General features: G+C 53.7%; 1 protein-coding gene across 4 annotated transcripts; it reads right to left on the bottom strand.

Annotated features, from left to right (window-relative positions):
• Window positions 1-26720: 26720 nt before the first annotated feature.
• INAVA (innate immunity activator) lies at window positions 26721-64672 on the bottom strand. 4 transcript variants are annotated; one of them, XM_045016910.1, is made up of 10 exons: window positions 64327-64672; window positions 42745-42884; window positions 39409-39533; window positions 38550-38672; window positions 36758-36980; window positions 34924-34977; window positions 34416-34668; window positions 33383-33562; window positions 31591-32293; window positions 26721-29706 (listed from the first exon to the last, which is right to left on the bottom strand). In XM_045016910.1, the coding sequence occupies exons 2-10, from the start codon at window positions 42797-42799 to the stop codon at window positions 29614-29616; spliced, it is 1809 nt and encodes a 602-aa protein (XP_044872845.1). In that variant the 5' UTR covers window positions 42800-42884; window positions 64327-64672; the 3' UTR covers window positions 26721-29613. The 4 variants fall into 4 exon arrangements, with proteins under 4 accessions (XP_044872845.1, XP_044872842.1, XP_044872844.1 ...); XM_045016907.1 differs by having other exon boundaries at window positions 34416-34671; window positions 64327-64671; XM_045016909.1 differs by having other exon boundaries at window positions 33383-33559; window positions 34416-34671; window positions 64327-64671.
• Window positions 64673-70496: the final 5824 nt, after the last annotated feature.

Genomic DNA, 70496 nt, shown 5'->3' with positions numbered 1-70496 from the left:
GGGAGCGACAGGTAGCCGAGTTACCTCTAGTGTCACAATGTTACTGCTCAGGTTCCTCTGCCTGCTGCACCGCCTGGGCAGTGAATGTCAAGGGGAAGGTTTTGTGGTTTTGGAAGTTAGAAACCAGGAATCGCAGAAGAGGACTGGCTTAGAGAGTTTGGGAGTAAAATGTAGGTTTTGTGGCAATATCCTGTGCAATTCCTACTGGATCCGGGACGGAGACAGCAATCCTGCCTCTCCCACCACCTCTTAGCTGCGCCTACATAAAAGAGACTAGTTAGAGTTTTGCACACTTGTTTGTTTAAGACTGAGCAAATAAGGCCCAACAAATTACTGCTAGGATGAATTTTGCTTCTTCCTCTCCTTGACTAGAATACAAGAAGGTTTCTGATTGTCTCAGATGAAGTAGTTCTTCTAAAATCAAGGGCAAGACCAATCAATGGCTTTTTTACAACCCAACCCCAACACCCCAAAAAAAGAGATTTTTTTTTTAATTTAAACTGGGTTTTATAATTTTATATTGAAGGTTTTTTAAAAACCTTAAGGCCTCTAGTTGCTCGAGGTATTTATTTAAATAAATACCTACATGAAGAAGTCCATGTTTGCTGCCAAGTGTCAGAGGAAGTCAAAGCAGTGAACTGTTGGAAGTCATGGCCTAAGCACCCAGGGGTTCAGAAGTTATTGAAACACTCAGCCAGATTTTGGCAGCACTAGCCTCTTCTGCAGCTGCAGAAAGAATATTTTCTTCATTCCAGTTGATACAGCTACTTCATTCAAATGTAAGAAACTGATTGGGAGTTGAAAAAGGATGAAGGCTTCTTTTCCTCTTGTAATATATGAATAAAGGCTAGAGAGGAGGAGATGTGAGTTACTACTTCTAAAATCTGGAAGGACGTTATGAGCAGGAACAATCAGTTCAGTGCACGAACTAGAGATACTTCTTTACCTCAGTTTGTTTGAAATAAAAACAAATGATTCAGTCAACCTTTTTGTTTTTCTGTATCCTGCAAAACCAGCAAGTCAACATGTTTGAATGGATCCCTATTCCTAGAATCATAGAAGACTAGGGCTGGACCAGACCTCAGGAGGTATCTAGTCCAACCCCCTGCTCAAAGCAGGACCAACCCAAACTTCATCATCCCGGCCATGGCTTTGTCAAGCTGACCTTTAAAAACTTGTAAGGATGGAGATTCCACCACCTCCCTAGGGAACCCATTCCAGGGCTTCACCACCCTCCTAGTGAACTAGTGTTTCCTAATATCCAACGTAAGCCTTCCACAGTGCAAATTGAGACCATTGCTCTGTGTTCTGTCATCGGCCACCACTAAGAATTTCATGATAATCAATCCCTCATTAGGAAAATAACTCAAAAATACAACTCCAAAACATTTGCAATGAAATCAATCCACCCTGACCTGTAGTGTCTGGTGGTGTGGGCCTCTGAGGCTAGACTGAGACCCTCATTGGCTCGAACCACCCAGTGAACCAGTAACAAATTCCAGTCCTGTTACCGTCCAAGCCACCATAACGCAAGGAACAACTGAGGGCTGCGGGAGACAGAGGGGTGCTGAGAAGGTCTAACTCATGGTTGCCAACCCAGAGATGTGTTATTGGCTTTGGATGGGGGACAAGGAGCAAATCCGTCAGTCACTACAACAGGTCCCACTCAGAGCCAGGGAGACATTGTATTGTTTTCACAGCAACTTTCGATCTCCTGGTTTCTACCCCTTGCCCTGCTGGCAGGGCATTGTGTGGCATCCTTTGCAGGCCACCTGGGTGCAGGAGAATGAGGAGGAGGGTGAAAGAAGCCAGGAATATCCCACCACTAGGGGTCTCAGCCCGTCCCTTGTCAGTGTTTGTTCCCCAGGTTGAGGGTTCCTGTGCCCTGGGGTGGGATGTGTCGGGAGGAGAAATTGCCTCAGCAGAGGGGAGGTGGGCAGGGGACAGGGCCGGCTCCAGACCCCAGCCCAGCGCGCCAAAGCGCGAGCTTGGGGCGGCTTTTTGCCGGCAGGGCGGCAGGCGGCTCCAGCGGACCTTCCGCAGTTATGCCTGCAGGAGGTCCACCGGAGCCGCGGGACCATCGGACCTCCCACAGGCATGACTGCAGAGGGTTCGCTGGTCCCGCGGCTCCGGTGGACCTCCCGCAGGCATGACTGCGGAATGTCCGCCGGAGCCGCCTGCCGCCCTCCCAGCGCACCCTCCGCAGGCGCGTCTGCAAGAGCTTCCCCGAAGCCGCGGGACCACGTGGCCCCTGCGGCATGCCGCCGTGCTTGGGGCGGCCAAATTCCTAGAGCTGCCCCTGGCAGGGGAGCAGGCAGGATCATTAATGAGGGCTGCTTTGAAACCAGACTCATGGCTGCTCCCCACTCAGTTCCAGGATGGAGCGAGTAAAACGGATGCTAAGGAGGAAGGCTGAGCAGGTGGCTCCAGAGCCAGCAGGAAACATCAGCCAGCCTTCCCAGGAGGAGAGCAGCCCCTCTGTCCCCGCGGGCGGGGAAGAGGCTTGTGGCCAGAGTAAAGAGAGGAGCTGCGTCGCGTGCTGGAGAAGGAGGAAGACAGCAGCTCCCCTAGCTGACCCTGAGGCACCTTCTGGGCCGAAATGGAGGTGGCCCTGGGTAAAGCTGTGGAGGAAGGAGCCAGGAGAGGGCAGGAGCCCTGGGCACTGAAGGCAGCTCTGGGGCTTCCTTTGCAGGAAGCCAAGGAGCCAGGAGCTGCGCCCCAGGGCCCAGCAGGAGCCGTCCATCACCATGGCAGCTGAGGAGCCCTGCGCCAGCCCGACCCTGGCCCCTGAGGAGACTCCTGCCAGTACCACCCTGGCCACCAAAGAGCCTCCCGCCAGTACCACCCTGACCACGGAGGAGCCTCCCGCCATTACCACTCTGGCCACAGAGGAGCCTCCCGCCATTACCACCTTAGCCACAGAGGAGCCTCCCACCATTACCACCCTGGCCAAGGAGGAGCCTCCTGCCAGCCTCACCCTGCCACCTGTGGAGCCTTCTGCCAGCCCAGAACAGGAGTTGAGCAACTGCGCGACAAACACCAGCAGCTCCGAATACTCCTGCGGGGCCAGCAGCTCCTCCGTGGGGTCTGGCAACCCTGTGTTGCTAGGCTTCCTCTTTGGAGGTGAGGGGAGACCCAGGAGAAAGGGAGGAGGACTGGGGCGGTGGGGGACTAGTAACACCCTGTGCCCATGGGCTTGCCAAGGCGCCGGGACTGACCCATGTGAGCCCCACTAACACCAGTGGGGGTGGCACAGCCACGCCCCATGGCAGGGGATGATGGGAGGAGTCGGGGAGCTCCAGCCTCCCCTGATCATGTGTGTGGGGGGGGGCACTGACCGCCACTGGGCACTGAGGCTGATATGGCTGAGGGCGTCTCTGGGAGGGGCAGGGTGGGGCCCTTGCCGCCATGGGGCTCCTTACAGAGAAAGGGGAAAATGCGCCAGGCCAACAGCCCCATGACCGAGTGTCTTGGACTTCAGTGGATATCAACTGCAAGCTCCGAGGCCTATGTGCTGAGCTGGGTTTGGAAAGCTGATTAAACACCGTTATTGCCAGAGGTTCTGCTGTGCAATGTCTGTGCCTAAGCCAAGAACATTTAGCTCAAGGGGGGACCTTGTTCAATGCTGTGCAGTTGAGTGTTGACCGTGTTTTAAAGAAAATAACCTGCTTACAGCTGGAGTGGAAAAATTGCAGGCACCTTCTGGTTCATTTTCTTTAAAACACAGTCAGGGTCTCCACTCACTTGCACAGCATGTCTCCATTTATGGCAATCATGTGAACAAGGACGTGTGTATCACTAATTGTGGGTTTTTTGCTATAAAACCTGTTGAAAAATCTCTATTCAGGGGGAAGCCAGTTCGCTGGCTCGTAATAAAGGGGCCTCATGTGATTCTGATCCAAACACAACGCGGGGTCGTTTTTCCACGACACGGCGTGAGATTGTTCAGGCCTGTGTTTGAGTACAATAGAGTTGACTTATCCTGTTGAACTGAATGGGTTTAACCACCCCCCCACCATCACTGGTGGTGACTGCGATTACTTACCCTTGTTGCCATAGGGTTAAATTTGATGGGTGGGGGTGGATGGTGAGTTCTGATTAATATGAAATGAAATAAAACCTCAGGAATTCGCAGATGCTATTGAACAGTTTCAATATAACCCCTGGAGTTGGTGGAACACTATTGGACAGATTAAATATGGCCCTGGAGTTGGTCGAATGCTCTGGGTCATTTTTTCTAGAAAACACCCCACCCCAAACTTTAAGCATGAGAGAAACGTGTATAAAAAAAAACACCAAGCCCCAAGACATTAATTGATATCTGCAAAGGGCCCCCCCGCTTGGAAATGAGGACTGTTCAATACTCTAAGAAGGCGCCACAGAAACATTTATTTTAACTTACAGAAAATAAGAAAAAAGAAAAAAAAAAGCCCTGTTGTGCAGACAGCTTGGTTCCCCCACCCCAGATCACCATAGGGGGTGCTGCGGGAGGGGTGCCTAAAGTCATTAAGGATCTATTAGTTCAGAGCTGTGGGGATTAAATTAAGCTGCTAGCTACTGTGCTGAAGTCTCTTTGAAACAATGGGCTAAGATGGTATAAAAACCTCAGGTCTGTTGGATACTGTTCTTTTCAACAGAAACTTTCTTGAAAGTCTGCTGGACGGCAGACAGAGGTACGGCTGGCTGGCTTGAACTCTGAAACTATATATTGTATAATGCCACTCTTTTCCCAGGTTGTTTTAGGAAAATAATGGTGCCTATCTTTATTGCAGCGTGATCTGCTTAGCATGGACCCAGTAACTTTAAGCTGCACTTCACCACCAGGCCAAGGTAAAAACCATTTTAACTATAATTGTGCTTAATACTGTTTTAAAAAACTTTAAGTATTGCACAGTTTGTATAGGGATTTGGTGGTAATAGTAACTAACATTTTTGCTTGTTCTTTAACCTGAAGGCCCAAACACACATTGGGGAAACAGAACAAGCATGTGCCTGCAACACATGATCCCTTAGTGAAAGGAAACGTCTTTGCAACTGACTTAAATGCATGAGGGGGTGGGGGTTATTGAAAAGCATATGGAGGCAAACTTGGTTTGGTGTGTTCTAAAGCTGCTGATTTGTGTGTGAGAGGGGTCTGGGCAAGGCATAGGTGTAGGATTTTAAAAGTACTTGGTTTGTTTCAAACCAACAGGGTTTTTTCCTGTGCAAAATGTGGTTTAAAATGGATTTTAAAAGCAGTTTGGTTTTTATTCTGCAAAATGAGATGTATTTTAAAAAAAATGTTTTTGAGGTTTTTTTGTTTTTGTTTGTTGTTTTTTGTTTTATGTTTTAAGTGGTAGAAAAAAACTCAAAACCTGTGTTTGTCGTACAGCCTGAACTGGATGATTTGGTTTAAAGCGCTGACTTTTTAAACAGAAAAACACCCTAATGAATATTTAGTTTTTAAGTTTACAAGACGGTTTCATGTGTTTTATAATAATGCTGTTTGCTCCACAGTACGGTGAAAACATGAGAGATCCTTAGAGCAGAGGGAAAACAAGCTCAGAAGAAAAGGGAACGAGTCAGCTGAAAGGGAAAATTCACCAGCATCAGTGACTGATGGATGGATGAAGCCCAGTAAATATATTTTGCTTATTGGTTGGGTTGTTCTACGAGCTTTTGTATTTGAAGTGAATACATGGGTGTGGGTGAGAAAGATGGTATTTGTAAAATGGTTCCCCCCACCCTCCATAGGCATGGGCAACTTTTCTGACAATGCTTAGTCCAAACCTCATATCCGGCAAACCCAAGGGCAAAACAAGACTCTGTGGGACTCCGGCAGTACCGGTAACTCCTGGAAGTTACTTTCACCCCTGACTTAATCATTCCTTTACCTGTGTTCACCTTGTGCTCCGGTGACTCCCCCTAGCCGCAATCGCATTCCACCTCTAAGGGGGTGGACAAAGAGAGGCCACCATGCTCATTGGGGTGTCTCACAAGCAGTTGGGTTTTGGGTTCTGGTTCCGGTTTATCCATCAATGGCTGGGCCGAAGGGCTCCCCTCGGTCGCTCCCTCCTCCTCCTCCGTGACTGTCGCTGACGTAGCACTTTCTCAGTGGATGGTCAAAGACCCTCGGGGCAAAGACAGAGTCTGAAGTTCTCACAGGGGTGGTGAAGGAGTCCAGGTTTCCTCTCAGCAGCCTTTCCACAATTTCTAAACCATGTGTCCTTGGTAAGAGATGGCCTTGTCTGTCTGCTGCTGGGATTTATGGGGTAATGGTACTGCACCCAGATTGGCAGAGGCCCTTGGGAGGAGTTCTTAGTGGGGTCATACGGCCCACTTCCAGACGGGTCACCCTGCCCCGGAATTCTCCCTGATTGGTCAAAATCTCCTCTTAGGGCAGTCCTATCGGGTCAAATCCATCTTAATTGGTAGATGGCGGTCGGAGGAGTTCTTAGAGGGGTCACACGACCCACTTCTGGATGAGTCACCCCACCTCGGAACTCACCCTGATTGGTCAAATCTCTTCTCAGGGTGGTCCTTTTCTGGGATGAAACCCATCCTGATTGGTAGAGAGTTGTGGGAGGAGTTATTAGAAGGGTAAATGACCCATTTCCGAACCCATCACCCCCACACCAGAAGTCAAATCTCCTCTCAGGATAGTCCTTTCGGGACAAAGCCCATCCTGATTCATAGAGAGTGGTGGGAGGAGTTCTTAGCGGGGTCACATGATATACCTTGCTTCCAGTCTGTGGCCACCTTGACCCCGGAGTTCAAACCCTCCATGGGGCGGGACATCCAGTGACAGGTGAGAGGGACTAAGGGGTCAACGGGTAGGGCTTGGGAGGGTCAAGGGGAGGGGTTAGGGTTTGATTGATGGTGGCGTTCCTGATCAATACCAAGATTACATGAATACCGTGGAAAGAAATGTGGACTCGTTCCCTCTGGACCAGGACTATGACTGCGCTATTGACCTACCACCCTGGTTGAAAGCTGCTTTTCCCTGTATTTACGCATTGTTGGGATCTCCCTGCGTACAGTCATGAAAACCGTTCCTAAGAGCAGGCCCTTTTGGGGAAGAAGAAATGTGGGACTGTGCTATGTTTCTCTTTAGACAATCAGCTCCTGAACAAATTGATCGTTTGAAACCATTACCCTCTGCTGCGAATCCCACAATTGTTGGCTCACAGGAAATCTGCAAAGGGTTTCATCCAACTTCATCTGCAAGGATTTCCAATCTAACGCTTGTTTGGGCAAGGGACAAATGGAAGACAGATATCAAAACACACAATGGACATTTTAACGGTCTAATATGCTATTTGAGCTAACTAACGGTCCCCTGACCTTGCAATACTTCATCAGTGAGCTAACTAACAGTCTCCCCAGAAGATGTTACAATTGATCCAAATAAGGTGGAAGCCATTGATAAATGGGGCGAAGATTGTTACTAAAACCAATGAAGAGCTGCAGAGAGTGGAGACCCGGCAAAGCAAACAAATGAATACTGTGAGTAAATAACCTGAAAGCAAATGGGGAAGAAAACCTCATCTGGGTAATTGTGGCTCTATGTGCAAAAATTGGGTTCCTGGTATGTAGCCTGGGTGAGATCACCCCTTTTCCCTGGGATTCAAATGTCATTCTCTGTGTGGTGTCCTTATTTTATTCCTAGGAAAAGGATCCCCAAAAGAGTTGTAAGGCTCCGGGACTCTAATGTCTGCCAGAAGCTTCAGCCACCTTCACAGGTAGAAGTCACTGGCTTTCCTACAATGCCACTAGTGCTCTTCCTGCTCTCCAGGTCTGCTCCCTCCAGCAGGACAGAGACACCCCTTAACTCCCCGAGTCCTCATTTCCTGCCATTCAAGGGGCTGATGGTTTGCATTGCCCCAACCCCAACCATCAGAGACTTTTCCTATGGGAATCTCCCTCGAGCAGGGGAGAAATCTGTTCTTCCATTAGAACCAGTCTGCTCAGTAAATCCACCCACACTGACCTCATCTCAGCTGGTTTGTTTATCCTAGATTAGTGGTATCTTTGGAAAACCCTTAGCGTGTCGGGGTGTCAGGTGGAGCAGGGGATACAGGAGCACCAGCAGATTCCTCTGAAGAACACCATACTGACTTTTTCTGGTCAGGTTAGAGCTCACCGTCCATTGCAGAGGTGAAGACCGAATGAGAGCTGCTGGATTGACCTTGATGTGCCATGTCCTTGTGTGGATGAAGGACCTACATCTCATGGGTGGCCAGCAGCAGATGTAGCACGTGTGTCCAGGAATGGGCTAAATAACCTACATTGAGAGGTAAATAAAATCGTGGCCATATGTAGACATCACAGGAATTGGTGGGGATTGACTCAGGGTCCTTCAGCACAAGCCCCTCTCACTCACTGTCAACAAATCCAGCTCCACTCACTAGACCACACCCCATTCCAGAGCCCCAGAACCCAGGAGCCCTGATTCTCAGACCCAGGCCTCACATCACAAGGCCAAACCTCCTCCCTTATGGGTGCTGTAGAAGGGACCATTGGCAAAAAACCCCTCTACATTCCCCCTGTCAGAGACTGCGGCCATGGGTGACAAGTGAATGAGCTGAGATCTCCCCTGTGGGAATCCGAGGGGCTGCCCATTTGGGGTTTCACAGGGACGGCATCTGGCAGCCATTGACAGTGTTCCTGGGAGGAGATTTTCCGTCTCTAACAAAGGGTTTCTCTTCCCCCAGATCTCAGCCGCTCAGCAGAATGCGGGAGAGCCAAGTGCTGATGGGCTAGAGAGGTCACAGGACTCGCTGTGCAGCAGGGGCACTGTCTGCAGTCACCATGCGCCTCACCCCGCACTCCAGGCAACCCAGGCTGTTTCGCTGGATTGCAAAGGGGACTTTGGCTCGGGGAATCGTTTGCTGGTGCCTGTGTCCACAGCTGGGATGTTTTCATGAGGCTACTCAATGGTCCATGAAGCGCCATGCAAGCAAGGGGAGAATGGACATTAGAGAGCGAGGCTGGGACCTCTGCGGGGCTGCTGCAGTCGAACATCCACAGCCAGAAGAGAGACGATGGGAAACGCGCTTCGCTGGCTGCCAGACTGTGGGAGGATGCGACTAGGACCCAGAGTGTAGTAAATTTGTGTCTGGTGATGGTGTGTATGTTTTCTCTCTGCTCTAGATGCATAGAGATGGTGGAGTGCTGTGCTGGAGAAGGGGGGCACAAGATACATAACAGGCAGGCAGGAGAAAAGGGGAGAGGGAATAACAGAAAGCAAGAGGAGCTGCACAGAGATAGAGAAGGAGGAGCCTCTTATGTACCTCCCGAGCACCTCCAGGAGCCTGGACTGATTAACACCAGCTTGTCAGGGAGCTTCCTGTTTCCTGCTGCTTCCATGAACCCGCTTGAGGAGAACAGACAGTCAACTGAAGTAGTAGGAGCCGGTTAGGCCCTTAAGAGCTGATATCTTCCCTCACTCAGGCCCTGCTACCAGCCTGCTTATTTGTCCCCTTCAATTGAGTGTTGAGAGCCACTCTGGCTGGCACAGAACAGTAGTCATGAGTGAAAGAAGAAAACGCCCCTCTGGGGCAACTTTCAGAAAAAGAAAGAAAGCAAAGGAAGCTTTTCTGTCTACGCAGGAAGGACACTCTGCTGAGATACATAGACACATATGTTCACGGTGAGCCTTCCGGCCCCAATGAGGATGTGAGTGGTGAGGAGATGCCTGATCTTCCAGTTAGTCAGAGTGCAGATGACCTGGCAGCTACTGCAGCATCCATATCTCCATCTCAGATGGATGTAACCATGCACACTCCTGAAGAAAAGTGTAGATCAGAGAAGAGTGTGGTGGAGGCACAAGAAACAGCTGCTGCTGAGTTTAGTTCCTTAAATCTAGATGATCCAGGACTGTGGACACACTTGAACAGTAGGCTGAGCGACTTCCTTGTACTGCCTGGACCACAGCAAGTGAAAAACTTCACATTCCCCAAAGACAATGAAAATAGAAGTTTCCATCCAATACATTCCTGGTGTGAAATCCCCAATGGTGATAAAGTGGAGAGGCCATGGCTTAGGTACTCAAAAACCCAGAATGCTGCATACTGGTTTTGTTGCAAACTCCTCCTGTCTAATGTTCCAGCCAACAACATAACTACACAGAATACACATTAATGATGATTCCACCCACATGATAAGTAATTGCTGAAATTTGATTCAAATCCTTCATGGCATGTTTAGAAACAAGGGTTCCAAAAAAGGAGAGAGCTTGTAAAACAGAAAATGCTCTGGTGCATTTGTGGTTGTGTTAAAATTGAATACTGTGACTTTAAATGTTGGGCAGGGTTCCTGCGCGTGCTTGCATGCTAGGGAGCTCAGTAGGGCAGCACACAGTCGGGGCATAGCAGCAACCAGTCAGCAGGTACCCAGGGAGTTGTGCCTCTCTGTTATAGGCAGTAGCCTACGCTCTCTCCCTCTGATTTTTGGGTTCTTACGTGTTGTTGTTCTGGCTCCTAAGAAACAAATTAGCAAGACTTTGCGAACATCCAGCAAGAGTATTTTATATTTTCTTTAACTTGTCTGCTTGTGTGCCACAGACTATGAAAGGCACAATCTCATCCAAAATAAAATACACTTCGCAAGCCAAATGTCCTTTTGAAACAAAAAAATGGAACCATTTCATTCTGGTCAGGTTGATCTTACTGAAGCACTTCACTTTTCCTTCCCCTTTCACAGGGAGGAGTCTAAATTAGGTTTCCCTAAATCCATGATTGGCATAATGATGCAAAGCCTCACTAGAAGCCAAAGCAGCTCGGAAAGACTGGGATGATCACAATACAGTAGAACCCTGTTTATCTGACTCTCTATTATCCGGTTCTCCGTATTAACCCACCAACCAGCGCGCACAGGTCCAGAAGTGGGCAATCTCTCCTATGGTCCCTAGATGGCGATGAAGCCGGGCACTTTCCCATTCATCCAATTATCCGACGTTTTGCTTAACCAATCTGGCCCTGGTCCCAATTCGATGGGATAAAGGGGGTTCGGCTCTCCTTGTGAGCGACCATTTGATGCAGGGGATCTGCTGATGGTGTTATTCCTTGTGGAAAAGTACAAATTGCAAAACTGATGGGAGGGGCCTTCTGAGGTGGTAGGGAGGGCTCACGCTGTTACCTGCAATGTATACAGGCCCCGCAGCAGGTACGCACCTCGGACTGTGCATATAAACAGGTTAAAAGCGCATCACAACAGTGAAGCCGTTGTCAAGATGCTATTCTGTGCAGAGGATTGTAAGACAGCCTCTGTTCCTGATCTGAGGCTTGAATGCCATAGGTAAATCCCACTCGAGAGCATTGAGGTGTGTGAAGAGGTTACCATAACTGAAAAGGCAGTGTGTGCTGCAAAGTCACTGGCAGGTATTATAAAGCAGGCCAGGCCTGACTCACAAAAGTTGCCTAAGATGAACACTGTGGGATCACAACCTGCACCCAGCAAAGCATCCCACAGAACTGGTCCATTGTGGCAGCAAGTTCATAAGGAGATGGCAAAGAGTCAAACAGTCCCTGGGTTGAGGAGGTCGTTTACCTGATGTTTACAGGGAGCTCCTCCCGAGTGTGGGGGGCAGAATGGGAGAAAGCACGTAGGGGCTTGTTTGAAGATTTAACAAGAGAGTGATGGTGGTTAGCATCATGGGCCATGTAACTGTGAGCCATTAGCCCAGGGGTGGGCAAACTGCCCCATCTGCAGGCACTGCCCCTGAAGCTCCCATTTGCTTTGGTTCCCAGCCAATGGGAGTTACAGGGGCGGTGCTTGGGGCACGGGCAGCATGTGGAGCCTCCTGGATTTCCCTATGAATAGAAGCCAGATAGAGGATGTGCTGCTGCTTCTGCAAGCCACACGAGACATGGTACTCACGTTTTTGTCGCTCTTATCTGGACTCTCTGCAATTGGTCCACATCTTTCCTGAAATGTGCTGCCCAGAACTGGACACAAGACTCCAGTTGAGGCCTAATCAGCGCAGAGTAGGGCAGAAGAATCACTTCTTGTCTCTTGCTTACAATGCTCCTTCTCTTACCTCCATATTACAAGTGACAAACAGAGGCAAAGGGAGACTAAACCCAGGTTTTTTTAAAAGGTATTTCGGCCACATAAATCCCATTGATTTCAATGGGAATTAGGAACTGAAATCCCTTTAAAAAATCGGGCCCAAAGTGATTTGCTCAAGGTCACAAAGGAAGTCTGCAGTGGAGGCAGAATTGAAATTCAGACCCCTCAAGTCTTAGGCGAGTGTGATAACCTCTGGACCATCCTTCCTTTCTCCTGTGTGTATCTAATGACGTGTTTCTGTCTATTTCATTTTAAGCCCAGACATAACCATGTCTCTGTCTATCTATCCCCATAGAAAAACATCCATCTGTCTAGTGTCTACCTCTCTGTCCCCCAACAGAACCATCTGTCTGAATATCTATTTATAAAAACACCTCTCCGTGTGCACCTTCCTTTATTTAATTCTACAGTGATTTTAGGTGGGGGCTGTGGGAACTGAGATAATAGCGGTGACAAATGGAAATAATTACAGTCAGAGCATCTCCTCTTTATATCATCTGCTAAGTTAACCAATGTAGTTCAAAAGGTAGTGGAACAAGCAGGGGGGAGATGTCTATATTGCAGAAATCACATAGTGCATAAAGGAGAAGCTGTAACACAGTTACTGGACACTGTTTTTCAAGGAACATGGCGCCTTCCTTCATTATTGGACTCAAGTTCCATTTCCATATTGTTTTCTCCTGTAACTCACATGATGATAGAAATTTCTGCACAATGACTTAATGAGCGAGAACTAGCTCGTATCTGCACTCCAGTACTGATCAGAAAAACCAGTCCTCATATTTACATACAGCAAGGAATAATTTTCTGGTGTATTGTCCTCCTCAGAGCATCCTTCACCTCCTTGTTCCTCAGGCTGTAGATTGGGGGATCACAAGGGTATCAGACACGGCCACCATTTTCTCCCAGTCCACTGAGCTGCCAGATGAGGGTCGTAAATATGTAAATATCGGGTCCCCATATAAGAAGGAAATGACAGTCACGTGGGAGGCGAAGGTGGAGAAGGCTTTGTTCCCAGTGCCAGTGCAACCATTTAGGCAACCTAGGTAGTCACCTAGGGCGCTAGGATTTGGAGGTCACCATTTTTTTCAGCAGTAACTGCAGCAGCCGGATCTTTGGCCACCCCGGTCACTGCTGGCATTTAGGTGGAGGAAGCTGGGGCAGGGGAGCGGGGGGAGGGCCGCCTGCAGCAAGTAAGGCGGGGGGCAGGTGGCACGCAGGGGAACTCCCTGCCCCAGCTCACCCCTGCTCCGCCTCCTCCCCGATCACGCCGTGGCTGCTTCACTTCTCCCACCTCCCAGGCTTGCGGCGCCTAAGCTGATTGGCGCTGCAAGCCTGGGAGGTGGGAGAAGTGAAGCGGCCATGGCGTGCTCAGGGAGGAGGTGGGGCAGGGGTGAGCTGCTTCACTTCTCCTGCCTCCCAGGCTTGCGGCGCCAATCAGCTTAGGTGCCGCAAACCTGGGAGGCGGGAGAAGTGAAGCAGCGACGGCATGCTCGGGGTGCTCGTGCACGGAGCAGGGGTGAGCTGGGGCAGGGGGTGCCTCAGAGCAGAGGGTGGGGGGTGGGGAGCTGCTGCAAGGGGGGGTGCCTCAGGGCAGAGGGGGGAGCTTCCTCGGGAGGGGCGCCTCAGGGCGAGGGGCGGGGGGAGGGGAGGGCGCAAGGTGGAAGTTTCGCCTAGGGTGCGAAACATCCTTGCACCGGCCCTGTACGGAACAGATTTGTTGCTAGTTCCCTAGTGGGCACTGACTGAGGAGTGTTCGGGCTCTGGGCAGGGAGACTGGCGTACACAGAGCGATCCGGTGACTTGCGACTCTGAGTGCAAGGGAACAATCTGTGTTTCAATACAGTTATATGTTTAGGAACAAAGAATGCAGGCCACACTCACAGCATGGGGGGCTCTAACCTGGGAAGCGGTGACTCTGGAAAAGACTTGGCAGTCATGGTAATCAGCTGCCCATGAGCACCCAGTGCAATGCTGGGGCCAAAAGGGCTAATGCCATCCTGGGATGTACAAACAGGACAATCTCCAGTTGTTAGAGAGGTTATTTTCCCTCTGTATTTGGCACTGGTGCGACTGCTGCTGGGATCCTGTGTCCAGGTCCGGTGCCCACAATTCAAGGAGAATGTTGATAAATTGGAGAGGGGTCAGAGAAGAGCCACAAGAGTGATTGAAGGACTGGGAAATGTGCCTTACAGTGAGAGACTCAAGGAGCTCAGTCAGTTCAGCTTAACGAAGAGAAGGTTACAGAGTGACTTGATTAAAGTCTGTAAGTACCTACACGGGGAGCAAATACTTGATAATGGGCTCTTCAGTCTAACAGACAAACGTCTAACCCGATCCAATGACTGGCAGCTGAAGTTAGATAAGTCTGCAAAGATCTCCAGGCCGATCACTAAACCCGCCAAGTAACATAGCCCCAGTGTGTGTTTTACTCACCTTTATCTTCTCCACTAGCAGGGCTTTGTTGATAAAAGCAGCCAGGTTTCTCTCTGGGCTTCTGGAGCTGACGGCTCTGCTGAGGGTGCTGATGTAATCCAAGAACTTCAGTTTTTTGGCCTTGTCCTACGCCCCGCAGAGATTAGACACAAACAGGAAGGTTAATGTGGAAAGGAGCTGCTAGTGGAAGAGATGTCAGAAAGCTTCCCCCCCCCCAGTGCTGCTCAGGCTTTGATGTGCCAAATGGCAGAAGGCCATTCATCTGGCAACAGGAGTGACTATCTGGGGAGGGCAGGGCAGCTCTGTGTGAAAGCAGACCAGAGAGGGAGCAGATCTCATGGGGTAGGTGTCCAAAGAGGAACTGCAACATGGGGGCTAAGCAGCCAGACAGTGTTAGTGGGGGCTTGACAGAGTGGGAGGAACATCTGGGTGGGACACCCTGACACCCCAATATTCGCCACTGTCATGTCATTAGGATATGTTTTGTACAAAGTATGTCTTGTAAGGTATTGTAAAAGTCTTTAGCTGCTAGACATTAATCATTGGATTGTATGTGCTATTGCTGTATGTGCAGTTATGAAGTTCAGCAATGTATGTGTTCCTGAAACACGTTGTGAGGTTCAAAACAGCCTTTCAGGTACAACAGTAAAAATGCCAAACAATGGCTTATTGAGGAAATGCACACAAACAGCATAGAAACCTCTTCGAGATAACGCTACACAGTGGGAACTGTTGGACCCAGGTCGCAGCAAAAGAGTTTTCCAGCAGGTGGGAAGAGGAGATAAAAGGGGAACAATGACATCAGGGGGACCTCACGGTCCCTGCAATAAGACCCTTGGAAACACCTGAGGGACAAAGATTGAACTATGAGAAGTGATGGTCCCAGGCTGGAGAGAGATTCCTAACCTGTGTAAGAAAACCTGGGAAATCCAAGCTGCACAGCAAAGAATCTTAAGAATCTGCCAGCCTGTTTATCACTCAGGGTGAGAATTTGCTAGTGTAGATCCTATATATCTAGTGTGGAAAGCTTAATTTGCATGTTGTGTTTATTTACTAAGGTAATCTGCTTTGTTCTGTTTGCTATCTCTTAGAACCACTTAAAATCTACCTCTTGTAGTTAATAATCTTATTTCTTGTTTATACCATAACCGAGTTTGTGCAATTAGTAACTGGGGGGAGGAGCAAAGAGTTGTGCATACCCCTCTCCACCTCGAGGGAGGGGGCGAATTTCATAAAACCTTTGGGTCTGTACGCCAAAGGAGGTGGGCACCAGAGTACTGGGACAAGCCCCTTGAGCAGAGTCTTCCCAGAGCTGATCTCAGCATCTGTGTCTTTCTGCAGCTGGGCGTGGCCCTGCCTGAGTGTATGGCTGGAAGAGGCTTGTGAGCCGAGCCCAGGGCCGCCCAGAGGATTCAGGGGGGCTGGGGCAAAGCAATTTCAGGGGCCCCTTCCATAGAAAAAAGTTGCAATACTATAGTGTCATGTATTTGGAAATGTAAAAAATAACCAGTGAAATACTTTAAAAAATAATTTTTAATAATTTGAAAATACACCTCTACCTCGATATAACGCTGTCCTGTGGAGCCAAAAAGTCTTACCGCACTATAGGTGAAGCAGCGTTATATCGAACTTGCTTTGATCCACCGGAGTGCGCAGCCCCACCTCCACGGAGCACTGCTTTACGGCGTTACATCAGAATTCGTGTTATATTGGGTCGCATTATATTGGGGTAGAGGTGTACACGAAATACATGATTTAAAAACATTAAATGCTTTAATGGTGTATATACATTTGCAGTAACATAATGGGCTGTCGCTGGGTGATGGTGATGGTTGGTGCCAATGGGCTGTGGCTGCCTGGGGGTGGTACTGCCGTTGCCCAGGGCTGGGTGGGGATCTGGGCTCTGGGTCGGGGGGTGCCCAGCTCACAGGGGATGGGCTCAGAGTTGGGGGTCAGGGCTGCAGGGGGTGCCCGGCTCAGAGGGAATGGGCTCAGAGCTGGGGGTCAGGGCTGCAGAGGGATGGGATTGGGGAGTGCCCGGCTCAGAGGGAATAGGCTCAGAGTTGGGGGTCAGGGCTGTGGGGGGATGGGTCAGGGGAGTGTCTGGCTCAGAGGGGCTGTGCTTGGAGCTGGGGGTCAGGGCTGTGGGGGGATGGGGTCAGGTGGGTTCCCAGCTCAGAGGGGCTGGGCTCAGGGCTATGTGTGTGGCAGGGTCAGGAGGGTGTCCAGCTCAGAGGGGCTGGGGTCAGGGCTGCGGGGGGCTGGGCTCAGACGTTGCCCCTCTCAGAGGGGCTGGGCTAAGAGCTGGGGGTCAGGGCTGTGGGGGGGATGGGTCAGGGGGGTGCTCAGCTCAGAGGGGCTGGGCTCAGAGCTGGGGGTCAGGGGGATGTCCGGCTCAGAGGGGCTGGGCTCAGAGCTGGGGGGTGGGTCAGGAGGGTGTCCGGCTCAGAGGGGCTGGGCTCAGGGCTGTGGCGGGGAAGGGGGGGGTCAGGAGGGTGTCCGGCTTAGAGGGGCTTACCAGGCTGCTTACTCCCCCCTCTCCCAGAGCCTCAGAGCACGCCGCGTCCAGGAGCTGCCCTGGTCCCTGGACGGCGCTGCAGCAGCCTGGCTCCATCGGGACCTGAGCTCGCAGCCCCGCCCCCTTACCATGCGGCTCTGAGCAGGAGGCGCTCAGGCCCTGCCCCCTTACCAAGTGGGAGGAGCTCAGGCCCCGCCCAAGCCACGCCGCTTTAGCTCTGTCCAGGGCCGCTCCTGGATGTGGCGCGCTAAGGCGCCTGGGGATGGGAGAAGGTGGAGGCGAGGGGGAGCCTCTGACATTCTCATGGGGGCCTCTGCGCGGCCCGGGCCCTGGGGCAAATTGCCCCACTAACACCCCCCCCCCCGCCGGCCCTGGCCAAGCCCAGCAAGACAAGGTAAAGGGGGCCCAGGCTGGCAGAACAGGCGGGCTCAGTGGTATCCCAGGACATAAGGTGGCACCTCAAAGGGGTGCAACCTGTCACACTGGGGACTGGCCAAATCCACTGGGCACAAGTCCACAAGGGGCTGGAAATTGAAACTAGACAAATTCAAACTGGAAATGTACATTTTTAACGGAGCACCAGAGCCCCGAGCATCCACCTATGTTTCCTGGGGGACTTTTTAATCCTTTACAGGTAAAGCAAGTAGAGAACAGCCACCAAGAGGGATTTTACAGCTCAGTGGCTGGCTGGGTGTCCATGGAAGGGAGCTACACACACCCCTCTTCATTATCACACCTGTATTTGCAAGCAGCAGCAAATGTGCCTCACGGGAGTGCAGACCCATGGGTGAGTGCGTAGCTAACGGAGCTCTGCGTGGCAATGGGCCCGGCTCACCCCACTCCCACGCCAGCTGCCGATCGGTGTGCCCCCTGCCACTTGGTCATGGATCCAGCAGCATCCACTGCTGAGGCCACAAGCTCCCTGGGTGAGAATTGTTTTTGTGTTCTGTGTCTCCACAATGTGGGCCTGCAGACTCTCAGCGACAGTGCACAAGGGTTAACACCAGACTCCATCCTCGTCCTGTCAGGGCGCTTGATGAGGAAGCTGTGTTGGCCAAAGCCCCTGCCATCCTGTTGGGACGTGCAAAGGGGGAAGCCCAGTTTGTTCGTGACCTGGCCTGCCAGAGCGCAGCAGTGGGAGAAGGTGGGGCAGGCCCAGGGCCATGCTGGATTGCGCTCACATGTACGGAGTCCCAGTGCTACAGAGCTGTGTGCCAGGGGCCGGCTTTGTGGGGGTTTCGCAGCTCATCTCTCCAAGTCCTGTGTGGTAGCAGCTGCTGGAGAGCATCCCAGGTATGATTCCCCCTACGCTGTGTCTCCTGAATGGCCCCTGCCCTGGGGGTCTCCATTCTTCACCCAATGTCTCCTGCTGACTCTCCAGCAGCTGCACGGCAGGTGTCCTAATTCAGCTCTTGCCCTCTCCAGAGCTCAGGGGGACTGTCCTGGCATCGGACTGTGCTGGTAAACAGAAAAATGGCTCCTGGCAACCTCAGCTGAGGCCCGGCTCTTGCTCATATTAACTTTGTGCCTCTCTTTCCCTTTTGAGTCTAGATTCCCCCTCAAGGTCTCCATGCAAGGTGGAAATGACAAAGAGGAGGACAAGGCTTTCGGAGAGAGAGCAGCTGTCCCAGCAGCAGCTGTAAGTGCCCAGGAAACAGAACTTCATCTGGAGCAAAGCAGCTCCTTCCTCCTTAGCACTGAGAAGTGGGGATTGCTGGTGAGGCTCATCAGCAGTGGGCAAATGAGGCTCATGCTCACGACCCCACTGGACCCGCTGCTGTTCCATACGGTTCCACATTCCACACCTCACATTCTTCAGATCATTGAAGCAAATGTCCTGAGGGGGCGAGTGGGTTAGTTCAAAACCCAACCCTCTACTCCCTAACTTCCTTCCACACCACCAGCATCATCATCTTGTCATCAGCATGCATGTCTGTAAGGCTTCTCATCCCAAAGTGCTTCACGTGCTATATATACAGAGGTTGCTTCTCACCTCTGGGTTAGAACACACCAGCTGCCTAACAACAAATCTTCATGACTGTTTAGGACAGGAAGCGAAGCAGAATCTCATCTCCATTTGAAACTGCATGGTGGATTTAGGGAGGCCAAGTGGAATTACCAGAGTTACTCATTTGTGCCAGGACACAGGCAACCAAACTCCTAATAATTTATAAAAAGTGCTAAGGGAACTTTGATGTCCAGGAGTGGCTCGGACTCTGAATTTTGAAATCTTGCAGTTCAGCTGTTGACTCTTCCAAGACTTCCTACGTCAGAGTGACGCAGGAAAGGCTGTGGATACTCTTCTTCTTGGGCCTGTTTCTCTACGTAATGCATCTCAGTCTGGAGGTGATTTATCTCTGCTCAGGAATGCTACAGTCATGTCTCTGGGGTGTTTCAGCAACACCCTGGCAGCCCCATATTCACCACTGTCATATAATTATGATGTGTTTTTGTACAAAGTATGCCTTGGGAGGTATCATTCTAAAAGTCTGGATCTGTTCAACATTAATATCCTGTTGTCATTGTGTATGAAGTTTTGCTGTGTGTGTTACTGAAAGATGTAGTGAGGTTGAAAACACCCACCACTGGGCTTTCAGGTACAACAATGAAGAAGCTAGACAGTGCTAATGGCCCATCAACAAAGATAATGAACCATGGAAGAGCTTATCCTCATCTCTGGACACTTCAGTCAACCTATGGACAATGGCTGCCATGACTCATCGAGAGCAGAAAAGGGTTGGTGACCAAATCAGATGATACTGAACTCCATTTTGGTACCCGTATTTTTCCACAAATTGAGCTGGGAACAAAAGGGTTCCCACCCTATGGAAGAAACTATATAAGGGGGAAGTGACATCACTGCGGGGCCCCTCTACCCACACAAGAGAACACCTGAAACACCTGAGGAACAAAGACTGAACTGGGGGAAGTGCAGGTTCCAGGCTAAAGGGATTTCTAGCCTGTGTATGGAAGCTTGATGGACTGTTTGTACTATCTAACAGTGTGAGACACAGCTTGATTCAAATGCTATCTAGTCTATATAACTTAGACTGCAATTTTGTTTATTTCTTAGGTAACCATCTTTGATGTTTGCTATTACTTATAATCACTTACAATCTATCTGTAGTTAATTAATCTGTTTTATATGTTTTACCTAAAACAGTGCAGTTTGAGTGAAGTGTTTGGGGAAAAATCTCAGTTAACAAAGGTTTTGTGCATATTCCTCTCCACATTAAGGGAGGAGCAAACCGGGTAATTGTAATTCATTCACACTGATTAGGCTTTTGACCAGGGCAGGACAGTTCAGCAATGGGGGAGCTGGGGGTATTTTGGCTGGAGTGTCTCTATTCTTGGTTCATGTGGTGGCTGGCCAGAACATCCATGAACAGAGCTGGGTGTGGGCCTCTATGGATGTTGCTGTGAGTGCAAACTTGGAGTGTCACAAGGTCACAGTGCTAGAGGGAACCCTGATTGGTGAGCTACAATATAGTGTTTAGTGTAACTGTTGCAAGGGGGAGGGAGGAAGGGGGAAAAACAGGGAGAAACAAAGGCTTGTATAGACAGCTTGAAATATAAAAGGGGAACTTGCTTGTAATTAGTGTGCTTGATTTGAGACGTGTCTGTCTCCTGGCATCACTTTGAGATCTCAAATAAACTTGGTTTGCTTCTCCAGCCTGGTGTGTTAATTAGTGCGACGCACACCGGGCAACGAACCCCACTTTTGCCCCCCTCGGGCCCTTTGGGCCGGCAACAGTAAGTTCCTGGAGAGCCACTTGCTGTAACCAGAGATGCTCAGTCCTCTCTCTTCCTTCTACATCCCTGGGTGAGATTCCCTGGTCACGGCACATTAGTCCTTCCCTCTATTGACTGTGGCCTGCTTCAGAGATCATCAGAGTGCACCACTGAGGGCTGGTGCAGGGTCCAGGGCTCTGTACAGCTCCCTGGATTGACCTGCTGCAGCCCAGGCTCCTGGGTCTTGCCTGCCATGGTTGCTGTTCCCCAGGGACTCTGCTGGCACCGGGGCCCAGCCCCCACCCAGACAGCTCTTACGGGCTGTGAGCAGTCGAAGAGCGGCAGCCGGGAGCTGAGGAGCAGTCACAGCCCCAAGCAGCAGGAGGACAAGACAGGACAGCGCTGCAGCTACCCACACCATGGCACCAACTAGTGCAGCAGCTGCCCCTCCAGGCTCCGGCTTCTGGCCTCTGACTTGGGCAGGGGGCAGAGCCCCAGAGGGGAGGAGGCGGAGCTGATATTTACTGAGGAGCTGCAGGGGGTGAGGCCACAGAGAATGGCAGGACTTATGGCGGGGGAGGGGGTGCAGCTGCCACCATTTTCTGTCTACTTCAGCCCCCCGCCGCCCCTACCACCACCGGGAAGAGGCTGGCGCTGCCCCTGCTGGCCACAACTTGTCACTGCTCCTCTCTGGCAAACACTCTGTACATTACCCAGACTGGCCACCGGGTGTCACTGCTGCTCCAATGCAGATGCACTCTGTGCATTACCCCGACTGGCCACCGGGTGTTACCTCTTCTGGGGAAAGAGTCTGTGTATCACCCCAAATGGCCACCAGGCGTCACTGCTGCTGCTCCAGGGCGAATGCACTCTGAGCACAGACTGCTGCTTCCCTTTAGCTAATAACAGGTTTCTACTTGTTCAGGGTGCAGGGGGAGAATTTCCTTATCTTGGAAGCAGCTGATCTCCCAGAGCGGGGAGGAGCACGTCCTCTTGAGCAGCAGCCTGGAAACGGGAAGGTGAGTGCAGATCCTGAGTTTGTTGTTCCTTTATGTCTTCTGTCCAGTGTGCTGGCCAACACGCTCTGTCTCTTTGCCTGGTCTTCTGCAGCAGGGGTCCGGGCAGGGCCGGCTCTAGGTTTTTTGCCACCCCAAGCAAAAAAAAAATGTTTGGCTGCCCCCCATCCCAGCCCTGGGCTCCCCCCCAGACCCCCGTGCTGCCCTAGCCCTGGGCTCCCCCCCCACCCACATCCCCTGCTGCCCCAGCGCTGGGCTTTCCCCTTTCCCCCCCACCAGTGCCCTCCCCCCACCTCCTGCCACCCCAGCCCTGGGTCACTGGTAACTCGCTCCCAGGGCAGGTCATTCAGCAGGAATTTTGGATGTGCACAAAACACAGACAGGATTGGTTCCCATATGGTTACAGAGCTGCAGTAAAGTGGAACAATTTTCAGCTTGTGTGATTGGAGGATATCTGGATGCATATTATAAGACTATCCTCCATATATGAGGAAAAGTTGAGGTGCCTTTATTATTCTTTTGTTCCACTCTTTCTTTCTATGGGGAATTTGCCAATGCAATATCAGTGTCTTCCTTTTAAACAAACAAACAAACAAACAAAAAGGCAATGGCTGTTGAAAATAGCAATTCCAGTCCTAATAACCACTGGGAAGCATTTCTTGCTCAATTTTATCCTACTTTTTCTACAGCAAGTTACAGTGGATTTGGGAGAAATGAAGTAACAGCTTCCCAAATTGAGCTTGAGCACTCCTGAATTTTGAGGTGTTCAAATCTGGAAGGCAGGTGCTGGGTGTGGCGCTGTGGGCTCTGCGGGGGAGCACGGCAGCATGTATGCAGCAGCGTGTCTGGAGCTGCGTGGAGCCAGACACGCTGGTCTGAGTGGCACGGTAAGGGGGCTGGGGAGCTGGAGAAGGGTAGGGAGTTCCGGGGGGGGGGCAGTCAAAGGACAGGGAGCAGGGGGGGTTGGATGGGGCAGAGGTTCGGGGGGGGGGGCAGTCAGGGGACAGGCAGCGGTTGGATAGGCATGGGAGTCCCAGGGGTTTGTCAGGGGACAGGTAGGGGGTGGGGTTCTGGGGGGAAGTTGGGGGGGCCTCAGGAGGGGGCAGTTGGGGACAAGGAGAAGGGAGGCTTAGATAGGGGGTGGGATCCTGGGGGGCAGTTAGGGGCAGGGGTCCTGGGAGAGGGGGTGATCAGGGGACAGGGAGCAGGGAGGGGAGTTGGATGGGTTGGGGTTTCTGTGGGGGGCAGTCAGAGGGAGTGGATGGTGGCAGGGTGGGGCTACCCTCCCCCTGGAGTGTCCTGTTTTTTGAATGTTAACTTATGGTCTCCCTACCATTCACAGCACTCACAGCACGCTGCCGCCATGAGGTCCCCCTCCTTCCTTTCTAGTTGGTAGTGGCCAAGGGAGTGCTGGGAAATGTAGTTCTTTCCCTGCTCCAGGGCTGGCTCTATAGGCAGGGAGCTAACCAAGGAACTACAGCTCCCAGAGCCCCCTGTTGGTTCTCAGCTCCTGTGCCGCCCCTGCAAATGAGCTGCCCCAAGCAGGTGCTTGCTTTGCTGGTGCCTAGAGCTGCCCCTGGGTCCGGGGCCCCCTGGGGGACTGGGAGCAGGTTTCCAGGGGGGCCGCCAAGCAGAGCCAGTGTTAGACTTGCTGGGACCCAGGGCAGAAAGCTGAAGCCCCGCTGTGTGGGGCTGAAGCCCAGGACTCCCAGTCCTGCCTCCTGGGGCTGAAGCCTGAACAACTTCATTTTGTGGGGACCCCTGTGGTGTGGGGCCCTGGGCAGTTGCCTTGGTTGCTACACCCTAATGCTGGCCCTGGCTTTTATATGCAGAAAAACAGTTGGGGCACCGGCAGGCCGTGGAGTTTTTATAGCATGTTGGGTGGGTCTCAGGAAAAAAAAAGATCAAGAACCTCTGGTTTAGAGGCTATAGCTGATTTATAATCTGCTGTACAAGGTGCTGCCACTAGAGCAGTGGTCTCCAACCTTTTTGGCTGGCGGACGCCAGCCGAAGGACCACTGCGGCGGTGGAGCACCCGCCGAAATGCCGCCGAAATTCGGGGGCAACGCCTCTTGATGACATCACTTGTTGGCAACAACTGTCGTCATCGAGAGGCGTTCCTGCCGAAATGCCGCTGCGGCATTTCGGCAGGTGCTCTCCCGGGGGCCAGGATGCGGGCACCGCGTTGGGGACCCCTGCACTAGAGGGACACAAAGTAGCTGTAGAAAGGGCTCTCATGAGTCATTTAAAACTGAATGTTAGACGGATTGAACAAAGCTGAGCCAGGGGCTGTGACCGGGGAAGATGGAGGGGATGGAAGCAAGAGGCGGAGGCCATCACAGCTTGGCTGGCTGGCACCAGCTTGGCCAGGATGGGCTGCGAACCTGTGGCCGTTCAGACTCTGCAGCCAGCTGACTGATTAGTGGTTACTTTGTCTGGCTCCTGTGTCATGGAAAATACTCCCGGGAGCACTGCGTGTGGAAGGGAGACAGGACTGCCTTGGCTGGGTTCGCTGCAGGGAGCCACAGAGAGATACAAGGCTTGCTGGTGCAGAGGTGCAATCCCGGAGTTGTCGCGGCCATGGGCCTGCCCTGGCAGAACTGTGTGGGTCCTGGCCCACTGAAGGGGTCACTCCCAAAAGCCTGCTTGCAGGCCGGGACCTAGACCAGACCCTGTGACGCTCTGACCGAGTCCTGCTTGGGTTCCCATGGGGTGGCACGTCGTTAGATAAGATTGGTGTCTGTGTCACTGTTTGTGGTTTTTAAAAGCCTTTTTTCTCTAAGTGGTTTGTTACTATTGCACTGTGGTGTGAGCGCTGCCTGGTCACGCTTTTTTCCCGTGGGCCCTGGCTCCTAAAGGACAATCCATAGGCACCAAGCCAGTGAGACCTGCTGGATAAGCACCGGCAATGATCAGGGTGCTGCTGTCCATGGCCTGGTCTGAGTCGGAGAAGCTTGTGATTCCAGCCCAGAAGACATCAAGGCCCAAGTCCTGCCACCTGAGGGATGCATTCAGAGGCCAGGAAACGGACAGAGGGGCAGCCAGCCCTGTAATTGCAACACCCACACCCCACATGAGGCTGAATTCAACTAGCTACATTGAGGTAGAAACCACTTTGCCTTGTCTCCACTAGGGTTTTACATCCAGAGGGCTCTCGCCGTATAAAAACACCTCTGATTTTGCAGTGAAGCCATAGCCACAGCGCAGGGGTTAGGACGTGACAGTATTTGATGGTGACACTACGGATCATAGAATAATGACAGTGCTGGGTGTGTTATTCAGCTCCTGCCGAGTCAGGTAGGGAGTCCCGAGACAGGCTACAACTGTCTTGTCTCGCGAAGAGGGAGTTACTCACTCAGGCAGGGAGTTGCTGTTTGCCATGGCTGCATGTTATCAAACAGCACTGACTGGATACACACCCAGTCCTCTCTCAGGTTTCACTCTGGCTGTGACGGGCTCTCAGCCAATGAATCCCAGAGATGCTGAGAACATGGGCCTCCCACTGGCTCCAGCCACAGCACTGGGAGCTCTACACCTCTCAGAATCAGGTGTCTCCAGTGGGGCTCCTGGAAATGGAGACACCCCAATGAGGGGCCATGTTTGCAGGCATCAGTCATAGTGACCCCAGAGTCTGCATGGGCCTGAGTAAACACTGGGACGGTTGGGGGCCAATCACAAACATCTGCCACTGCCAAACCCTCCCACGATGCTCAGTGTGGCCCTTCCTCGAAGCGTGTAGACACCAGTAATGCACAACTCCCATCCTCCCCAAAGCGCCCCGAAGCCTGCCCGGCCCGCTTCTGCCTCTCTTAGCACAGTGTGGAAAATGGACCATTTCCCACTTTGGGTTTTTGTATTTGTGGCCGGGGTCCTACCTCCTGGGCTCACTTCTTGGGGGTTGGGACCCCCCGAGGTTCACAAACAGGCTCAGTATTGCCAACCACAAGGATCACAAATCCTGGGGCAGGCCTCAATGATCATGAGGGTTTTTAAAGATCCTATTGTGCTTTTTGTCTGTCTTTTGATTTAACCCGTCCCTCCCGACACGTGGGTGGCCCTCAGCGCTGCCAGCACTCCCACATTTAAGCAGGGCTCAGGGATTTGGGCCTCTGCTGCAGGAAGGCTTCTTCCCACAGCCACCTTCCCCTGCCTAGCAACTAATTCTGCCCTCCAACCTCCCAAACAATCCTGTTCCCACTTACCTCAGCCCCAGCCTGGATCTGCCCAGCTCCCACCTAGTCCTCATTACTCCAGCCTCACCTCTGCTCCTCCTGGGCCTCTTCAGCCCCCTTCCCTCCAGGCAATGGTTGAGGGGGGTGGAAATGCGCAGTCCCATCCCTGTTGATCACAGGAAGAGGAGGGAGTGGAGCCCTCTGGGCTGCCGGGCTCTGTGGTCCCTCCTCCCCCATCCCCTCCTGTGAGAACGGTTTTGGGTTGCTAAGGGGCTGGGGAAGGAGAGCTCTGATTGGCTGCTCTGCCCCACGAGGCGGGCAGTTAGGGCAGGCAGCCAGTCAGAGGGCTCAAATTTGCTGACAGGCTTGAGCTTCTGGCTCCTCATCAAAATCTCATAATTCGGCAACATTGGTTGCGCCAGGCCCCACGATATTCTGGTGCTGTCACAGCGGATCCTGAGGTGGAAAAGGTTGAGAACTCATTGCTCTGGCTGGTCCCTGGGGAACTAAGGATTAACCTCCCCCAGCTCTATTCACTGCCCAGTGATGTTGCTGTCTCCTGACAAACACCTCCCACAGCTCCATTCACTTTGGCACAGGCATCTGACTGACGGTCACAGTGGGGTCTCTCTGCTGGCTCATCCTATCAGCCCACCCCACAAAGCACTCTGCAGCGGTAACAAGCCAGTGCCAGCAGCCTTGGCTGACAGCACAACACCTTCCCCATGAAATTCATGAGACCTAGGGGGGCCCACCGTCTCAAAAATGAAGTCTCACATACCAAAGGGACCCCAAGTAACAACAGTATTTATTAAAGAAGAGAGCTTGGAATAAATCCAGACAACCTGAGCCCTCACTGTTCGATACAAACCCATGGGGTGGGGACCCAATACTGTACATTATTGCAAATAAGTTAATATAAAGAAATGGTGCCACAGATGGTGTATCTAAACTCAGTCGGCTACCGTAATTAGTGGGTTAATTTCTCGGCCTAACACAGAAAGACACCTGGGCAATTATAAATGCCACAGAGTAGTGAGCAATAGGGGGCTGCTGCAGGGACCAGGGAGACAGCAGGACAAGGGGGTTCATGGATGATCTGGAGGGTAAGGCACTTGGAGACATGGGGGGTCAGGTCCTGGCTGGCCACAGGCTCCCTGTGCAAAACACTGGGCTAGACTCACAAAGGGGATTCATACTCAGCAATGCCCGGTGAAGTTTGGTGCCCTCATGCCTGGCACAATCCCCAGCCCTGGGTTAAGTGCCCAGGCTCCCTGAACATTGGTGCGTGGGGAACCCCCTATGCGTGTCTGAGCCCTGCCCCCAAAGGGAATCACTCACGCTGATCAGCAGTCACAGCTGTGAACCTGTTCTTGCTGTGCAAGCCTAAGGCAGGTCCGTCCCATCTTGGAGAACACCTCCAGCGCCGGTGGTGCTCCCCCTGGCGTGCAGAGCCCTGCCCACTCCATGGGCAGCTAGTCTTGCCCTGCCCAGGTGAGCACCCCAGGGGTGCTCTGTGACTCTTCGCTTCCAGTCGCCCCTCTCGGAATGGCTCCCTTGTATGGCAGATAAAGGCTTGTTAGAGCGAGTGTGACTCTATAACCAGGGGCCACTCCTGTTCCACACCAGGCAGAGCGGGGCACTGAAGCTGGCTCTCCCGCAGCTGGGGGGAGGCTCTATGCACTGGGGCACCCAGAGCCCACTGCCTGAGCTGTGTTGGGCTGGACCCACTCCATTCGACGTCTCGGAGCCAGGCAGCGGCATGGGGCTTAGGCACTGAGCAGCTCAGCCACTCAGGACTTAGGTGGCCTGGCATGTGGCCACCAGCAGAGTTTTAGGCAGCTCCTGGGGTGAGGATCTAATTTTTGCACTCAGATGCCTAAACTCCACAAAGGGATCTCGTGCTTAGTCTCTTTGGCTTCAATTCCCGCCCTGTACAATGGTGCTGGTACCTGCCGGGGGCACTGCCAAGCACCCAGATACTGCAGTGGGAAGGGCCTGTAAGAACCTGGGCAGCCAATGTTCAGGGCGCCCCAGGTGGCTGAAGCAGGAGGAAGTCGCTGGAACATGTTTGTACAGGAAGCATTTGGCACATCCTGGTAAACGGCGTGTGGGAAAAGCCAGGTGCCTGGACACAGATGCCTCAAAGGAAGCAAATGCCGGTTCTGTGTTCGACTGCAGAAGAAAACTCGCCCTCTCATCCCCAGCACCACGCTAAGCGCACAAGCAAAGGCAGCAAATAGTTGGACTTGGCAACTCCAGTTCAACTTCAGAGTTATGAGCTGAGCAGACACCTCATTCGGAACCAGAAGTACGAACCAGGCAGCAGCAGACACACAAGGGAAAAAAAGGCCAAAACAGCACAATCCTGTGTTAAATGTAAACTACTAAAAAAATCAAGGGAACGTTTAAAAAAATCAAGGGAACGTTTAAAAAAACTGATAAGGTACAAAAACTGTTTCTGTGCTTGTTTCATTTAAATTAAGATGGTTAAAAGCAGCATTTTTCTTCTGCACAATAAAGTTTCAAAGCTGTATTAAGTCAAGGTTCAATTGTAAACTTTTGAAGGAACCAGAATGTTATGTTCAGAGTTACGACCATTACAGAGTTACGAACAACCTCCATTCCCGAAGTGTTTGGAAATCTGAGGTTCTACTGTATCATGATTCCTTGGCCAATGCTCTGTTCACCTCTCCCGGCTGGACTTGGGGGTCGATTGCTGTGGTGGGCATTGGAGGCAGGGTTTGAACCCACATCGTCTACCACTGACTCCTTGTAGGACTTTGCCCAGTCACTCATTCTGACCAATGCCCGGTGTGTACAGTGGGGTGGTATTCCCCAGGCTTCAAGCCACAAGGTCTTAGAAGGCGGGAGCCAGGTAAGTACAATTGTAAACTGCGCCTCCTGCTGGCACAGCTGGGCAGACGGCCTCCTTTGACTTCTCTCTTCAATACAACTGAAGAGAAGGCTCTACAGCCTAGAAAGGGGCAAGGCACGTCCCTGTGAGAGAGGTGCAGTAGTTTATGGGTCTGCACAAGACTAACAGCTAATCAAATCCTCCCATTCCCCAACTGCCCAAACACTGTGATCGTGACAGCCCTTGCTGCATTCTCCAGGAATGTGCCATTTGCACCGAGGTGGTGGGTGCTCGGCAACCCAGCAGCTTCTGTGCACTTGACTGAACCATGACACATAACACATGATCCTGCAGGTGTCTCTCTATTAGCAAAGTACCATCACCCCAGCAGCTGCTGGCATGATCACACGGCAACTGCTGCTCTTCTTATCAGCTGTATGACACCTGTGAAGCAAGGACGTCTGTCCCTTGGTGAATATCCAGCAGCCGAACCAGTCCTGCCCCAAGCCGGGCCCCCTCCTCCGCTGCAGCCCATACAAACCCACAGGCAGACAGACAGGGGAGTTCTTGGGGGAGGAGGCACCCCACAGTCCAAAGAGAAACGCCTGAGAAGGTGACAATGCCAGAACAAATCCAGTCCTTACAAATGGCAGTGTCCAAATAATATGGTCAGGACTGGTGCACCTGGAGTCCTGCCCCATTGCTAGCCCCTCCAGGGCAACCAGCTGGCTTCCTGAGTAAGTCCCCGCGCCCAGGCTCACTGCCGCCTCTTCTCACCAGCTGGGCGTGCGGCTCTCTTGGCGAGGGCTTGGCAGCAGGCCCAGGCCAGCTCTAGACCTGAGTGATGACCTCCCCGTTCTCTGGCACATAGACCTGCACAGGAGCTCCCTCGGGGGACCGCTTCAGGACGTGGATCTGACACACCTGCATGGGGGTGAAGGAAAGAGCCTGTCAGGGCAGCCATCCCAGCCAGCAATGCAAGAGCGTGACAACAGCCAACCTGTCCCAGCCGCTCACACCCCCAGGGGGTCGGCACTATTCCTCACCGCACACAGGGAGCACAGGCCCATGGGAGCCCCGGTCTCCTGGGGGTGCCCAGGCCCCTGCCCCCAGCACAGAGCACCCTGTTTTGACATGGTCTTACAGCAGCTGCAGGCCTGGCCTTTGGTGCGTGGGTGGGGAGGGGCTGGGTGTGCATGGAGTTACCCCAGAGATTCCTTGGCCCTCTTGCTAGGCTCATGGGTGACGTGACTCCTCATGCTACCCACCCTGGGGTGCTTGCAGGAGGGTGTGGTGTGCAGGGCTGTGCTCCCCCAGGAGGCGCTCCCAGGGGCGAGGACGGCTGCCGGGCTGTGTGTCACTGCAGAGATCAGCTCTCTGGTTCCTTGCAGGGGCGGTGATGGGAGGAATCCAGGCACAAGCCCCAGCCTGCCTGGCGTGGGCTGCTGCCCTCTGCTACAGGTGGGGAGCTGCCCAGGCAGGAGAACGGACGTGGCTCAGGGGAGGGCCTATTGGACAAGTTTTGCCAGTACCACAGCCCAATGGGATAAACCTGAGCTCACTACGTGGGCTCTCCAGCCCCTTCCGGCACTGAGTGTGCTCGCCAAGGGCCTGGGCTTCCCAGAATGCACTGCCACTGGCAGTGTGCCTTGCTCTGCCCGGGGAACCCCTCTGCAAGGCCTCTCTGCAGCTGCCAGCGGGAGTAACTCGGGCCAGGCTGCCAGTGGCTCTTGGGAGCTGGATGGGACCAGCAGCACATTCAACCGGCCATGGGAAAGCAGCAACTGGGCAAGATTTGAACTCGGAGGCTTTCCAGCGCATCGCCAGCTCCGGGGCCAGCCCGCACGGACCTGGAGAGTGCCGGGGAGGGGCTGGTCCCACTCGCTTCTAGGGGTCATGTGGCATGGGGAAGGGGCGGGTTCAAACATTAATAAACTCCACTCCCCACCTGACTAGGCACGCTAAGACTATTCAGATACTATTACATTAACCTCAGAGAGCGAGAGCAGGGCCGCAGCTGGTGTCAATCGGCCGTAGCTCCAGTGGCGTCAGCAGGGCCAGCTCCCCAGCTGGTGTCAATCGGCACTGTCCCACTGGCGTTGGTGATGCTGATTTACACCAGCGAGGGCCTGGCCCGCCGGCTATGGTGCTGCCATTTTACATGCCATGTGTTACCCACGCTGGGCTGAGTGTGGCTGTTCTGTGAGGATCGTTTTACTCCCTGGCCGATCCCTTTGCAGAAGCCCAGCATGAGGGAGCTGCTGATGGACGGTGCTGGGCCCCTGGCGTGGGCCTGCCTGGAGCAGCAGTGACCGAAAACTGTCACAAGCTGAGAGCTGCTGGGGGCCCAAATGCTGGATTTTTGGGGTGTCCAAACTGGCAGGAGCTGCCCTCACTGAGAGGGGATCGCTGGGGACTCCCACAGAACGGGCCCTTCCAGCAAAGCCCTCACTCCTGACCCACAACCTCTGCAATCCCAGCCCTGGGCTCCCCTCACACCCTGCTCTGCCGATGGGGTTTGTGTGAGGTGGGGAATGATCCATCCTAGGACAGTGTATGACTCAGGACACAACTGAACCTAGGCCTGTGAAGGAGAAAAGATGGTACATTCCTTTGCCAGCTCGCCCTTACTGGGCACTGAGAGGTGATGCTCAGTAAGGGGCCTCCCAGCTGCTCCTAGTGCCCCAGGCCATAGAGAGTTGAACGCGGAGAGCTGTGCAGTGGTTCCCTTCCCCAGCACTTTCCCGGGACAGCAGCACCTCCTGCCCTGGCTCTCACTCTCTGCCCCATGCCGGGTGCCACTCCTACCTGAGCCTGCTGCCCAGCGGAGCGCGAGGCGTACAGCTCCCTGCCCGGCGTGTTCCGCACGCGGAAAGCCCCCTGCCTGTCCAGCGAGTGGGGCCGCAAGTTCCGCAGCTTAGTGCGCTCGTGCCATGACTTCAGCTCCTCTGACACGGCCGACTTGGCGAGGGCCCTGCCGCTGCCCGGGGCGTAATCCTTGAGGGACGGGGTGCGCATGAGCCGGCTGGGGGCCGGGCCCAGCCAGTGGCAGCGCAGCTGCACTAGGTCCTGCTCGTAGGGGAACGGAGATGGGCTGCCAGCCCGCAGGGAGGGGTAGCCCCGGCAGAGCTCCCGCCCAGCCACATACTCCACAGCCGGGAAGTAACTGGGAGGGAGCAGCCGCTTCTGAGAGGTCTGGTAATAGTACGCTGCCTCAGGCCCTGCAGAACGTGGGCCCCTCAACACCAGCGAGGGCTGCTCCGTGGATGGCAAGGGCACCGGCCTCAGGAAGGAGATGTCAGGGCTGCTGCTGCCGGGCGACGGGGCATACGTGACGCTGGAGACATCCGAGTTGCTGTCCTCGGAATTGGAGTGGTAGATGGAGTGGGAGGGCAGGCCGGGTTTGGATGGAGGGAAGCAGTAGTTGGGGACGGTGACCGTGTAGTAGGTGGGGCGTCGTCTTGGCAGCACGCTCCCCCGGGGCTCCGCTCGGTCCCGGGACACATCCACCCTGGAGGCAGAAGGAAGCTATTTAGGGGTGTTCTAGCACCAGGGGCGAGCGAAGGAATGTCCTGGCCCAGACCCAAACTTCAGGCTGAGAGGAGCACTCTCAGAAATCCAAAGCACCGTGTACAAGCAGGGAATGTACAGACACACCAGCACTGCCCCCAGACCTCAGTGGAGAATTCACCCAAAATCCTTCCAGATGCCCTTAACCCTGCCCACCCCCTGAGCTCCGCCCACCCCCTTAGCTCTGCCTAAATTCTTAACCCTGCCCACCACCTTAATCCTCCCCACCCCTTAGCCCCACCCACCCTCCTAACCCTGCCCACCCCTTAGCTCCACCCACCACCTTAGCTGACCCCCACTTCCACCTCCATATCCCCACTAACCAACACTAAACGAGGACATTAATAACATATAAACAAATCAACCCCCTCCCCCCAGCAGAATTTTGACCTTGAGAAGGGAGCAGAGCCAGAGGCTCCATGGAGTCCACTAGAGACTTGGCTCTTGCTAGTGATTTTATGTGGCAGGCACCACAGTGATGGGTGTCAGGGTCAATGCTAAGGTAGCTAGCTAGGAGTTGGTTCTGCTAGAGTGAGGGCAGCTCAGAATGGATGCGCTAATTGGGTTTCACATCCCTGCTTTGCACTCAGGGGAAAACAAATCAGTAGCCCCAAAATCAGAAGCTCCCCAAGAGCAGTCCCTCCCTTGCTGTTCCCATCTCCTCTCATTTGTCTCCCTTCTGGGGGTCCCATCCCATACCCACATTCTGTGTTTATCCCTCACTCCTTATCATTTCCTACCAGCACTGCCTGGAGGCCTCAACCGCTATTATCTGTGCTGCACAGAGACAGCCCTGCCCCAAAGAGCTCACAGGCCAAACAGAGAATGGGTGCGAGGGGAAACTGAGGCCTGGGGCAGGGACGTAACTTGCCTCAGGTCACTTAGCAGGGCAGTGACAGAGGTAGGAACAAAAGCCAGTTCTCCCCCTACAGTGTCATAGCTGCTAGGCCATACAGCTTCTCTTCCTCTCCTGCCCCATCTGAGCCCAGTGCCACCCAGCTGGCAGAGAGAGCCCATTGCTGGGCAGTACCTCATGGACTGGGATTGCCCTCTCCTCGCCTGCATCTCTGGGGTCGGTGGCCCACTGGAGCCAGCCTGCCTCCACAAGGCCAAAGTCTGGATGGGGACAAAGTGGTAGGGGGGCGTCTCAGCTGTCCTCTGAGTGGCTGGGCTGCGGGCAGGCGCTGGCACGGGTGTCCCGGCTGGGCTGCTGAGGAGAAGCATAGTTAACAGAGACCGGTGCAGGAGAGCTGGAATCCCTCTCCCCACACTGCTATATCTGCATGGCTTCTTCCATCGGAGCAGAGTGGCCCAGGGCCCTGGGGAGACAGGGACCACGCCCAAACCTCTACATCAGCGCCCTGCCCGTACAGCGACTGCCACGCTGCAGGGACCCACAGAGCCCGGGCATGCACCCGCCATCACGCAGCGGCGTGTAGCTTCCCCAAGAGATGCTAGTGCTGTTAGACGCAGGGTCCCGGTTCGACCCCTGCTGCCGGCGACCCACCCAGGGCATCACGTTCCTTAGGGGAGGGAAGGCAGAGCGGGGCAGAAGGGAGAGGAAAAGTGGATGGGAAAGATGATCTCCCGCCCAGTGCCCCAGGGAGGATCGAGCAATGGAAGCTGGGGAGGGCGTGGCCTCCAGGGGAGGAGGAGAGACAAGGCCACATGTTAGCCTGTCCAGAGCCCCCGGCAATGGCGCAGAACCCAACCGCTTAGGCCAGGACGTGAAAAGCATCAGGCCTGGCTGACATCTGGCCAGGACACTGGGTTCACTCATCAGGCAGGGGCCCTGGATTTGCAATGGCTGCAGGTCTCTACACTCTAGCTTCCCGTCCCAGCGGTAGCGCCCCACTGCGAGGTTGGGTCTATGCTGGCTTAGAGGGAAGAGGCCACCTACAGCCCACCAACACTTTCCCCTGAGGCTCTCCTGCCTTACAAGCCAAGTTGTTTCTATGCCTCCTGTGGTCACTGCATCTCTCCAAGGCTATTCCCCCAGCCCCCTGATCAGCAGGGCTCCCCAGAGCGGAGATGGGGCGAGAGGTGCCGCCCATGCTCTGTACCTTGGCAGGCTGCAGGACTCAGCCGAGTGTTTCCTGGGCTTCTCATAGGGCCTATCGAGGCTGGTCTCCTTCCAGGGGCTGTTCTGGATGGGCGAGCGCTCCAGCTCTGGGACTTCACCCTGTGTGGGTGGCAGCCCCTCACGCCGCTGGGAAGGCGCAGAGCGGGCGGGCAGAGCCGGGGAGCTCTGTGGCGTGCCAGGCTGGATTGGCACCATGAGCTGCTGGGCAGCACGATGATTCGGAGCCTGGATTTCTTCTGAAACAGAACGAGGGGGGTGAAAGCGGTGCAGGAATCGCGGTGTCTGCCTGTCACCTTCCCTCCAGCTCTGTGCTCAGATCCCCCCACAGCCCACAGCCCAACCCCACAGCAGCCCTGCCTGGCTCACCCCACATCAAATGCTTCTGTCTCCAGGGGAACAGAGCAGATGGGCTCATACCCCTTTTCCAATGTCAGACCCGCATGCCCTGCCCACAGGAAGGGAAAATCCAAACCCTGCTTATGCCTTACCCTCCTCCAGCAGGATGGCATCTGAGAGGGAGCTGTCATCCGAGGTACTCAGCTCTAGGGAAGCAGTGGGGAAAGAGGCAGAGGTGAGGAAGGGCAAAGATGTTCACTGGGCTTGGCCGGGGCCATAACACAGATCCCACTGACTTTCCATGGTGCCCCAGTTAGCACGGATTGTTGGGATTCCAGCAGCACATAGATGCTGCACAAACCCCTAACACAGCCTACAGGAGCGGGACTTGGGTCTCCTGCTGCTTTGCCTGGGCTCCAGGGGGTGTGGTTGACTATATATAGCAACAATAAAACTGTCTGTAGTCCCAAGAGCTCCAACCTCTCAGGGGCCCTCACCTACTACTGCAATGCAGCTGCCTCTGCAGTGGAACGGGTGGGGTTTGCACCATCAAAGGAACATGGGACCTTCCCAGGTGGGATTGAGCTGGTGGAAGCACAGAGCACTCTGGTGCCTGAAGGGTTAACTGGCACCATGCAGGACACATGTTCCTACATGTTTCCCCTCCCGCTCCTCTCTGCTGAGCTGGGCTTAGCAGCTGCTCCTGCAGGTTTCAGCCCCCCTCCCCCATCCCCAGACACGGATCCCCAACACTTTAAGTTGGAGTGACTCAAAACATTTTGTTTTCATTTTAATCATTCTGAAACATTTCATTTCAGTTTCTACTTGTTTCTCTTTTTAAAATCTTTGTTTTGTCTAATGAGCTTAAATTTTGAAACCAAAAGTCTTTTGGAATCGGAAAACTGGAATTTTTTATCTTGAAAATATCACAACAAACCATTTCAACAATTTTGAAACATTTCCCTCCACGTTTTTCTGAGTCAGGAGATTCGCTGACTCCAAATCGACTCCACAAATGGCTTCACTTGGCACAAATCAGCACTTCTGGATGAACATATGCTCTGTGGAAATCCTTCCTGCCCTGCCCGCTACAGCCCGGGGTGGGGGTGGGGTGCAGCGGGAGCTCTGGGAGGGGATACACAGGACGCGCAGGAGATTGAGAAACGGAGCCCAGGAAGGAAAGTGAAGCCAGACTGGGGCGGGCAGTTCAGGGTGCTGCCCCAGGGATGACCACTCAGGCAACCTGGGCCTGATTCTTCTCCCACTCACACTGGTGTCACGCAGGAGTAACTGCATCTGGTCTGATTCCCCTCTCTCAGGCACTGCTGGAGGAAATCAAAGCCCTGTGCTTTTAGCTGGAAGAGGAAACTACCTGTGGAACAGGTGGCTGCAGGAGCCCCAGGAAAGCTGCAGAACCACCAGCTGTTCTTTGGGGAACTGAGATAAATGTAGCTTCATCTCCTGCTCAAGGGTTTAACTTAATCAACAGGGAAGCCGGGGAGAGCGGAGCTGTGGGCCCTGTCCTCTCCTTCCTCAGCAAGAGCCATTCCCGAACAACTGCAGAGCTGGGAGACTGGCCCCGACGGACCAGTGAGACCCTCCCCAAGCGAATGGAACTCTTGGGGGCTACAAGAGATCCTGCCAGAGTGAGACACTGTAGCAATAACCTACAGGACAGCCATTCTGGGTGATCAGGGCAGTGCTGGCGCTCCCTGAGTCATGGATGTGACACAGTTAACATTGCCAACCCTCGGGGCAGGACATATCCTCACACGGGCTGAGCCACATAGTGCCGGCCCCAGTCACGCCAAGGCTACAAGCAGGGCCCTTTGCTCCTTGGAGCCAGGCAAGCCTGAAGCAGCTGATCTCTGGGAGAGCAGTGGGAGCTGTGCCAGGGGCTCCCGCTGGATCATGCCCACTCTCTCTTGCACTAGGCAGGCTGTGATGGAGCAGTAGGCCGAGATCTGGCCCACACACGCAGCTCACCGCCAAGGGCTGTGGTGCTGGCCCTGGGCTCCTGTGTGGCTGTCAAGCGACATTCATTGAGGGCATTCTCCAGCTCCTTCAGCTTCTTCTCCTCCTTCAGCACCATGTTCTTCCGCCGCTTCTTGATGTGCTTGCTGATGTTCTCTTCCCGGTAGAGGCGATGTGTGGCCGCGGCAATCTGCAGCTGCAGGGCCAGGTCTCTCTCCAGCGTGCTCAGGGGGTCCTAGGTGGGAAGGGAACACAAGCCATGGAACGGAGCAGGGGAGCTGCCCTCCGCCACAGGGCACTTGGGGCTAGGAGGAACCACATCCAGCTAGGCCTTTGCTCAGGGGAAACCTCAGCCTTCGGGAGAAGAGCAGGGCCTGGCTACGTGGACCCAGCAGAGGCAGCCTGGGACCCCAGCTCCTTGTGAGGTGCTGATCACAGAGAGTTTGTGCAGACAAGCCGGCAGGACGTGTCTGAGGTACTGACCTGGCCCCACTACTACAGTAACTGAGCGCTCCCAGTCTCATGCACTGACATCCCCCCATGCACACTACGGCAGAGGGGCTCAGAGCCCAGCTTCCCAGGCACTTCAAGGAGCTATGAGGATCCAGGCAAGAGAGACTAAGGGAGTCCAGGACAGAGCAGGGATTTGAACCCAGGTCTCCTATGTTCTATGTCGATGCCCTGACCACTGGGCCAGGCTTCCTCTCAAAGGGGCCCTTCTGCCTTAACACCTTGGGATGGTCTCTGAGCTGTCTTCAGCCTTGTCTGTTCCATTGTGAACCACATCTGGGGCTGGAGGCATCGCTGGACAGATCAGAATCCACCCTGGCCCCAGGGAAGTCCAGATCCCGAGCACACCCCCGGCTAGTGCCCCCCAAGGCAGCCATACGGAGTCTGAGCTGGTTCCCCGCCCTGCGCTCTGCCCCCATGGGCCCACAGGGCTGGGAGCACTGCACATGAGGGACACTCAGCCCCAGCTAGCAGGGAGTCCCAGGAATGATTCAGGCTCTGGAGAGAGCTCCACCTGCCCCCAGTGGGGGGGGGGGGGGCTGCACACTGGGCTCCTGGCTCCCTAAGGCAGATGCTGAACAGGCTGGTTCCCAAGATTGGAGTCAGGTGAGAGGAAATGTGCTCCCACCTCTCCCTCCCCGGACAGGGAGCAGCTCCCCACCCCCCAGCACCGCCCTGGGCACTGGGTCATTATCTCAGGGCGTGGGCTGGCAGAGGAGGCAGAGGTACCAGAAGGTAGAGAGTTTGGAATGTTAACGAACTCTTGAACAAATCAAGCATCAATGGACTCTGCCCCTTTAATGCCTTTTCCCCTCCCCCTCCCTGCTGGCCTGAGCATCAAAACCTCAGCACCTCTGGGCTTCCTCACAAGAACTGGGACATCTCAGTGCCGGGCTCTCCTCCCTTGGAGATGGCCAGGGACAGACAGAGACGGCTGGGACAGGCATCCGGGTCATTTTCAGTACCGATGGAATGGGGCAGCCTGGAGACTCTGTTGATCTACTGGGCAGGTCTGGCATGGGCATCTGTCACCTCACCGCTGCCTCCCCCTGACCCAGAAGAGCCTCCTCACTCTTTGGCCTCCGCATTGAGAAAGCCAGCAAGCAGCCAGGGGCAGTTCCTGTGCTGTGGAACGACCGAGCAGAGCCCACCAGACAGGGCCTGTGGGGGTGCTGGGGACCGTGGAACTGTTCTGAGACCCTCCAAACTCATTTCACACAAGCCACCATGCAGTGGTGGCTGTGACCCATCTGTGCCCTGCCTAACACCAGGGAGAGATCCCCGGGCTCCTTACCGCTCCTTGCGAGATTATTGTCTTCTCGTCCAGTCTGAATGCGGTGCCGATCCTCCGCCGCACCTTGGGGGGCCTGTCCCCCTGCTTCAGGGGGTACTCCTGTGGCAGCATGCCCGTGAGCTCCTGGGGGAGGGCAGGGACAGACATCAGCCTCCAGGGCAGCACAGGGCATCACCAGAGGAAGAAGGGATCACACACAGCATGTCTTTTCCACCAGAGATGGGTGAGGCACCGGGGCGCACTAGGGAGCATGTCCTGCGTAGGAGTGTGCCCCACCTTAACATCCACGTGGCACGGGGGGAGTGATGCCCTGGAGGAGCAGGTCCTGGAGGAGCGGGCACTGCAGCCAACACGCATGTGGCCCTGGCACGTTGTTACCTTTCCACTAACTGACTGGCACTGCCATGTATTGCCAGTCCTCCTGGGATAGCCCAGACACCACAGCAGCTATGGGCCCAAGCTAATCCCTCAATGCCAGGGCTAGGGTTTGCCTCAGCCATCTGGCCTGGCCATGGCAGCCTGCGATCAAGGCCCAGGGGTTGCCAGCCCTCCAGGAGTGGCCTGGAGTCTCCAGGAATTAATATTAATCTTTAATTAAAGATAATGTCTTGTGATGAAACCTCCAGGAATATGTCTGACCAAAACTGGCAGCCCTAGGTAGAAGCCGAGGCTTTGGGCTAGCTGGGGAGCCCCCTCCGCCACACGCAGGGATTCCCGAGTTCCAGGAAAGACACCAGGTTCCTCTCCGAATGAGAGGTGGCCGAACAATCTCCATCCAGCCAACCCGCCGCCAGGCCCAGCCCATGAGATCCCCCCAGCGACCACGCCCATGTCCCCAGCCAGGCCCAGGGCTCCTTACCGCCTCGCGCAGACACAGCTTCCTCAGCTCCGCCAGACAGGCCTCCAGCCGCGCTGCCAGCTCCTGCTGCTGCTTGCGCACTGCCTGGGTCAGGTCCTTCAGTGGAGACACGGGGCTGTCCGGGCCTGCAGGGGATGAGACCAGGAGTCCCGATTTAGCAGCCAGCGGGGAGACGCAGGGCTGGCCCTGAGCACTGACTGGGGCCACTTGAGGCCTTGGGTTCTAAGGTACCTGGGGCTTGAGCACCATATCTTGTGCCATCTCTGCAGCCCATCCCCTTCCCCACCCCACTCCGAACTGGTTTCTCCCTCTGCTGGCTGGAGCCCCTTCATTCATACCGGCCACCTTGGCTGGGGGCACTGCCCCTTTCCAGTATGAGAGTGGCAGCCTCCGTGCCATGCGCAGGGCTGGGCACCAGGAAATCCATGGCTCTACTCCAGTCACCAACACTGACTCCCCCGTGGCCTCGGACAAGTCACTGCCCCGCTCTGTGCCTCAGTTTCCCCTTCTGAATAACAGCACAAACCAACCTGCTGCTGGAGTCGCTGTGAAGATTTAACTAAACAAGTAGATTCACTGCATGGTGTTATGCTACTCTCTACAGCTGGCGGCTCAAGAGCATCCCAGGATGCTAGTCCCTGTGCCAAAAAAGAGCCCAGAGATGGCCCTGCCCCACAGAGCTCCCCATCTCGGCCCAGTCCAGAGGGATCGAGTGTGCTCAGGTTCTGCTCACTTCATGTTAGCAGCTGGGAGGTGTTGGCTGATCCGGCTGCCGAGCCCACCAGTGTCACTGATCTCGGTGAGGAATTACTCAGGGGTCTGGAATTTCCCATCTAAATGGGTTTTTTCGATGCAAGATGCACTAACTGCCAAATTGAAATTTTCTGCAGGAAATATTTCAATTTTGCTAAAACATGTTGATTTTCTATTGGGAAAATCCAAATGGGAGCTTCGGGTCTGGGCTGGAGCAGCCCAGCAGCGAGGCTCTGGTTTGTCAAACCCAGGTTTCATTCCGAGTCAGTTTTACACTAATCTGTCCACCAGCACTCGTGCCCCCCGCCGTCCTCTAGGGCAGGGGTCCCCAACCTTTTCAGGACCAGGGACCGGTCATGCCTGCAGAGGGAGCGCTCGTCCCGCGGCTCGGGTAGACCTCCCGCAGGCGTGCCTGAGGGAGGTCCACCGGCTCTGGTTGAGCTGCCGCAGGCATGACTGCGGACGGTTCGCTGGTCGCGCGGCTCAGCTGGACCGCCCGCAGGCATGCCTGTGGCAGCTCAACCGGAGCCGGTGGACCTCCCGCAGGCGTGCCTGCGGGCGGTCCAGCTGAGCCGCGCGACCAGCAAACCGTCCGCAGTCATGCCTGCGGGCGGTCCAGCTGAGCCCCGGGAGCAGCGGACCTCCCGCAGGCATGACTGCGGAGGGAGCTGCGGAGGGAGCGCTCGTCCCGCGGCTCGGGTAGACCTCCCGCAGGCACGCCTGCGGGAGGTCCACTGGGTCGGTTCGCGGCCCGGTTTGTAAGAGGCCGCGGACCGGTACCGGGCCGCGGACCGGGGGTTGGGGACCCCTGCTCTAGGGACTGGGCTCCTGGCTAGACTACATCTCCCATGATTCACTGCAGTCACCATGTAGTTAACCAAGGCAGTGCATCATGGAAGTCATGTGACCATAATCTTTTGATTTTTCTGCCCAATTTGGATAAAAATAATTTAGAAATATCGGAATTTTCCATGGGACAGAAATTCCAATTTCTGTTCTGATATTTCCCACAATGCATCTGAGACTGATTCCCTGCCCCAGCCTGTCAACCCAGCGCAGCTCCTCATCCTCTGCAGACTGGGGTGGGGCCGCTGCTGGAGGGGCGGCTCCAGGAACCAGGTGACCTTGAGCGCTGATGTTTAATGACGCAGACAGAGCTGCCCTTTGGCCCATCCCCGGAGCCGGAGTGGGGCTGGCACCTAAAACACACTGGTCTGTAGGGCTATCCTAGAGCAGGTAAGCCCATTTCAGGGTAAGTGGCACTTCAAAGTACAGGCTGGCCTGCAGGCTCCCAGCCCAGCCTGGAATGTTTCTAGCTGGAGAGTGGGATTAGCTCCTTTCACCTCGCAGGCTGCAGCCAGCTCCAGGTCGCTGTGATCAGATAAAGCAGGGTGAGTGAAAACACTGCTGGTTTAATAGACAGCTGGGGCTGAGGTGGGTCCTGGGAGCAGAATGCAAATGGAGGGGCAGGAGAGAGCCATGTCTCCCCTTCACACCAGGACTTCAGCCCAGAATTTCCTACGGCTCAGGACCCACACTTGGGGCTGGATTTTGCAGAGAGCTCAGCACTCCTGGCCTTTTCCGTTCCATGCTGCAGACTTTCCTGAGCTTCCTGGGGCTAAGAAGCTTCCTCTGACACATCTGGTACCGGCCCCTGCCAGAGCTAAGGTCCTGGACCGGGGGCCTGATCCTGAAGACAGTGTCCTTGTAGGCGAATTCAGCTGTAAATCTTAGTGATGGTTACCACGCCCCGCTCACTGATAGCCCAGGGGAGTCCAGGTAAGGTCTCGACCTTCATGGAGCTGGGGACATCCTCACCCCCCCCCCCAGCCAGCATCTCTAGGTGTGGGGGGCACCTTTAGACTGACTTCGGGAATGACTGGGCATGTAGAGAGCAGGATTTTCAACTGGAAAATCTGAGGGGGTTTGTGACAGTATCAGCTGATTATTTTTGCCAAATAAATGCTGAAAACTGGAAGTTCACAGAAACATTGAAAATTTCACTCATGCCCAGATCTTCAGCCAACCCCTGCTCCTCCAGCCCGGGCTCTCCTCAGACAGGCAGCTCTGCCGGTGCTCCTCAATCCCAACACACAGCCCCTCCGCTATTCCAGCCCGGGGCTTCTCCCCGCACCGCCTACAGTTCCTGACCCCTAGCCCCCTACTAGCCCAGCCCTGAACTGCCCACCCCAACACTCAGCTGCTGCCCCTCACTGCCGACCCACAGCCCCTGCCAGCCCAGCCCTGGTCCCCCCAGCTCTGCCAGTGCCCCTCACTCCCGGCCCGCAGCCCCTGCTAGCCCAGCTCTGCCTATGGTTACAGTTACAGGACGGATGTGTGTGATATACAGGCACTTCAGGGCTCACGTGTCCTGGGCAAATGGCCTCCCCCTGCAGACACAGCTCTCGATGCAGAGAAAACAACCTCAAGACGGCAGCCAGGAGGGGAATCCCCAGAAGAGACACTGACACAGAACAGCTTTCCCCGACACACCCGCCTTCCTGGGCTCACATTCCAGCACCAGGCCAATGCAGAGGGATGGCGCGCAGCCCAGCAGCTGGACTTCCCCGGCCACTCACCCACCTGAGTGCAGCATGATCCCGCTGTCCGAGTCGCTGACGTCCTCTTTACTCTCCATGGGCGGTGGTGGCCCTGGGGGCAGGAACTGTGAGGTGCAGAGACCCACGCCGGGGCTCCTGTGAGTGGGTGACCCTGAGTGGGAACTGGTTAAATAAAAGACAAAGACTCAGAAGTGCTTCACGCACACACCAACACACACACAGAGTTGTGTAAGGCCATCATATAGACACACACAGAGTTGAGTAAAGCCATCACACAGAATTCTTTTTGGAGAGTTGTGTAAGACCGTCACACAGTCACAGAGTTGTGTAAGGCCATTGCACAGACACACACAGAGTAGTACACATGCACACAGAGTTGTGTAAGGCCATCACATAGACACACACACACAGAGTTGTGTAAGGCCATCACACAGACACACACACACACAGAGTAGTGTAAGGTCATCACACAAACACACGCACATAGAGTTGTGTAAGGCCGTCACACAGACACACATGCACACAGAGTTGTGTAAGGCCAGCACACAGACACACACGCACACAGAGTTGTGTAAGGCCAGCACACAGACACACACACACACACACACACACAGAGTTATGGAGCTATACCTATCTCATAGAGCTGGAAGGGACCCTGAAAGATCATCAAGTCCAGCCCCCTGCCTTCACTAGCAGTGTAAGGTCATCACACACACACACACACACACAGAGTTGTGTAAGGCCATCACACAGACACACACGCAAATAGAGTTGTGTAAGGCCATCACACAGACACACACGCAAATAGAGTTGTGTAAGGCCATCGCACAGACACACACGCACACAGAGTTGTGTAAGGCCATCGCACAGACACACTGGGGCATTAGTTCAGTTGGAACGTTCCTTCTCGTGCCTTATCGCCAAGCTCCCCTCTCTGAGCTGCCCTGCGAGGGTAGCTGGGCCCATGGTGCAGTTTGGCCCTGGGGCGAGGCTCAGGGATTGCCTCAGGCCCAGTTCTCTTTCAAACCCTGCTGGCTCACTTAAAACATTAGCTGCATAGGAAGTTTTGGCCCGAGCTCGATGGTGCCCCAGGCTGTATAGGGGGAGCTGAGGCCAGGAGCTGCTGAGGCCCCCAGAGGGCATCTCAGATGGCACCCCTGGGGACTGGAAGATCATCCTCTTTCCTGCCTCCCCTTCATCCGTCCCCTAGCACAGGAAAGCCCTGCGGGCAGCCGGAGTGCGCTGCTCCTCTGGAGCTGTAGGGGGGCACAGGCGCGGGGTGCCCCAGTCACACGGAACGATCCCACTCCATGAGCAAGGGCACGGCCCCCAGCCTGTGAGAGTGGAGCCCTGGGGGCCACCTGTCCCACTCACTGCTGCTCACCCTGCAGCTGTTCTGCTGGTGGCAGAGCCGGTGTTTGTACCCGTCTCCCCACCCCCACCAGCTGAGTCAGCCTGTTACACAAGAACCTGAAAGTCACCCAGAGTTCCTGTCTGGAGCTTATCCTGGGACTGGCGGCTCCCCAGGGGAGGGGCAGAGGGAGCCCACACAGAAAGGGAGCGAATCCCCCCACCCTGCATAGCTGTGTCGCTGTGGGTCCCCAGAGCACGCTGCTTGGGTAGACACTCCGCACCAGTGCAAAACGCGGCCTGTGCTGGGGTGACTAAAGCAAGCTGGCATAAGCACTAGGGGTTGGCAGCCATCTAACTACACCCCAGGTCCCTGTGTAGATGGAGCGAAAGTGAGGCCACTCTGGGTGGCAGCACTCCAGAGAGTGGGTCCATGGGGCAGGCGGCTGTAACGCATTCGCTCCATTGGCTGGTGTCCCATCCCAGAGGAGGAAGAGCAGCAACCAGCCAGATCCCAGCCAAGTCTGCCAGCCAAGCACTGTACGCAGAGCACCACCACGTTTCGGTTCACAGAGGCCAAGCCCCCCCGCAGTTTCAGATAACGCTGGAATCCCAGCCACCGAGTTTCACTCACAGTTTCAGGTTTCTGAGAGCCGAGCCGCTCACTGTTCGCCTCACTGTGAGTGGAAACCACAAGCCACCAGACTGGCGCTGGCTCCACGTGCGCCTGCAGACCTGCCCTGATTGATTTAGCCAGTTCTTGTGAACGGAGCGCGGGCAGCTTGAAATCAAGTCAGTTTCCCAAGGGGAGTTACAGGCTGAGCCGCACACCCAGCCAGTGTGGGCACCCAGCCCTCGCAGCAGATGCCCCCGGTGCCATCCTGCTCTAGCCGACAAGTTCTCAGATGCAGCCTCTGAATTTCAGGAGCCTAAATGCTCCCAGCCAGGGCCTGAGGCCAAAGGTGCTGAACACCCGCAGGTCACCCCAGCTGCCTCACACCCCAAAAATCAGACCCACTGAGACCCCCAAAGTGGAGGCCCCTCAAATCAGTGGCCACTTAGAAAGTTGGGATCCAAACTATTTGGCCGAGTCCCCAGGAGCCCTCTGTGAACCACCCTACACATGGGCCCCCCGTCGGGAACTCTCACGTGCTGTGCTCTGCCTCTGGGGCTATGCCAGGAACTCAGGTCCAGGCACAACCCCCGGCACAGGCTCAGCAGTGGCCACACGGTGGTGAGGAAACAGGTGAGGCTCTGCAGCCGCTGGCACCAACTCCCCAGAGTGACCTGGCAGAACAGCTGTATGCTGCAAGCCACTCACTCCCGAGAGTCACACAATGGGGAAATTCAGGCCCTGTGCCCTCCCCAGGCGCCCTGCGACTTGGGCCGAGGAGCATGCCTGGGAGCACAGCGCTGGCTCCAGGCTTGCAGGGTCCCTGCAGATCTGCTCTGGCGCCCCCCTCTGGTACAGGCAGAGAAAGCGCTGAGCGTGGGGCGCTGCTGAGCAACAACTGAGGTATGTCTACACTGCAGTGAACACCCGCAGCCGGCCCGGCTCTGCTGACGCGGGCTCGCAGGGCTTGGGCTGGAGACCAGGCCCTGGGACCCCAGCAGCAGGGAGGGTCCCTGAGCCCAAACATCTACACTGCAATTCTACAGCCCCATGGCCCGAGCCTCGCAGCCCCAAGGCAGCTTAGCTGGGCCAGCCACGGGTTCACCACAGTGTAGGCATAACCTGAGAGTTTAGCTCAAATCCCCATCTGTCTCTGTCCTGTCTCCCGCATCCACCCACTGCTGGACAATGACCCCGCTCTATCCCCTCCATCTCCGCTGAGATGTCTTACCCACCCCGGCCCCGGCTGGCTCCCCAATTCCACCCCTCCCCCTGCTCCCGGCAGGTGCCCCCACTCTTTCCCCTCCCCCTGCTCCTGGCCACTCCTGGCTGCCCCACTGCTGTGAGGACCCTGAGCTCACTTAGTCACACCCCCAGGCTCCTGCCTCAGCAGCAAGGGAAGGGCCACGCCTGCTCTCTGCGACAAAGGATTTGCCCTCTGGCCCTGGCAGGTTCAGCCAAAGGAATGGCCAGTTTCTCTGGGCACCGAGCCCAGGTTTTGTTTAACTCTAACATCTGTCAGCTGGAAAACGGGCATGGTACAAAGCTGCCCAGTCTGAGGCCGGCACTGGAGCTGCAGACGTCAGCTTTGCTTTGGGGGGCCTATCCCCTCACTTTAATGGGCTCCTGGAAGGGGACCCATCCCCCTCATTTCTGTCTCCCCCCATGACAGAACAAGGAGTAATGTTCTCAAGTTGCAGTGCGGGAGGTGTAGGTTGGACATTAGGAAATACTATTTCACTAGGAGGATGGTGAAGCACTGGAATGGGTTACCTAGGGCAGTAGTGGAATCTCCTTCCTTAGAGATTTTTAAGGTCAGGCTTGACAAAGCCCTGGCTGGGATGATTTAGTTGGTGTTGGTCCTGCTTTGAGCAGGGAGTTGGACTAGATGACCTCCTGAGGTCCCTTCCAACCCTGAGATTCTATGATTCTATGTCCTCATCCCCTGAGTTTGGCCTGGTTAGTTGGGAATTCCAGCACAACAATCCAGATTCCACTTGGTTTTGCATCCAAACCTCAGCAGCCCCACAAATCCGCCTCTGCTCCCTCACAACCAGGTCCCAGGTTCGGGGAGGGAGGGGGGGAGTGAGCCGCACAGCACCCTGGGCGGGAACTGAGCATAAGAACATTCAAACAGCCAGACTAGGTCATACCAAAGGTCCAGCTAGCTCAGTCTCCTGTGCCAGGTGCTTCAGAGGGAGTGAACCATCCTATCATCCACGCCCAGCATCTGGCAGTCAGGTTCAGGGAAACCCAGAGTATGGGGTTGTGTCCCTGACCACCCTGGCTAATGGCCACGGATGGACCTATTATCCAGAAACTTATCTAGTTCTCTTTTTTAACCCTGTTATAGTCTTGGCCTTCACAACATCCCCTGGCAAGGAGTTCCACAGGTTGACTGTGCGTTGTGTGAAGAAATACTTGCTTTTGTTTGTTTTAAACCTGCTGCCTATTAATTTCCCCAGATGACCCCTGGTTCTAGTGTTATGTGAAGGAGTAAATAACACTTCCCTGGTCACTTTCTCCACATAAGTCATGATTCTATAGACCTCTATCATATCCCCCCTTAGTTGTCTCTTTTCCAAGCAGAACAATCTTTTTAATCTCTCCTCATACGGAAGCTGTTCCAGACCCCTAACCACTTGTGTTGCCCATCTTTGCACCTTTTCCAATTCCAATACATCTTTTCTGAGATGGGGCGACCACATCTGCACACAGTATTCCAGGTGTGGGCATCCCATGGATTTATATAGAGGCAGTATAATATTTTCTGTCTTATTATCTATCTCTTTCTTAATGGGAAAAACAAGAAACTGGGAAAGCTTCCTGAGGTGTCAGCCATGATTAATTCATGAACAAGAACAGAGCAGAGCCCACGGGATCACCCTGCTGGTTGCATGCCCCTGTCCTGTCCAGGCCAAAGTCTACCTTGCTCCCACCACAGCCGTAACAAATCATAATATTTTTCCTCTCACCCACCTCTTCCTAGCCCCTCCCCTTGTCCTCTGGAAAGTTCACCAGAAATCCGTATTCCGGCCCTTTGGAACCTGGGCTCTTTCCCTCTGTGATTCGTGCGCTGCAGCCCTGCATGTCACTCCATCTGGCACCTGCCTGCCAATGCCAACTGCCACCTCTCCTTCCACTGCCCACGCGAGGATCCCTTTTGGGGATCAGGCTGAGGAGCCCCTGCTGCTGAGGAAACACCTGCCACTCTCTTTTCACATTGATTCGGCAGCCGTCCTGAGCCAGTGTCTGCAATTCTTTCAGCCTTCTCCAAGCCAGTGCCAGCCTCCCTGCTCTTCCTGCACAAAGGGCCAGCTCCTTACAGGCTGTGTTTGCCCGTCTGACTCTCAAGCTGAACAGCGTGGCCCTCATTCTCTGAAGCATTCAGCATGCTGGGTGCTGAGCTCCCAGAAAAACTGGACCTGCATATCTCCAAATCGAGAGCCCATGTGGCTCTGTTGTTGGCACACAGCCATGAATGCCTGGCTTCCACACAGCCCTGTGTTCTCTTTGGAAGGGATGCAGGTTGGTTTGCCAGGGAAGCTGCAAGCAACTTGTGAGTTCCCTCACCTCTGGGGATAGGCAGCAGGGCCAGGGCATGACACCTCCACTCTTGCCCAGGCACAGCCTAAGTCTCCTTCCTGAACCTGCTGGCATCAGGGAAGGGGTTAATTGGGAACAAGTCACAGGAGGTGAAGCAGCCGTCTCCTTCCTCATTACTCATGCAGAGCCAGGCAAAGGGTGGCTCAGTGATAAGTCACTGATTGTACATTTCCCCCGGCAGGTCCACGGGGGAGCGGGGTGGGGCAGAGGCAGGTGGGCAAGGGCCAGCAAGGACATGCCTGCACTGGGCTCAGTGGCGAGGGGAGAGGGGGCCAGGTCTCATGTCAGGACACAATGCAGAGTGGTTCCTGCGTGCGCAGCACCTACACGTCACAGCGACGGGTCACCAACTATAGCAGGAGATGGACCCGCGCAGAGCAAAGGCAGCACCACAACAGGCTGATTCTTCAAACATCCCTGGGCTACGAGGCACCCCCAGGCAAATCTGAGAGAAACCTGGACAGGCATTAGCCCAGGTTCCAGTGATTCCTATCTCTACTCAAGGAAAGATCATAATGAATAAACTATAGCTGATCTTATCTAGAGAGGGTCCCATACGAGGAAAGATTAAAGAGGCTAGGACTCTTCAGCTTGGAAAAGAGAAGACTAAGGGGGGACATGATAGAGGTATATAAAATCATGAGTGATGTTGAGAAAGTGGATAAGGAAAAGTTATTTACTTATTCCCATAATACAAGAACTAGGGGTCACCAAATGAAATTAATAGGCAGCAGGTTTAAAACAAATAAAAGGAAGTTCTTCTTCACGCAGCGCACAGTCAACTTGTGGAACTCCTTACCTGAGGAGGTTGTGAAGGCTAGGACTATAACAATGTTTAAAAGGGGACTGGATAAATTCATGGTGGCTAAGTCCATAAATGGCTATTAGCTAGGATGGGTAAGAATGGTGTCCCTAGCCTCTGTTTGTCAGAGGATGGAGATGGATGGCAGGAGAGAGATCACTTGATCACTGCCTGTTAGGTTCACTCCCTCTGGGGCACCTGGCATTGGCCACTGTCGGTAGACAGATACTGGGCTAGATGGACCTTTGGTCTGACCCGGTATGGCCATTCTTATGTTCTTATGTTTGAATCAGCAGATCTCAAAGTTCTTTACAAAGCAAGTCAGGATCATCATCCCCATTGTACAGATGGGGAAACTGAGGCACAGGGAGCAGTAGTGACTTGCCTGGGTCACCCAGCAGGCCAGTGGAGCCAGGGAAAGAAGACAGGTCTCCTGAGTCCAAGCGCAGTGCTCCATCCACTAGGCCAGTGGTTTTCAAACTTTTTTTTCTGGCGACCCAGTTGAAGAAAATTGTTGATGCCCGCAACCCAGTGGAGCTGGGCAGAGGGGTTTGGGGTATGGGCGGGGGCTCTGGGCTGGGGCTGGAGGTTGGGGTGCAGGAGAGGGTCAGGTCTCTGGGCTGGGGGTGCAGGCTGTTGGGTGGGGCCAGAGATGAGAGGTTTGGGGTGCAGGAGGGGGCTCTGGGTTTTGCGGGGGCTCAGTGCTGGGGCAGAGGATTGTACCAGCAAAGAGGGGCCTCCCAGGGCCTGCCATGGAAGCTGCCCTCTCCCTTCCAGAATCTGTAATTAGCACCCTTCAGAGAGGGAAGGGCCAGCCCTACAGTCCTTGAATACAAAGGGCTTGTGGTAAACAAGGAGGCTGCTTTTCCCTTCTCCCTTCCCCCATCTCCCCACAGCCCCAGTGGAACCCAGGGGGCCCCAGCAATGGTCACAGGAAGGAAACATCTCCCAGGCCACAGACATGAGCTCTGGTACCACAAGCAGGGCTGGCAAATTTCCGCCCCCCCCCGCCCCGGGTTTCCCTTCCATTCATTCTCCCACCCCAGCTCACCTTTACTGACTCCCAGGAAGGAACAGAGCCATCCTTACCTGGGGGGCTGCTCTGCCCCGTGCTGGCCCAGAACCCCAGAAGGAAATGGCGTGGAGTTGCCTTTTGATTTTATATCCAACTCGCGGGTTTCTCCCAATCTCCCCACACTCAGTCGACTGGTCCCCTCTGCCAGCCTCTCCCCTCGCTCTGGCTCCACTCCTCTGGCTCTGGCCGTGCCAGGGAAACCAGTGAGTCAGAGAGGAGGGGCAGGTGAGCAACACCTTCCCAGCCCTGCCAGGAGCGGCAGGGCCAGGCATAGAGGCAGCCGGTACAAGGCGTTCCCGGGGCAGGGAGGAGCAAGCCCTCTTCCAAGAGCAGAGTGAGAAACCTGCACCGCACAAGACGCACAACCAGGGCCCAGCGGCCTGTGCAAACCAGCCAGAGGTTCAGCTGGGGCACCGGCCTGGTCCTTCACACAGCACATCGCGTGCACCCCCGCAGTGCGTGTGGATCCCTCCTGCTCCATCTGTAGCACGGATCCCCCTCCCACTGCCCCACAGCAATAGGAGCGGCTCAGGGACTCACGCCTGCACACAGCGCTGCGATTGTGCAGGCTCAGCTGGGGTAATCCGAGCTCACCAGCCCACAGCTGCAGGGATGAGGCGGGGGGAATCCCTGCACAGGGTCTCCCAAAGGCAGGCCTGGCCTAACTGGCCAGAGGCACACCAGGGAGCAGTGTCTGTCACAGAGAGATACGGGAACTGAGTGAGCTCTGGGCTGGACCAGCCTGAGTAAACTACACGTCTGATTCCCCTCTCACCCCCCACCCCGACTGAGCCCAATTCCCCTCTCACTCCCCCCAGTGTAAACCAGTACTCCGCCTGCCCATGGGATGAGGCCCCACAGGGGAGATGCAGGCAGAGAAAGGCCGATCTTTCCCGTACTGGTGCATCACTCTGAGGTTTAGGGGCTGGATGCCTGGTGCAGGGCAGCAGGGCGCGTGCACAGACGCACCTGGGGAACTTTCACTGCAAAAATGTAGGCAGCAAGTTTTGGCACTGACAGGGCTTGGTGCAGCTGAGCAGAGGTTTTGTGAATCCCAGTGGGGCCTGACTATAGGATTTAGGTGCCTAAAGTGACACTTCACTCCCTCAGGGGCTGGGGGAGTGTGTCCCTGTGAACTGGAAGAAGAGCGGAGTTCTAACCCCAGCAGGGTGACACTGGGAAAGTCATTTCCCCCCTGGGCCTGTCTTCTGCCCTTCGTCTGTCCTCTGTATTTCCACGGGGCTCATTCCAAGGAAGGGGCTCATTCTCATCCCATGGATTTCCAGCCAGGGCCGCCCAGAGGATTCAGGGGGTCTGGGGTCTTCGGCGGCGGGGGGCCTCCGCCGCTGAATTGCCACCAAAGACCCAGCACTTTGGCGGCGTGTCCCGGGGCGGAAGGACCCCCCTGCCACGGGTCTTCAGGGCACTTCGGCGGCAGGTCCTGGAGCGGAAGGACCCCCCGCCGCCGAATTGCCGCGGAAGATGCTCAGGGGCCCGGGCTCCGCGAGAGTTTTCCGGGGCCCCTGGAGCAAGTGAAGGACCCCGCTTGAGGGGCCCCGAAAAACTTTCGTGGGGGCCTGGGGCAAATTGCCCCACTTCCCCTCCCCCCCCCCCCGGCCGCCCTGTTTCCAGTTCCCTGCATGATGGGGCCCGGATCTCCATCTAGGCCTTCTGATGCTGCTGCAACACTGAGTTTCCCAGTGAACAGCAATGCTGCACAGGCAGGAGGGGAAGATACAGTAGCCAAGTAAAAGAGCCTTGTTTCAATAGGTGGGATATAATTACTCACGTTGGAGCTTGGCCAGGACTTCATTAATTGTTCTCATTATTTAACATTTGCATATAGCACTCCAGGTGTGTCTGGCACTCACACAGCAAGGCAAGACCCAGGATGGGCATGTCAAAATGGCCTAAGAGATTTAGGAGATTAAATGTAAAGTAATGCACATTGGAAAAAATAACCCCAACTATACATACAATATGATGGGGGCTAATTTAGCTACAACTAATCAGGAAAGAGATCTTGGAGTCATTGTGGACAGTTCTCTGAAGACGTACACGCAGTGTGCAGAGGCGGTCAAAAAAGCAAACAGGATGTTAGGAATCATTAAAAAAGGGATAGAGAATAAGACGGAGAATATATTATTGCCTTTATATAAATCCATGGTACGCCCACATCTTGAATACTGTGTACAGATGTGGTCACCTCATCTCAAAAAAGATATACTGGCATTAACAAAGGTTCCAAGAAGGGCAACTAAAATGATTAGGGGGTTGGAACGGGTCCCATATGAGGAGAGATTAAAGAGGCTAGGAGTTTTCAGCTTGGAAAAGAGGAGACTAAAGGAGGATATGACAGAGGTATATAAAATCATGAGTGGTGTGGAGAAAGTGAATAAGGAAAAGTTATTTACTTGTTCCCATAATATAAGAACTAGGGGCCACCAAATGAAATTAATAGGCAGCAGGTTTAAAACAAATACAAGCAAGTTCTTCTTCACAAAGCGCACAGTCAACCCGTGGAACTCCTTGCCTGAGAGGTTGTGAAGGCTAGGACTATAACAGCGTTTAAAAGAGAACTGGATAAATTCATGGAGGTTAAGTCAATTAATGGCTATTAGCCAGGATGGGGTAAGGAATGGTGCCCCTAGCCTCTGTTTGTCAGAGGGTGGAGATGGATGGCAGGAGAGAGATCACTTGATCATTACCTGTTAGGTTCACTCCCTCTGGGGCACCTGGCACTGTCAGCAGACAGGATACTGGGCTGGATGGACCTTTGGTCTGACCCAATATGGCCGTTCTTATGTTCTTATGTCTTCCAATGGCGAATGCGCTCCTAAGTCACTTGGGCATATCTTCAAAACTCTCCCCTGACCCAAAGAACATTACAATCCAAGTCACAAATGGCAGAACAGGCTGGGAACAAACCTCAGGGAAGGGTGAAGGAGGACAGACGTGGAAGTAGATCCCCCCAAAGGGCTCAGGGCCAGATCCCCAAGCGCTCAGCACCTAGCCTACTGAAAACCTGACCTCAGTTGTTCTTTGTTATTGTGGGATCTCTCATGGGCACTGGACTATCCAAATCAGCATATGACACATCCACCTCCCAACTGCAAACTAGCTCGTTACTGGAGGGCTAGTTTTTTATTGCTGGCAAGAACTTAGATAACACTGCAGCATTTGCTAAGACAACCCCTCACAACAGCCTAATAATTACTCACTCAGCACCAGTGCGTTCAGCCCTGTACAAACACTCCCCTCATAAGGGGCTCCCCGGCTAACCCAGACACAGACACTCCAGGTATGTCACAGCTGACACACAGGTTACAGACACAACATGCAGATTTGGCAGCAAGATAAAAGGCAAACGAAGGGCTGGATTTCTGTTTACTGGAAATCAAGCTGAGCTGCTAGATTCCAAAGGCCCGGGAGTGGAGACTCCACCAAACAGCCGGAATCCTGCTGCTGCCACCACGAACACTCTGCTGAGTACAGTGCCCATGCTGGGCGGCTGTTGTTTTTACAGTCACACGCTCGGCTAGACCCACCCTGAGTGAGTGGAACTCCAGCCAGCTGCCAGCGCTGGGCCATGGGGCCCGGTTCTATCTCATAGACTCTAAGGTCAGAAGGGACCATTATGATCATCTAGTCTGACCTCCTGCACAATGCAGGCCATACAATCTCACCCATCCACTTCTATAACAAACCCCTAACCTATGTCTGAGTTACTGAAGTCCTCAAATTGTGGTCTGAAGACCTCAAGCTGCAGAGAATCCTCCAGCAAGTGACCCGTGCCCCATGCTGCAGAGGAAGGCAAAAAACCTCCAGGGCCTCTGCCAATCTGCCCTGGAGGAAAATTCCTTTCCGACCCCAAATATGGCGATCAGTTAAACCCTGAGCATGTGGGCAAGACTCACCAGCCAGCACCCAGGAAAGAATTCTCTGTAGTAACTCAGATCCCATCCCATCACAGACCACTGGGCATACTTACCTGCTGATAATCAAAGATCAATTGCCAAATTAATTGCCAAAATTAGGCTATCCCATCATACCATCCCCTCCATAAACTTATCAAGCTTAGTCTTAAAGCCAGATATGTCTTTTGCCCCCACTACTCCCCTTGGAAGGCTGTTCCAGAACTTCACTCCTCTAATGGTTAGAAACCTTCGTCTAATTTCAAGTCTAAACTTCCTAGTGTCCAGTTTATATCCATTTGTTCTTGTGTCCACATTGGTACTAAGCTTAAATAATTCCTCTCCCTCCCTAACATTAATCCCTCTGATATATTTATAAAGACAATCATATCCCCCCTCAGCCTTCTTTTGGTTAGACTAAACAAGCCAAGCTCTTTGAGTCTCCTTTCATAAGACAGCTTTTCCATTCCTCGGATCATCCTAGTAGCCCGTCTCTGAACCTGTTCCAGTTTGAATTCATCCTTCTTAAACATGGGAGACCAGAACTGCACACAGTATTCCAGATGAGGTCTCACCAGTGCCTTATATAACGATACTAACACCTCCTTATCTTTGGTGGAAATACCTTGCCTGATGCATCCTAAAACTGCATTAGCTTTTTTAACGGCCACATCACATTGGCGGCTCATAGTCATCCTGTGATCAACCAATACTCCGAGGTCCTTCTCCTCCTATCTGTGCAGCCCCGTCACAGAAGCAAACGGAAGGAAATTCATCGTCACTGACCACCCCCCCCAAGGCGGGGCTGGAACAATGCTCCACACCTGTCTCCTTCAGTCAAGACTTAGTCTAGGCTGGATCAGTGATGGATGTGCAGTAGCTGAACAGCCAGAGCAAGAGGTCGCATAGAATGGAGCCAGCCCCTGTCCGAGGGGCTGTTTGGTCACAGAACTTTGACTTTTCTCTGGATATATCTGCAGGGAGTACAGTCTAGTGGTCAGAGCAAAGCCCAGGGGTTCCTCTGCTCTCAACTGGCTGGCTGGTAAATCACTGCCCCTCCCCTGACTTCGCTTCCTCACCTGCAGAAGAGGGCTAGTGAGACTGGTCTGCTGGGAGGCTGAATTAACCAACCTTTATAATGTGCTTTGAGATCCTCTGATGAAAACCAGGCTGCTGATGGGTGGTGCCGGGAGGTGATTATTAGTTGTTGTCATCATTAACCAGGCCTGGGTGTGTAAGTGTCACCACTCCCCCACAACCCTTAGCCCTCGTCTCCACACAGAACTTGTACTGTGTAACAGTGCCATTAGGGTTAAAGTGGTTCAAGCCCTGAGTGTGTACACAACTATACTGGTATGAAGGTGCTCTTACCGATCTAATTCATCCCCATCCAGAGGGGGGAACAGACTCTCCTGGGTTAAGGCACCTGTATACTGGTATAACTGCACCCACATTTGTGCTCGTAGTGGTATAACTGTACTGATAAATAATCACACTTCTGCCTGACAGTGATACCAGCACAAAGCGTGTGGGTGTAGCAGGCCTTCAAAACAAGGAAACGCCCAGTTAAGGGATTTTCTTTACCATACCCAACCCCACACACATCCCAGGAACCGCACTCAGCAGCACATCTGCTCCTGCAAACATGGCCAGAAACACAGTCTCCGCGCCCCGTCCAGCACACTGGGATGTATAGCCCATCTCTGAGGCACTCTAGACATCTCTCCCGGGATGAGCAGGAATGGGAGGGGAGAGGCATACGGTGACTGACTTCAAATGGAGTTACACATACAGACAGCACCTCCGAAGGGCCCTGGAATCTCATGTGGGGCTGCCAAAATAAAAAAAGAGTGCCTGCACCTGAAAATCCTGGCCAACATTTCTGTCCCCTAGTGCTACCCCTGCTATCCTACTTCCCTCCCACCAGCCCACCCATCCACTCTGGTAAGAACTCAGCCATGGACCAGGGCACCCGGCGCCTGGCCAGCAGCAGAAGGAACACAGCTGGGTTCTGGCCCAAGAACTTTCTTTGTTGCCCAAGACAAAGACTTGACTTGCCCTGCCTTGTCTGGTGCAGGACTGACTCACGCACTGGACACAGGGGACGGGATGTTGCATCAACAGGGGGATTATTAACCATGCTCAGGGAAGGCTGAAAATAAATACTGACGAGGGAACGCCGGCGCCACAGAGAGAGCTCTTCAAAGAGGCCAAGTAGCCTTGGGTGACAGAACTGAGTTCAGGTGGAGAGGAAGCCTGGCCTTGTGGCTAAGGCTCAGGAGATGTGGGTTCAGTTTCTCGGGCAGCCCCAGAGTCCCATGAGCTCTTGGACAGGTCACTTCCCCATGTAGTGCCTCAGTTTCCTCAGCTGTACAATGGGGATAACACTTGCCTGCCTTGGATGGAGCCCATTGATAGCTGGCAGATGCTCAGATACTCCAGGGCCAAGGGCCACAGAGGCTCCTAGTTAAGCGCAGAGCCAGAGCCATGGTCTCAGGGTGTTTGAAACTGGGGCAAAGGTTCTGACACTGCTCCTCATAGCCCGTGGCATTTGTCAGTGCCATTGAGTGGATTGCCATGTGGGGCGGGGGCTGTACACTTCATATGGGCAGGACAGGTCACCGTGAGACTGAACACAACAAAAAGGGGAAGAGAAGGAAGATGGGTCCTGTCCCAAGCTCCTGAGAAGCTTCTCTGCTCTCCCAAAGCCACATCAGCTGATCTGAACAGGCTGGGGCTGTATCCCTCTCGCTGACCCTGGGTTTACCTGGGTGTAACTCCAGTGACTTCAGCAGAGTCACTCCTGATTGATACAGGTACCAACACAATCCGAACCCAGCCCTGTGCATGGCCTCCTGGCGTTTCCTGACATCTTCTCCCTCCCCACTGGGAGGGCCTTGGAGATCAAGCCCATTTGTGGCCACGACCAAAGCAGGAAGGGGCGAGGCAGCCAGCAGAAGGCTCATGTTCTGCTGGGAGAGTCAAGAATTCTGCAACTGAATGCCTCAGGCTGCACTGACCATGGGGCTGTGGGACTGTGTAAATGGGCAGTAGAGCAGTGCAAAGGACAAGCTCCCTGCTCTCATTGAGAGGTGGGTGATATATTGTGCACACAAAGGCAGCCCAGACACCACAGTGCCAGGTGCTCGCTAGATAGAGGTGGTGTACACCTCCAGGGTCACTTTAAAACGAGACTATGGTCTACATGCTCAGTTGGTGGAAATCAGTCTAGGTCGACAGACTCCAATGGAGCCATGCTGATTTACACCGGCTGAGGATCTGACCCATTATCGTTCCTTACAGCTGATGTTACAGAGAACCCTTGGGAGGGTGTGGGCCCAGCAGCACCCCTGTCTGCGCTAGGGAGGTACCGCTAAAGCACCTGAAAGTCAATGGAACATGTGCTCCTAACTCACTTGGGTGCATCTGAAAATCCCACCTGTCATCTCTGTGGGGAACATTTTCAAAAGTGCCTCAGTTACCTAGGAGCTTATGTCCCATTGGCTTTCAGTGTGTCACTGAGCACTTTTGAAATGTTACTCACAGAGACTGCAGGTGAGATTTCCCAAAGTGCCTAATGCAGGGGTCCCCAATGCGGTGCCTGCGGGCGCCATGGCGCCCACGGGGGCATCTAAATGCGCCCACGTCCTGGCCGGCAGTGGCGCATCCACCGAAATGCCGCCGAATTTCTGCGGCGTTTTGGCGGCGACGCCTCTCGATGACATCACTTGTCAGCAGCAAGTGACGTCATCGAGAGGCATCGCCGCCGAAACGCCGCAGAAATTCGGTGGCGACGCCTCTTGATGACGCCACTTGCCGCCAACAAGCGACGTCATCGAGAGGCGTTGCCACCGAAATGCCGCAGAAATCCGGCAGCATTTCGGTGGGTGCTCCACTGCCGCCACGGTCCTTCATCTGGCGCCCGCCAGACGAAAAGGTTGGCGACCACTGGCCTAATGTTAGTGAGGAGCACAAGACCTCTTTCAAACAGGCCTATGGTAGTGCAAACTTGCATCCTTTTCATTTGGGCCAGCAGCATCCTCACGGGGCGGTTAGTGCTCCCCACTTTTGGGTGCACTGTCATTCACCCATCCCCCACAGTCCGCACTGCAGTGCACGGTGAGCAATCCCTTAGGCCGGTGCCAAGGAATCTCCTGGAACTTCGTGCTGCTGATTTGAGGTTTCATTCTTCGTGTTTCCAGCCTGGCCCAATTCCCCCTTCCCCATCCAGGGGAGTTGGCTAAATTTGGACAGCTCCTGGTTAAATAAAACCAAAGTCCTTCCAAGGTGATGAGCTAATTGGACAGTTGCTCACCACTGCTTTGTACCTTGGAGCCCACATGCTCCCTTGTACTGGATCAATCCCATGGGCTCACAGATGCCCCCTTCTCTCTGCATTCCTGCTATGTCAGTCACAGCAAGGCCAAGCTTATCTGGAGCCTGGGCTTTGTCTCAGATGCCAACACCTGTAATCCATGGCCAGGGCTACACTAGACATTTTTGCTGCCATAGCAATGTGGGTTGTGGTGTATTTCACTCAGGGAAATGGTACAAGCTATACTAGCAACAGCACTTTCTGGCCGGTGGATGCTGCATCTCTAGCAGGAGAGTTTGCTGGTCCAGCAGTGCTGATCAAGCTGTGCTGGCACCCCTGTCCAGTGCAGCCTCGGCCTCACTTCTCACGGGAGACTCTCCCCAATTCACAGCAACAACAGGGAAGCCAATGACTGCATCCTGTGCTGTCCGGCCAGGCTGGGATTGCCAACGGGGACCAGGAGAGCTCAGTGCTAAACCACATGTCCCACTGGACATTTGTCTAGCCGAGCCGCTCTAGCTCAAACGCAGCGTATGGGCTGCACGTGGGAACCCAGGGGTGGTCCTCTGGCCTGTGCTGTGCAGGTGCTCAGACTAGATCATCAGCACAGTCCCTTCTGGCCCGACCCACTGCAAATGCTTGACACAAATCAAGCGGGCTGCATCACAAACATGGTTTGTTCACTTCTTTTGACTAATGACCGACCAGGGCTCTGGTCCCAGCTCTGACACTAACTTGCTTTGTGGCCATGGGCAAGCCTAATCCAAGCTCCCTGTCCCTCCATTTCCGTATCTGTACTGTACTGTGGGGTGACAACGCTTTGAGCTCTGTGGGTGGAGCATGCTATAGAAGTGCAAAATAGGATTTGTTTTAATAGACTGTCCGTAGATCATTCATAAAGTGCCTTCCACGCAGGGATCCCAAAGCACCTCACCAACAGGGGGTTCAGTCGCACAACCCCCTGGGAAGCAGGTCAGGATCTCACTTTTACTTATTTGTAATGGGGGAAACTGCAGCACAGAAGGATTAAACTGGTTTGGGGTGTTTGAATTTGTGAGACCCCCCTGGCCTGATTTCCGAGATGCAGAGCACCCCCAGGGTCCCCTGGCTTCAGCTGGAATTTGGGGGTGCCAGCACTTTGGGAAATCAGTCCCTAAGTGTTTCAAGTTTGACACCAAAACCAGTGTCTACCTTTGAAAATCTGGTGTGACGAGCCCAAGGTCGACAGAGCCAGAAAAGAGTCCTGGGCTCCTGCCCTTGTCCGCTGTGAACAATACCACACTATGCTCTCCCTCCTGACAGTACACTGGGAGTGGCAGCTTCAAAGTGCCAAAGTGATTTAGGAGCACAAGTCCCATTGACTCCTGCTAATGCTAAAATAAATTTGTTAGTCTTTAAGGTGCCACAAGTACTCCTGTTCTTTTTATTGACTCCTAAGTCATTCAGGAATATCCAGCCCACCCTGGAAAAGCAAACAAACTGCAATTGCTTTTGCAGGAGTGACCATGCTGAGGAGTGGGTGGGAGAGGCTGGATTATCAGGTTTGCATGTTAGCACAGTGAGCAATAAAGAGTCTGTTGATCCCAGAAACCTTGTCACATTCTCTGTCTCTTGTCCCCAGGGATAAGGACAGTTTCTAAACCTGCCTTGCTCCGTAGCTCAGCTGCTATGTGCCAAAGGAAGCAGCACGCAGACCAAACTGCACGGTGCTGTGCAAACATTTCCTGCCCAAGAATAACAGAAATTAAAGGCAGAAAGCCAGAGATAAACACAGTGGTGATCCCCAGCGGCTTCCCTTCCAAGACCCCTCTCCTGCCTGCCCTGCTCCTAGGCTCCTTTGTCTCAGCCAGACAGCAGGGGAATTCACAGAACACTATGGATTCTTCCTGCTCTGATAATCAGCTCTTTAAAAATAACCCACAGGGCAGGACAAATGCTACATTAATGCCTCCCTGCCTGGTCACAGACCATCCATCATCCAGCAGGGCTGGGAAAGAGACTGATTTCCCTTGCTTCAAAGATGCAAACCTCGACAGGGTTGGGAAACCTTCCTCTCCCCCCCCCCCCCCGACAGGCAGTAGGAGGTTTTCCTGGACAAAAGCCCGCTTCACAAGTGGGCTTCTGAAGAACCACTATTGCCTGCACAGTGGGATTGTCAGGGAGCTTAGGCTGTGTCTACACTGCCACTTTCAGCGCTACAACTTTAGTCATCCAGGGGTGTGAAAAAACAATCCCCTGAGCGACAAACATTTTTAGCGCTGAAAAGTGCCAGTATAGAGAGTGCTTTATCTCCGGGAACCGTGCTCCCACCGCTCCTTCGGGATGGTTATTTTTTATCGCCAGGAGAGCTCTCCCCAGCGATAAAGCGCGACTACATTGCCCACCTCAGAGTGCTGCCGCGGCCGGGTTGTAATGTAGGTAGTGTAGACATGCCCTTCGAAACTCACCGCTCAAAGCACCAAAGAAGGTGGCAAGTGGAGCCCAGAGGTCTGGCCCTGGATTCCAGCAGCCAGCCATGAATGGGGGATATTTACTTCAGGGCATCACAAAAACACGAGGGGCCAGATCTGCAACAGAGCCCAGCACCTTGCACCTCCCCCTGGAATATTCGGGTTACATTTCCAGAGACAGCACCCAACACACTCAGCTCTCCCGAAAACCCAGGCTCTTATTTCAGTGCCTAAAGGGAAGCTGGGGCCTTCTGAAGGCTGATCCAAAATGTACTGTATTTTGGGGACCACACCCCGCAGTCTTCCCACAGGCAACCGCCCTTCTCCCCCGCTGGATGAGGCACTGGTTTAGTGCTGGTAATGTCTCTGGTACATACAAGAAATAAAGCACCTGCCCCAAAAAGTTTGTCATGACAAGCCCCAGTCCTGCAGGCAGATCCACGCAGGCAGATTACCAGGCCTCGGCACAGCCCTGCACTGACCTTAGGCCAAACTAGGGCCAAAGGCCAAGCTACGGGACGATACAGAACACAGGATGCAGAGTGTGATTTCTGGGCTTTTCTCTTTTATACAGTCATGAGCTTGCTTCCTATGGGCATCATGGGAGGAGTGAGCTTTTAGGAGCACTCTGACTAGGTTGTTTGATAAACCGGGGGAGGGAAGAGTGGTGTATTGAAAGCTGTTTTAAAATTGAAGACTGACCCTTTAAATATCAGGGGGGTTCCTGGTCCTGCTTGCAGGCTGGGGGGCTCTGTAGGGCAGTGTGCAATCCAGGCCTAGCAGCAAGCAGTCTGCCTGCAGCCAGCCAGCCTATAGGAAGGTGGGCTGAGTTGGGCCTTATGCCTTAGGGAGCAGCCTGCTTTGTCTCTCTCTGTGTTTTGGTCCTGTGTGCTATCGTTCAGCATTCTAGGACACAAACTTGTGTGATGTTGCAACCTTCCAGCCAAAGTATTTATATTTAGCTAACATGTCAGTGTGTATGCCATGAATGAGGGGAAAGCCACAGGAGCAGGACAAGGGGTGAAAGGCCCTGAGACGGGAGAAGAATATTATTAGGGTGTCAGATCTGATGTCATTGACGGAGCACAGGAGAAGGGGTGAGAAACACAACAGGAGGCAAGGTCCAAGATGTCTCCAGGAGAGGCAGCAGCAAGTCCCGTGGGACTCAGGAGACTGGGCTGTATTCCCAGCAATGACGCAGACTGTGGACGGAGCCATTTCACCTTTCTCAACCTCACTTCCCTTCCATTGTGTACTATCTGGGGCATGGACCATCTCGCGCGCTATGTGTGTGTAGCACCCGGCACAGTGAACCCTGATCTCAGTCACGGCCGCAGGCACTGCTCTGACACCAAATAATCATAATGGGAGGCTAGCCTACAAAAGGACTGTAGGAATTGGATCTAAAACCTGCCTGCATTTCAAGAACCACCTCATTTGTGAGGTGCTGGGTAGAGGTCTATTGGAACTTCCATCACAAGCAAACAGACCAGACTCTGCATGGATTTTATCTCGTTGCCGCCAAAAGTTGCCCTAGGGTAGACAATGGACATTCCTGATCTCAGCTCTTCGGCCAAATCACTGTTGAACCATTCTGAGAAGGGAAAAGTTAACCAGCTCCGTCTTTTAAAAAAAAAAGCCAGTGCAGTAGAAGGTGACTTTATATAGTGTCTGTCCCAAATGCTGCATGCACCACGCTTTGCGGAGGTCAGAGCCAATCCTGCAATTCCATCCCCGCAGGCCCATGCCGACTCCCACTGCAGCTGACGGGCTCCTCCCAGGCACACGATCCAGCTGCAGGATTGGGGCCTGGGATAATTCCCTTCAAACAATAAATAGCAGCAAGTGAGAAACCCTGAGAGGTGGGGCTTTGTAGTTAAGCCACTGGACAGGGCCTCCAGAGATCGGCGCTGAGTTCCTAGCACCGCCACAGACTTTCATCGCTCTGTGTCTCAATTCTCCATCTATAAGACGGGGACACTGATATGTCCTTCCCCCCACCATCTGACTTGTGTGTGTAGGCTGTAACCCTGCCAGGCAGGGCGTGCCTCTCCCTGTGTGCGCGCCCAGGATAATGGGGCCCTGAGCTCAGCTGGGCTGAAGAGACTCCTCTGTGATATCGCTCTGAAGAGCTGGATCTAGTACTTTGGCCTGTTCTTCACACACAGCCCCTCCCACAAGGTTCCGATTCCAAACCCAGAACTGAAATACACACCTGGTCCGGAGCCTCTTTCACCAAGCTCAAGAACCCTGGGCCAGACTCCAGACTCAGTGACACTGCTGTAAATCCAGAGTAACTCCACTGAAGCTGATGGCGTTACCCCAAATTTACACCAATGTGGCCTCCTGGATCCAATGAGGAGTGTGAAACCCAAGTCGGATTGGTGACAGCCTGGCCCATCTCCATTGTGAGAATCCTTTGCAGGTTTCATGCAAGCACAGGCAGAGACTGTCTTTGTATTACCAGTTTGTAGGCTGCCAAGTCAGGGGCCCTGATCCCTATCGGGGGTTGGTAGGTGCTGCTGCAATAGGACACAAACTTGTGTGATGTTGCAACCTTCCAGCCAAAGTATTTATGTTTAGCTAACATGTCAGTGTGTATGCCATGAATGAGGGGAAAGCCACGGGAGCAGGACAAGGGGTGAAAGGCCCTGAGACGGAAGAAGAATATTATTAGGGTGTCAGATCTGATGTCATTGTCTTCAGCTGGTGTACGCTGGGATAGCTCCACAAGGCAGCTGATTTACACCAGCTGAGGACTGGCCCGAAGGATCCCCAGGGACCTGCACACATGGATAACACACTAATGCACACAAGAGAACAGGGACACATTCACTCAGAACATTAACCTGCCGCAGAACCTTCCTGCACCCGGCACAGCAGCCAACCTTTCCCTTCCTTCATGCTCTGAACTAAGGTGGCTGGCAGGCCAGCTCCTGCTCTTGTTCCTTCGGGAGGAGAAAGCTGCCGGAGCTAGGGATTGCCAGGGCAGCTGGGTCTCAGCTCAGCCTGTCACCTCATTCCAGTGATAGTTTCTGTTTTAGCTCCCAGGCTGTTTCTGCCTGGCTTTCTTCCTCCAAGCAGCAAATCTCACCCTTCCTTTGGCCAGATCTCAGCAGTGTAAACCCAAACCCATGGAGCGCTAACTTCCACCAGCTCCGGAGCGGGCCAGTCTCTCTGTCTGGTCTCTTTCCACCCTGGAGCCAGGTCAGCAGATTGCAAAACCACATCTCCCAAGGACCCCAGCATCCTTCAGGCTCCGGATGGTTTGAAATCGGCAAGCGGGGGGGGGGGAGAGCAACAACTTGGTTCAAAGGGGGACCTGGCTGCATGCGCCCTTCTTCCTCCCGGCAGAACACGTTCAAACAGCAACAAGTGCAATTAGAGGGGAGCAGCGCGCGCACGTCCCCGGGGATCGCGAGGCGCCTCCAGCCCGCGGATCCGAGCTCCCCTGTTCAGAGAGGCGGGGTCTCACTTACCGGGGCTGGCTTCGTCCCTGCGCACCCCGTTAGCGGTGCGGCCGCCGCTCGCTGCCCCAGCCCAGCGGGCTGCAAAGCTCCGCAGAGGGCTGGTTTCACTCTGGCAAAGCCTGGCTCCGTCCCGGCTGCTGGAGCGCTGCAGACATGTGTCCCTGGGGCAGACCAATCCCCAGGGAAAGGGGAGGCCGCTAGCGCCCTTTCCAAGCTCGGCCCGGGGCCCAGGGCGGCCCTGTGGCGCTGGAGCCAGGCCGAGGGCAGGATGCCGCACGCGGAGTTGTGTGTTCACTTCGATCGCTGGGTTGTTTTGTGGCCCTGGAGGTCACTCACCATCCCCCCGCCCCCGTGTCCTGCCCAGATTCCAGCGCCCCGGGCCCAGAGCAGGGCAGGGCAGGCCCTGGGCTCCTCCCAACAGCACAGTCCTCCCGCGTGGCTGCTTTTCTCCTGGGAGACTCAGGGGGGGAGTGTGGGGAGAAAGGAATCAGGGAGTGTTTTCAAATCCGCCCACAAGGAAAGTGTGTAAGGCAGCTGGCTGTGAATGTGGGGCTCCTGGTGGATTAGCAGCAATCCGCCAGCTAGGCAGATGCACAATGGCAAACTAATGAGTTGTTTGGAAAGCCAGCTCACCTGGGTACTTCTTAGGGACCGAGCAAATGAACTGCCCCAGGGATCCGAGCTGAGACCTGAACTTCAATGCCGTGTTCAGTGTCTATGGGTTCATTCTGCATGCTCCAGATTCCTTCAGGAGCCCAGGGCCCATCTCATGAGGAAACAACTGATTGTGTAAACAGGACAACGCTTTGGCCAGGGCCAACACAGAAATGCACCATTGAGCGCAGGGGAACGTGGCCTCAGTTGTGTGTTGTGTAATGGACTCAGACCCGTTTGGTCCTAGCCTAGCACCACTAACAGCTGAACCCGTTTCACTCCCACAAGGACCTGTCGAGGACACCTAGGGCAGGTCTACACTAAGAATGGGGGTCGAACTAGGGTACGCAAATTCAGCTACGTGAATAGCGTAGCTGAATTCGAACTACCCTAGTTCGAACTACGTACCCGTCCAGACGCCGCGGAACCGAACTCCGCGGCTCCAAGGTCGACTCTGCTAACTCCAGCTGCCGAGGTGGAGTACCGGAGTTCGAACTAGCGCTTCCGGAGTTCGAACTATCGCGTCTAGATCAGACGCGATAGTTCGAACTCCGGAAAGTCGAACTCACCGCGTCGACCCGCGCGGTAAGTGTAGACTAGCCCATAGTGTCAGCAGTGAGAGTACATGGGGCCCTGCAGTCTAGATACCAGACCCTAGGCCAGATCATTAGCTGATGTAAATCAGTGTAGCTCCGTGCCCGATCTGGCCCTCTGACCCCCGCCTCACTTGGAGGAGGAGTGAACAGCTTGCTGGGAAATGGGTTTGGATACGGAACACCTTCATGCCAAACCATCTCAACGTTCCATAACATCTATGAAGAACCTTTCTGGTTCCTATTCCGAGGCGAGGCCTGCCAAACCCTCCCAGCCCTCTGCGAGGTCAGCGAGATTACTATCCCATTGCACAGACTGGGAAACAGAGGTGCAGCAGTGATCACACCTGAAGTCATTGACCCAGCCAGGAAACCCAATACTCCTGGGGGAATTCTGCACCACTGCACATGTGCAGAAGTTATATCCCCTGAAGATTTTTTTGCTTCCCTACAGAAAAATGACTTTCTGATCTCCCACCCTGTGCAGCCAGTACTTGTGCTCCCCAATGCCATGCTGGAGCCTCCATATTTATTTGACAAATAAAATTTGCAGAATTTTGCAATACTGTGTGCAGAATTTTTAGGCACAGAAGTAACCTGAGTCCCACAATACTTAGGAAAAAGAACAGGAGTACTTGTACATCCGAAGAAGTGGGCTGTAGCCCACGAAAGCTTATGCTCAAATAAATTTGTTAGTCTCTAAGGTGCCACAAGTACTCCTGTTCTTTTTGCGGATGCAGACTAACACAGCTGCTACTCTGAAACATGACAATACTTAGGATTGTTAGCTGTGATTCTTTTTCACTCTGCCCCACTCCCCTCTCACACTTGCTTTTTTTGCTGTGTTTCACTCTCTTTGGCTTCTTCTTTCTCTCCCACAGCCTGGGCTCCAATCCAAGACTGAATGGCTACACTTCAATTTTATAGCCCTCTAGCCTGAGCCCTGTGAGCAGGTGTTTTATTGCAGTGTAGACATACCCCAAGAGACTTGACCCAGGTCACACTGGGAGTCTATGGCAGAGCAGGGACTTGATCCCTGGTCTCCCAAGTCCTAAATTAGTGCCCTAACCATTGGGCCCTCCTTCCTCTCTACACAAACGGACACCATCACTGGACCTGCCTTTGAGAAAAGTACTGAATAGTCAAAGGTAGTCAAAAGTCCTCACTCACAGTGCTGGCTCTGCTCTTCAGTTGTAGAGGTAGAGGGCAGTGAAACTAGTTTTTTTTTTTTAACAGATTAGTGTATTTCAGCTGAAATGCAGCCGTCTCTGGGGCAGGACAGTGCAGCTGTTCAACGTGCACAGCAGTTTGCAAGAGAAAGTGATTGAGAATACCATCACTGATTGAAACTGCAGAGGGGATTTTATGTGCCTTGGTAACAAATAAAGTAAAATATTGCAGGGAATAGCACTACTCCTTTGACAAACTGTTTTTCAGTAGAAGTGGAGAGATTTTATGGAGACAAGTAGTTAGACAGTGCATATACAACAGGTTTCTGTGCTCATCAGAAGATGATAATTATATCTCAATATTTCTGAGTGTGTGTTTCAAGCTGACATAACCCCAGCACTATGGTGGACGTGCCTAGGGTCTCACTCTGGGCTACTCTTGGGGAGACGAACCCATCCTGCTGCTCGCACCACCACAACCACACTTCTACTCCAGTGTGCTAGCTCCTTCAGAGCCACGGCAGGTGTGTAACCCTCCAGCTCACATGCAGACATATCTTCAGGCAGATCAGGGACGTTCCTGAGAAGTGGCACAAACCATTTTGTAGTGATGGTAAATAGTCCCTGGCACTCAGCTCTCAGCTGTGGTCCTTAGACGTTTCTCATACGTCATGCCCACTGCAGCCTGGCTACCTTGCCATACTGAGTCAGGTCCCATCAGGTCCACTATTCTACCTTCAGCTCTGGCCTGAACATGAAGCTCATAGCAGGCAAAAAAAATCTCCCTTCACGTGCCTGATCAACTGCTATATTGAGTGTAGAGGAATATAGTCCTTCCTGACCATGTGCAATCAGCTAATGCCATGAAGCTTGAGACCTTCCCGGGTATGGCTAAATACTGTTGTTCAGCATTGTACTTTACAGACACAGCATATGACTCTAATTCCCTGTGGCAGGGAGTTTCACAGATTATCTGCAACACACTATTAAGAAGTAGCCTTTTATTAGTTCTAAATTTCCCAGCCATTAATTTCATCCAGTGACCCCATTTTGTTCTCACGTTATATATAGAACAGAAAACAAAGGAGCAATTTGCCTTGACTCCATGTTCTTTGCCAATCTAACAAAACTCAGCCCAGAGCTCTGGGTTCCCGCCATGCAGCCGGGGCCTGATGTAAGGAGCATAGCCAGCATTAGGGACTGGTTCTGCCAGTGGGATGAGGTATTTGGTTTGGAACAGGTTTTAAATGATTTTCCACTCAGTTACTCACCACTGGCATTTAAAGGCAGCCTCCAGCCTCCATTAATAGCCACCTGGCATTGGGGTGAGAAGGGCTGTGTATTAAGGCATGTGGAAGTAGCTTGGGGAAATGGCAGGCATTATGAAACCAGCTCCCTGCTCTAGCATCCCTCTGGTGCCCCAAAGATTCAGTACTGCCAAGTGCTGAGCTCCCTCCGGTTCCATTGATCTCTGGAAATCGGGCCCCTTATGCCCACCCAGTGCTTTTGCCCATCACTGCCCCACCCCCAGTGCTGCAGGGGGCTCTGTAATGTAATAAGGATCATTAAAAAAATTACCCAGCTCATGTGAAAAATACTAGGAGACTCATAAGAGCCTATAAATTGTTCTTGAGTGTGGAGACCCAGGGCTCTAATCTAGTGCCTCAGGAAGCTTCCAGAGGCAATGAGGGGATGTGTAGGGCAATGGGCATGGACCGAGGAATGTCAGATCTGAGCAGGTTTACAAGGCCAGAGTCTTTGGGCAGCTTTACTGTAACGCCCTGAAAACCGCTCTGCCAAACCCTCTCACCCTGCCACCTGAAAACCAGCCTCAGCAAATACTTGCAGGCAGTGACTTTTGGTTAAAGTCAGGGCCCGGTGTTCCAGTCTGGGATTTCCTTGGCACTGTGCATGTACAGCTGAGAGCATTCACACAAGCGAGAGGACTCCATGGGCGTCCAGTGCATCCTGAATAACCCCCATAGATCTGTCCATGCTGGGAGGGTAACTGTTAGTGTAGTGGTTCCCAAACTGGGGTTTGTGAACCCCTGGGTGTTCGCGAACCCCTGGACGTTCGAAAAATGTTACAGGGGGTTCTCAGGAAAAAATGTCCTAATGGCGGACAGAGCTGTCCCTAGGAACCCCGGGCAGCACGGGGCCAGCAGCCCGGAGCCCCGGACTTCCAGAGCTAAGCAGAACAAAGCAAGCATATCTATCACACTGAGGAGATCTAAACTTCAAGACTCCTTATAAGAAATGGAAAGGGAGGTGGATATTTTTTGCTGTTTTTAAAATTAAATAGGCAGCTAGTATTGTTTTTAAAATTATTATGAAGAACAAGTTTAAGCTTTGTTGTAACGTGCGTTGTTTGCCTGGACTGCTCAAGACCTTGTGTAGGAGGAGCTCTTTGAGTTGGCTTCTTAAATACCTTCATGCTGTTTCACATCTGATACTCCTTGATGAAACATAGGAGCCGTGTCTTATAAAGGCTTATTCAAAAAGACACAAGCTACGAGAGTGAGATCTTGGAAGAGTGTTGCCGTTTTCATAATGTAATTAAAAATACTGTAATAATAAATAGTGTGTAATAAGCATGTAATAAAAACAAATTTTATATTTCAAAGATCACTGCTTTTGTAATTTATACTCAGGTAAAGGAGAAAATCCCTGGAAATAATCATTTTTAGGAGGGGGTTCGCAAGACTTGAAATTTTAGTGAAAGGGGTTCACAGGTTGTTAAAGTTTGGGAACCACTGTTAGTGTAATCCCCAGCCAGCCATTCGGTGGGCTGCTCCATCCCCCTCTCGTGGCGGCTGGACCACCCGGAGAGGTAGAGGAGCCTGCTACCACCCTGGCTAGCAGAGCTGGGTCTTTAACACAGGCAGTAGTGGCTGTGAGCCAGAAGTCCCAGGTTCACTCCCCACCCAGGGCATAGTGTGACATTAGCTACACCCACACTCCCAAGTGGCTGCTAAGCTCACTGGCAGCCTGGCTTGATGCTCCAGTGTGGACCAAAAATCCTTCCCGGTGGGTAAATCACAGTTCTTCAGTGGGCTTTGGTTCCATTCACAGCCTGTGAAAGAGTGGGGCAGACAGAGGGAGTAGGACCTGGTGGGTGGGAAATGAGAGCTGAGCCAGAAATGGAGGTCTGGAGCCAAGGGGAGGAAGGCATTTGAGATCTGAAAGGGGCCTTGATGGTTGGGTTCACCCAGGGGACCCTGAGGCCTGGCTAGTGGCAGAAGAGACACTGAGGTGTGGCCCAGCTCGGGGGAAGAGGCAAGGCTGGAGGCCTGTGTGATGATGCGGTTCTGGCGGGACCCAACTGAGAGTGCCAATTCAGGACCAATTGCTTAAACAGGGCAGTTACATCCCTAGGCTGGGGTTTTTCCACCTCTAAGGCAAACCAAACCAGCCAGACAAAAAGGACTTTGGTTTCACCCCACTGGCTAACCACAAGTCACACAAGCAATTTCCTTAGACACTCCAGTCTCCCAGTATCACCACCAGTGCCACTCTTCCTGGGAATGAATGGTTATGAAAACCAACACCCCAATAAAAGAAAACGGTTCTCTCGATCCCAAAGAATCAAGCCCCAGACCCAGGTCAATATACAAATCAGATCTTACCCACAAATCACGCTGTTGCCAATCCTTTAGAATCTAAAATCTAAAGGTTTATTCATGTAAGCAGAGTCAGGATGAGCCCCACCCTGACATCTGGTGGTAAATTATGGGGAGTGCGGAAAGAAGTTTAAAGTGTTGCA

This window comes from Mauremys mutica, chromosome 4 (assembly GCF_020497125.1).
Source record: "Mauremys mutica isolate MM-2020 ecotype Southern chromosome 4, ASM2049712v1, whole genome shotgun sequence".
NCBI lineage: Eukaryota > Metazoa > Chordata > Testudines > Geoemydidae > Mauremys > Mauremys mutica.
This window is presented reverse-complemented; position numbering and strand designations above follow the sequence as displayed.

Bases quoted from the DNA above. Each gene is read 5' to 3' on its own strand.
- INAVA (XM_045016907.1), bottom strand. From the start codon at position 42,799: ATGGAGAGTAAAGAGGACGTCAGCGACTCGGACAGCGGGATCATGCTG. The intron at 36,981-38,549 runs GTAAGGAGCCCG...CTTCCCACCTAG, and splicing joins CAATAATCTCGCAAGGAGCG to GACCCCCTGAGCACGCTGGA. The intron at 34,672-34,923 runs GTAAGGCATAAG...GTTCTGTTTCAG, and splicing joins TGCCATCCTGCTGGAGGAGG to AAGAAATCCAGGCTCCGAAT.